Source organism: Helianthus annuus, chromosome 13 (genome assembly GCF_002127325.2).
Source record: "Helianthus annuus cultivar XRQ/B chromosome 13, HanXRQr2.0-SUNRISE, whole genome shotgun sequence".
Lineage (NCBI taxonomy): Eukaryota > Viridiplantae > Streptophyta > Magnoliopsida > Asterales > Asteraceae > Helianthus > Helianthus annuus.
In genome coordinates, this window is record NC_035445.2 from 120,860,154 (window position 1) to 120,932,242 (window position 72,089).

Sequence of the window (72,089 nt, forward strand, 5' to 3'; positions counted from 1 at the left end):
TCATATTGGTGTGCTAACGTGCAATCACATGCAATATCGTATGTAGGTGTTCACTAGTTATGTAGTACAATGAGTATAAGAGAGACGAACCTTGCAATCTGGAGCTGAGTGTCATGGTCGTATTCTCGTTTTCAGAACTGTCCGGTTATAGTCTGGTTTTAAAAAACAGTTTCCCTTTTTAAAACCAAGTTCACTATAACCAATGGCTTTGATACCAATCTGTCACACCCCCAAAATCCACATGCGGAGCACCACCGCTTGGAGGCGTGACTGACCAGGATCTTAACCATCAATCACATTGAACTCATAAGTATAGGTGAATAATACTTTCATTTATAAACAACAAGTGTTACAATATCACAACATTTCACAGTTTACAGCGGAAGCTTATTTAACTCAATGAGTGTTTATAAAACCATATGTAAGTTCTTAGTTCTTGTGCTGCGTTTCCATGTGTCTCGACCCCTGACCACTCCAGCTTCCCAGACAGCAAGTTCCTCTGATATGCACCTGATGGCCTGCAAGGCATGTAACAACGAGTCAACAACAAAGTTGAGCGAGTTCACAGTGGTTGGTTTAGTTATAGTGTTCATTTCGTAAACCGTTTGTTCGTTTAGTAAACCATGTATCGTTTATACTTGTATCGCGGACCTCTAGGCATGTTTGCGAAGATTAGTGGGAGTTTCCCATGTATTCTAGACTAGTTATATTTGTATCGCGGCCCTCCAGGCATGTTTGCGAAGATTAGTATTTGTATCGCGGCCATTCCAGGCATGTGTGCGAAGCTTAGTATTTGTATCGCGGCCATTCCAGGCATGTGTGCGAAGCTTAGCATTTGTATCGCGGCCATTCCAGGCATGTGTGCGAAGAGTAGTGGGGGCTTCCCCATGTATCACTAGTCTAGCAGTAACAATGTAAGTACAAGTAATCATTCTATCCCATTCCCAGTCCCCCGGGAATCCCATGCCTTGGTAAGAGTGTGAACTCACCTTTGATTTGCTCGGTAGGATTATCTACCTGACAACACTTGATTACTCACGTCCTATCCTGGTTATCAGTAGTAATCAGTTTTATGTGCAAATGAACCATATATTTCATTTACAATTTGTTCACATACTCTTTGTTCACATATCACACACTTACTGTACATGTAACATGTAGTTCAAGTCACACAATCAATTTAGCAATACAAGAATACCATATTAATCATGTTAATAATTACACTTCAGTTTTGCACTAATCACAACCACTCATCGACCCATAATCCATTTTTACAGTCCCCTGTTAATACTCATTTAGTACTTTAAGTCATACCAGCCCACTAAATTTCGGCCCACACAAGCAACACATAAATTTGTAAATAAATCATGCACACCTATCATATGTTTATGTAGAACCAGGTAAGTTATATACATTATAACATTTGAATGTGGAATATTTAATTCCCTAACCCCATTGCATGGTCCGATCCCATTGAGCTAATCCAGTAAATATTAGAAATCCTTCTAATATATAAAGATCCAACTATCGGGTATGCTTTCTGCCCAGGTATTCGATCCATGTTACCATGTGAAGCCCATCTTTCATCGGATCCAATTACCCCCTCCCTGGCCCAACCGTTTCATCTCATTATAACATGGTTCCATATTTCCAGATCTATCCCAACACAATGAATTTCCAATTTGCTAAACCTATCTTGATCCCTGATTAATATCTATATTCTGTTACATTTAGATTAATAACCTAATGAGTGAAGCACCAAGAATCATTTAATATTAGTCATGCTCGCAAATTATAACCACACAACAAATATTCTGCAATCCAATTACATCTAATTTATTACCCAGGAATCGTTCATTATGGCAATACTAACAGTTTCGATACACAACAATGATACGGGTCCAGCCGACATCTAAGCATTAACATCAAGTCGATTCATCAAGAAACCATGTTCCAGTTAACATTTATCAATACTAACCCTAACAAGTCGCACAATAACATTTAATAATTACTGAGTGCTACGTATTAAAACATCATGGTTCTCATTCATCGAGCAACATACTCACATGATCACAATCAACAGTCGATCGCTCCCATATCAATACTAAATCAGGAATCACGAAACAGTTAAGTGCTTAACACGGAGTAATAACTTTAACAATCAAGACTATACATAAACATCGTCATCAACTAGCAATTAACAATAGCTTTAACAATCAAGATTTACTAACCAATGATAAGATGGAACCAGATTATGTTTCGAGAGGTCTCTTCTGCCGTACTCAACTATGGAGATGTTTAGGGTTAGCGACCAGTGGAGATGTGAGCCTAGTATGATATTTACGTAAATATAAGAAGGGTATAATCAGATTTGGGCCACTAATTCGCTCAATGGGTTTGGTAAAAGGGTTTGGTTTGGGCAATACAACAACAACCGGCCCAGTCAACATCAACAACAACCGGCCCAGTTAACAGGCCCAAATCTAATCGTGGTCGGTAGTGTGGCCCAATACATGACATATAACAGAGTTACCACAGCTTAACGGAGTTAATGTCATAAGATTAAGACGTAACTGACCTTGAAAGTTCGGGTTGTCACATCATCCCCAACTTGAAAGAAATTTCGTCCCGAAATTTAGCATGTAGTTACTGAGGAAGCTAGTTATGTTGCGTGTTTTTCCTGGTTTTTCCTGGGGCGTCACAATATCTTTAAAAAACCTCATTTATTTCACAAGTTGAATAAATATAATTTTATATATTAAATAATAAAAAGTTATATCTATAAGAACCATATTGTACAGGTTGAATAAATGTAATTTTATATACCAAATAAAAAAGTTATATCTTTAAAACCACGTGTATTACACGGGTTGAATAAATGTAATATTGTTTACCAAATAATAAAATAATACATCTTTAAAAAACTTCATTCATTACACGGTTTGAATAAATATAATTTTATATACCAAATAATAAAAAAATTACATTTTAAAAAATATGCACATTACACGGTTTGAATAAATGTAATTTTCTGTACTAAATAATAAAAAATATATATCCTTAAAAAACCCAGTGTATTGTACGAATTGAATAAATATAATTTTATATATCAAATAATAAAAAGTTATATATCTTAAAAAACCTCCTGTATTACATGGGTCGAGTAAATGTAATTTTGTATACTGAAAATAAAAATAGTTAATATATTAATACAAAGTTTGGTTTTTGTGATAAAAATAGATTATTCTATTGTTGCAAAATTTGTTAACGAAGTCTCAATAAATTTAACCCTTTATTTAATACTCCCTAAATGTATAATGATAAATAATATTAGTTAATTTTCTTTTACGTTTCGTAAAATCTATTTGATACCAAACTAAACAAAACATTCAAATACAATTAATTCAAATAAATAATATTATAAATGAGATTAAACTAAATAATAATTATCCATAGGATATTAAACTAATAATATTTAGTAGGAGGATTGTCTATAATTAATTAGAAGAGATTAAATTAAAATAATAATTATCTATAAGAGATTGTCTAATATGATGACAAGTGTCCCAAAATTGGTTTCTTTTATTATATAGTATAGATTTATGTTATTTGTGACTTCAAGTCAACTAACTTGGTTGATTTTACTAAACCTACTTATTTTATTTTGGAATCGGTCTACTTTGAACTACAAATATCTTTTTAAGAGTTAATTGTCAAAATCATTCCTGATGTTTGGTGAGGTTTGCCATTTTCATCCAAAATGACACTTTTGTACCAAATTGCCTTCGACGTTTGTAACTTTTTGCCATTTTTATCCAAACTACTAACTTAGTTTATTTTTTCTGTTAAGTTGAGGATATTTGGATGAAACTAGCAAATATAAACCCATAGGGACGATTTTGGCAATTTACTCAAACTCTTTTAAATATCTTTTATTTAATTAATTTTGTTACATATATAATAAAAAAGAATATACATGCAATTTTATATGAAAAAAAATAATAGCTTTGCCACAAAATTTTTATAAATTTTCATCCAACCACTAACTAAGTTAATTTTTCTATTAAGGCGAATGATGTTTATAAACTAAGACATAAATTAATTTTAATTTTTTATATAGATCAGTTTTATAAAAATAAAATCTACTTAAACCTCTAAATTTATAAAACTAAAATGCTGGTGACCTTATTAAAAAAGGTCAAATAAAAATCTTATCATATGTACCAAGTTTGTAATTCATTTTCTACTCTTTTAAATTCGCTCATAAGGAAAAAAACAGAAGCCAGTGCCCCCCCCCCATCAAACAACGTATCGTTACCAAACCTTAAAATTACCCACCAAATTGTAATTATAATGCTATGAACCAATAGTTTCTTTACTCAAACCACTCAGAATAAGTATTAGTTAGTTACCATCTTAATCTTAATTAAATAAATATTTTATTTCTACCAACATATTTCCTAGGTGCTCAACACATTTAAAAAATATGTAACGTTTTACAATTATTTTCTATCTCTACAACTGATAAATACTAAAAGTTGTAATCGATTGTTATGTATTGCACACCAGTGACGTTTTCTCCTTATAAACTGATTTATATAAAGAAGCTGTAAATTAATTTCTGTCTTAATTTGTAAAATTTAAAACATCCTTCACCTTAACAGAAAAAATAAACTGAGTTAGTGATTTGGATGAAAATTTATAAAAATTATGTGACAAAACTATTAATTTTTTTTTCTAAAAACTCCATTTATATTCTTTTTTATTATATATGTAACAAAAATAATTAAATAAAAGAAATTAAAAAGGGTTTGAGTAAATTGTCAAAATCGTCTCTGTGGTTTTATATTAGCCAGTTTCATCCAAATATTCTCATCTTAACAGAAAAATAAACTAAGTTAGTGGCCTGGATAAAAATGGCAAAAAGTTACAAACGTTGGGGGCAATTTGATACAAAAGTGTTAGTTTGGACGAAAATGGCAAACGTGCCCAAACCTCGGGGACGGTTTTGGCAATTAACTCATCTTTTTAACCTTCTTTCAAAATTGGAGCCATTAAAGTAAAGGTTTTAGACGCATTGATAGAAATTCCATTACACCTCTATAGGATAACGAAATAGAAAAGGTAATAGAATACATCATTACCATTTCACGTCATATTTGATTACCATGTCAGAATGAAATGAAGCATTACTTTATGTTATTAGGTAAACAGGAATAGAAGAAGGAATAAAATCGAAGGTGAGTGGCGGGTTGGTGGTGGTGGTGGCTGACGCTTTGGTGGTACTGGCAGTGGTGGTTGGTGGCGGTATGGGTGGTAATAGCAGTGGTGGGTGGTGGTGGTGGCGGTGGGTAGCGGAGGTAAGTGGCGGCGATAGTGGGTGGATGGCGGTGGTGGGTAGGTGGCGACGTCGGTTTAGTGGGTGGGTGACGGTTGTGGGTGGTGGCGGCGGTGGTGGGTGGCGATGGTGCTATATGGTGGGTTGTGGTGTTGTTATTAAGTGGTGAAAGAGAGAATGTTATGGAGAAAAACAAGGGTGGTAGATGAAATGATTTTGATATAATCGAATGTCTTGTGCAATGAGCAATTTCATTCTATTGATTAACTAAACACCCTTTTTCTTCTCCAATATTTGCACATGTGCGTGTAAAATCTTTCTTGGATGGCAAAAAAGCCCAAGCCCGACGGGTATACCCGAAACATACGGGCCGGGTATACCCGAAGCCCAATGGGTATGGGCCGGGTACGGGCTTAGAAAAAGAAAAAAAAACGGGTATGGGTACGGGTATGGAATTTAGTGATACCCGCCCGATACCCGGTCCATTTACCCGAATAATACCCGAAAGTATCGTATTATAGATTTCCATATATATAAACTTAGTACATGTACTTATTATCTTCTCTATAGTTATATGTGGATATGTATTTGGCAAGTGCTTAGTGAACAAATAACTTATTTTTAGCACGTATATTGGATATGGAAGCTATCACCCTTTATTATGTGAAGGTTTATGCAATTAGGTGGTCCTAATACAATTATTTAATTAAGTAATCGTTTTGATTTAGTTTGGTATATGTGGTCTGAAAATAATATGTAAGTTATTAATCATGTTTTCATTTGTTATAGTCATTAAAATAGCAAATTATATAAACATCAAAGTAAAAATTGCACATTTGTACAAATGGGTATTTTTATACCCGATACCCACGGGTAAGCCCGATACCCGACGGGTAATTACCCGACAAATACCCGACGGGTAACGGGCCGGGTATGGGACAAAGAATTACAATTGGGTACGGGCCTGGAATTACCAATACCCGGCCCAAACCCGGCCCATTGTCATTCCTACTTAGCATGCATAAAATTTAAAATTAACTTTGGTTCTTAAGTTAATTTTAAGTATATTATTAAACCCAAAAACATTATTACAAAGACAACTCATCTATGATAGAAATCTATGTCACATTACCTATAACTACAAACATCATGTGGGGGAATCGTGCCAGGCAGCTGCCTGGCACTCCTCTATTGGACCAACTTATTTTTAAATTAATTTTATTCACAGTTTAAAATTACGCGTTCGTCTTTTGTTTAAAATTACGTTTTTGCCCCCAACGCAAAATAAAATTATAGTCTTGCCCCTAGCTCAAAATTACGCTTTCGCCCTCGGTTCAAAACCTCACTTTTACTTTTGTTCCCAGTTTAAAATTACGGTTTCGCCCTCCGTTTAAAATTACGTTTTTGCCCCCATTTAAAAATTTGTCTGGCACTTCCCTATCGGACCAGCCCAGTTTTAATTTAATTTTATTCCCAGTTTAAAATTATGCTTTCGTCCTTTGTTTAAAATTACGATTTTGCTCACAGCTAAAAATTAAATTATAATTTTGCCGCTAGCTTAAAATTACGCTTTTGCCATCGGTTCAAAAACTCAATTTTCATTATGTTCCCAGTTTAAAATTACGGTTTCGCCCTCCATTTAAAATTACGTTTTGCCCCTGCTAAAAAAATGTTGTTTTTTCCTCTAGCTCAAAATTACGATTCTGCCCTCAACTCAAAATTACACTTTTGCCCACCGTTCAAAATGAAAATATGTTTTCCCCCTAGCTAAAAATTATGATTTTGCTCTCAGTTTAAAATTACAATTTCGCCTCTGGTTCAAAATATAATTACGATTTTGCCCTCTGTACAGACATACATGAAGCCCAAAATTACGGTCATATCATCATTTTTTTCATAGCAAAATTATAATAGTCTTTTTGTAATTGATTGAGAATTATTCGACCATCGCCCCGCAACGCGGGCGGGGCATCTACTAGTATAGCTACAAAAATGAATTAGAAACGACACTACATTTAAGTATTTGAAACAGGACCTTTTCGGGTTGGCCCACAGTTGAAAACATGGATTAACCCACGCTGATCCAGCCCAACCCAGGAATCACAATTTCAGTCAAACATGAACCATAGGAATGCTGATAATTTACTTTCTGATTTTTTATATTTTTTATAATAGCCGAAAAAATTCTTGTTGAAACAAAAACAGATTTGGCAGCAATTTAGCCATTTTATAACACAAAATCCTGCTACATAAGTCATGACATACATTCATAAGTGAATATGAACCTACTAAAGAAAACAAAATAAGTGTTCAACAAAACATGCAGAATATATAGTGGCACCCTGCACAAAATAAACAATGGTTAAAAACATTAAAAAAAAAAAAAGTAAAACAAAATTGCAAGAAATATGAGCATGCAAATGGAGGCAGCGAGAATTAGGAAAAGACAGTTTGAACCAATTTACTAAAAAATTTATTTATTTGGCTCGCGTGGGTCATATGATTAGGACTGGCAATAGGTAATCTGTAGATAACCTGCTAAGACACGATAACAGAAAAGTACACCATGTGATTTTTTACGTTTTTAAAAATAATTAAAATTTGAAAGTTAGGATCCATTATTTCTCCTTCTAGGTGCATAAAATATACATCTGTCTTATAGACATTGGATATAAAGTAGTTAAACGAGTCGTATTCATGTTAAACCTGCTAAGACACGATTTGCCAGCCCTAATCTTGATCTCCTTCTAGTCTTCTACCCGACGGTCTTACTTTATTCGTGATGTTTTTAGGTTTACTTTACTTAAATATTAGCCATGCAGTTCTTAGTTGCAGATTGGCAGGCTTTTGAATATCATCTAGATTGGATTTTTCACAGTTATAAATGAATTTCTAGACGCAGATTTTGTCAAAAATCAATTACTTTATAATTATTTACCAAATCCTACAGTAAAGATTCATACTTGAACTTTTTTTGTATATATTCGGCCCATTTACTTATATATGGGTTAACTTGGGTTTAGATGCATCTTTAACAAGTCAAACGGGTCAAGTTTAAAACTTACCTAAAAAATTATGGTAAACAAGTTAAAAGCCACCCAAAGTGTTATTCAAACGGTTTTATCTGCTCTAGTTTTCTATAAAGTGTTGAATATCGTAAATTTACTGTGTAATGAGTCATGTTTAAATGTTTTATCATGCACTAAGCAATAAGTAAGAACGTGAGAGTAAACATACTGATTATACCTAAGGATCAGGTGACATGTCATTATCATCATCTTCTCGAGGCTTTAGAGGCCCCTTAATTGAGCCATTATCCTCACCAAGAAGTTCACGAGTTGCTTTTTCAAGAAACTCCTGTGCAGCAGTCTTTACAGAAGTTTTATTAGATGAAAGATACTTCCTTCTCTTGCTAGCATTTCCCTCTGAACGCGCACGGTTTACCCCCTCACGCCTACTTATGTCCCTCATGTTTTTCCTTTGGTCTGTGTGATATCACGCAATTTGTAACCCAGGTTAAATTATTATTAAACATAAAACAAAACATGTTTTTCCTTTGGTCTGTGATATGATTTTAAGGATGTTAGGGGTCACTAACCAGGGGTAAGATCTGGTAATGAATGCTCGATGAAACGCGTTGCTGCCTGGTAGTTTAAAGTGGTTGAAGGCCGTAGGGGCTCTGCATTTAGTCAGTGGAAATATAAAATATACTTCAATGTTAAATAAATTCTGAAAGCATATGCAAGTAATTAGGATGTGCGCTTTGAAAGTGATTATTTGATTATTGCAACTTAATATCGTGGTAATCAGTTTCCAGTGCTTGGGTCCACTTTGGCTAATCGGATTAGAATCGTTTGATTATTTAGGGGTCACATAGTCAGTTTCATCGTATAGCTGCAACAGAACAGATTATCAAAAGGTAGCATGAAGTTAGGGGTTGTTTGTTTACCTCTTAATGAGACTCTTAATGGTTCAAACCTCTTACTGGTTCAGACTGTTTGTTTCACGAGCAGATGTCTGAATGGTTCAGACATTTGCCTCTGAATGGTTAAGATTTATACAAATTCTGAATGGTTAAGACCTCTAATATGAATTGGTCAGACATTTGCCTCTGAACGGTTAAGCATTATACAGGCTCTTAATGGTTCACTTCACTCACCAATAATCAGATGGTCAGTTTAGATAAGCGATCCCAAACACCCCCTAAAAGTGATTATTACAATTTCAAATACTCTCACTCGGTCAGCTTAATATGATTCTCATTACTTAAATCACTTTCAAAATGCACATCCAAACACCCCCTAAACCTGATTAGGGTGTTGTTAAGGAGACGCTGCCCCCATTAGTGTACACCAGCCAACCTATCACATCATATGGGCCATATGACAGAGCAAAAAAAGGTCACACGGGCCATACGACAAGGCAAAAAAAGGTCACACGGGCCATACAACAAGGCAAAAAAAGATCATACATGCCATATGGGTTTGTTGGTGGTCACTCACATCAGTCATTTCTTTGTCAGTCAAAACATCATAAGAGCCATTTAGCCCTCATACAACCCATATGGCCATTTTCTACATGTCGTACAGCCCATACGAGCCATTTATCCCGTATCTGCAAACTTGACGCTCAAATAAAGTAGTGAGAAAGAAATCTTACCTTTACTCAAACTAGTGCACTTATCCAGCTTATCCTGGTACAACTTCAATCTCTCCTACATTACCAAGAGCTCAACAATTAATCAAAAGTTAACAAATTGGATGTTAATAATCCAAACTATGACCTATAAGCCGATAATAATCCGTGCCAACAATGTCACAAATAACACTCCTAACTATCACTTAGCAACAACAATCTCACTATAACGGAAAAGTTTTACAACATTCTGTCGGGATAAAAATCAGTCAAGTATTCATTATGAGAAACCGCAGTTAGTTTTCTGTTACAGTATTTGTACCAAAAATGAAACTAATAGCACTCCTAACTTTCACTTTCGTTGCTACGGCCAATCTCCCTAGGGAAAGTAAATGCCCCTAACTTCCGTTTATATCGTTAATGTTTCGAAACAATTTGAAACATTCTAATTCAAATTAACAAGATATTTAGAAATTAAACAAACCCAAAACACAGTTCCATCAAGTTCCCAACAATCCCACAAATAACCAAACAAAAAACCACATAAACAAACCCTACAAGTTCCGATCTGACAGGATGATCATCTGGGTCAACCCCATTGCACCTCAGCTTCACTTCAAAACAAGCAAAGAATCAATTAATCAAACAAACAGAGCATCAAACTATAAAGCCAATACCAAAACAAAAGAAACGAAACAATACATGCGAAGAGTGTAGTGGTGGCTTTAGCGAGCAAGAGTAGAGATTGAGCACGCTCAATAGGGTCTAGTTCGGAGAGGGTATCCGGGTCGCAAAGGGGCAAGAAATCGGCGAATTGGGTTTTAAACTCTTTGAAGTTGTTTGAAGTTCTGGTGACCGACTCCATTACTGATTCTGGAACTATTTCTCCCATGATGTTTCTGGTGCAGAAGAAGAAGAATCAAGTGTTGCCGCTAGATTGAGGAGGGGAGCAGGTGTGGAGCTAGGGGTTTTTTTGTGTTGACGTCTCTAGTCCATGTCATTCAAATGTAGAAATAAATATATAATGATGAATTCGGTTTCGGTTAAGGTTAAGGTTCAGGTTCAGGTTCAGGTCCGTATCCATTTGGTTTGTTATGGTATAGGTGGTACATATAGTAATCGAAATAGAAAAATAAAATGAAAAATCTAAGTCGTGATACAGCCAGGATGGTATTTAGACGTGTTTATAAAAGTGACTATGGTGTTAGTTCGGATAATACCTATATTGGTCGTCATGATACTGGCAATCGATTTAGTTTACGATACCAAACAATATTAACTATGTTTTTAACAAAATGTTGAGAAGATATAAAAAATATGTAAAAATATATATCTAATAGTTTTTTTATGTAAATCTTTTCGAATATGATGAATTGTAAGCTCTAAACTCGGGAAGCTTCACAGTTGGATCATTGCATCAAACATAGTTTTTAAACGGATAATAATCATCAAATAGCAGCGGAATTCAACATGTCAATTACATTAAGTCATGAAAATTAAGACAATAAAACTCAAAAGAAACAAAGAAGGATGTCTAAGCTGGATAGGATGCCAGAAGGGTATGGGCGCCTTCAATCCATGCCACGGATTCCCTATCAAGCATCGGTACATGTCAACCTGATATACATGCTAAAAAGTCAGCTACGCTGAGTAAATCCTAGTTAAAGTTAACAACCTGGATTTATCATTCTAATTATAACGATTTAGCAATCACCATCAACACATGTCCGTAACATCAAATAAGCACATCAACTTCAAATTATCAATTTAACACACATAGTGTGAAGCAGGCTTTACCATCAGCTGCTTGACACAGGGCCAAACAGGCTTATACAGGTACAAGACTCCATATGTATGTTGTGTCGCGGCACTAGCAGGTATTAACATCAATACTATTACGTCAAACATCCATTGTAAACGTCAATCATCAATCATTTAACTTTTAAACATCAGTTAATAACATGTGATAGCTAGCAATCATTTTAGAAAGTTTAACCATTTAAGGTAGTGTTGATGCAACAAATACAAGACCAAGGCCTGTAGCGATATCTCTGGGGTAAAATGGTTCAGGGGTTCGATTAGCCTAACGCAGGTCGTGGGGTCCCCCCACGTTTGCAAGACATGGAGAGAGATTCACTAGTATTGTTTTTATCTTCCTTAGATCTTGAGCTGATTAGAAATCAGCCCAGAAAGCGATCGTTGGAGAAGATGAATTATTTAGTGTGAAGAAGAGAAGCAAGCATGAAGCTAGTTCTCAAGAGGGAGAAGGAGAATCAGAGAGTTAGAGTGACATCTGCTGATCCTGGAGTGAATGGCATGGTGGAATGGCCTGCATTTTATAGGGGAAGGTGTTTCTCAAAGGGGAAACCCGTGACTAGTGAATCTGTGCTTGCAGTGAGGGGTTTGCCCATTTTGGGGGTTGAAGGGTTTGGACCTGCGGACAAAAGGGTGTGCTCTCCCACATGTTTTGGTTGCGGCTGGGCAGAAGGTTTCACACGTTAAGTGTTGATGTGACCGGACACTGTGCTTGTCCTTTTTACTGTTCATGACCGTTGGACTATTTCCGAACCTTTTAACCTTTCAACCTTTTAAGTTGTTGTGTCTCTAATCAGGTTATTAAGGTTTGAGCTACCCCCGTCATCAGCCCCCCAAGTCAGAGGTATTTAGGGTGTAAGCTCAAATGCTTCTGACTTTTGTACACGATTTTTATTGCTTAAAGGCTTCAAGGCTTGAAAGGTTATCAGACGTCTAAGTTTTTTGGATTTGAATTTTGAAATGACAGTTAATGTGATGGATGGCAGTTTTTTGCCTTTTGCGTAATAATAATTGCCTAGACTTCACTTTATTTTTTCTTTCGATCGTCTCTCCTGGGTGCTAGCAAAGATATGTATGTGAGTTATTCTTGTCTCACTAGAGGAAGTTGATGCTTTTTGTAAATAATGGGGGATCGATCCAAAGTTTAATCCGGTGGCTCCGGGTTTAGATAAATCGATCGATCAGTGTCCCGCTGGTTCGATTGCTCTTTATTGTTGTCATTTCGAGTTTTCCAACTTGTGTCATCTGTTTTCAGTCTTTGTTCTGAATATTTTAGAGTATTATCGTGTGTCGTTTGTTCAGTTGCGTCCTCAAGGTCTTGCTGGGATTTTACATTTTGAGGTTTTATGATAGGGTATGACCCATTGTTGTTGTTCCGATGTTTCTTCCGTTTGACCAAGAACGACGATTGGGTCACGTTTGAGATATCCCAAGTTGATGTTTGTTTGACTTCCTCAATGGTTACTACCTTTGGTTCTTGGAAGGGCCGATTTTTCTGGATTTCAGAGTCCATTGTTCCCTTCGAGCTTGTTGTGAGGCACCCTGATGCTGTGTTAAACCAACTTGAGCCATTTGAGTCTTAACTAGATAGTTTGTTGTTAAAAGCCATTTAGGAAATGTCCTTAGAGGCTTCGTCCCTTTCCTTAACACCTTTTAGTGTTGATTGGTGTGAGCATCTTGTGAGACAAGACAGATCGTGACCCTGTGCTCATGCGGGATGATCAGGGTATGATGTTTTGTATTTTCAGCTTATGTTATATTTTATTTGTTGTAGTTATGTTTGCCTTAGACTTTATCAAGAGCAATGACACATCTGATGTTGTGTTTGGAGATGCCGAGGCTACATCCGGCGAAGATGTTGTTGTTAGGGGCACTGAACATAGGTTCGAGGGTTCAGGCTATGTGAACGTTCCCCATGTCCATGGTTTCACCAAAGTTGTTGCTTCCAAAGTCTCTACTCGTCGTTCGAGCTGCTGTTTGATAAAGACTGTTGACCAACCATCGGCTTCTGAGCCAGTGGAACTAAGTAATGACATAGAGCTTCAGATGATTTAGAAGTTGGGGTTGGGGAGAATCAAAAAGGACAAGGGACGGCCCTTGGTGGTTTGGCGGGTAAAAAGGTTGTGAGCTTGAAGGGTTCTAGGAAGGGTGGTGAAGGTTCCACCAATGTTAATCCAGGGGAGGTTTATGTGCCAGATTGGAAGGTCACAGTTGGTGACAGCTTCAAGCCTTCATCTGTTTGTGAGGATGTTCTTACCCACTTTGATTCTCCTGTTGTTCGAGGTTCTCGCTCATCTTTGGATGATGACTTGATGATTTCGAAAAATGGTAATGGGTGCTTGTAACCTTGTTGCCTTGCTTCTAGAGGGTGTATCCCGATTTCGCAAGAGGATGCGAGAATATGATGTCTTCTCGAAGAAGAGGGATGAGATGAAGGCTTCACTAGCTACTCTAAAGAAGGAGGCAGAGGGTTATGCTGGGAGGGAGAAAAGCTGATGTTGAGGATTGATGAGCTTTCTTCCCAGCACAAGACTGAGATGGTTGGGTTGGAAAAACGCTTGGAAGCTGACAGGGTTCAAGTCAAGGTTGATAGGGCTGCTTTGGAGGTTCAGAAGTAGCCTCCTTGGAGGAGAAAGAAGGGTTAAAGGCTTCACTTTCCCAGGCAACTGGTGATAATAAACAGCTCATTGAGCATGGATTCCAGCAAGTGGTTACCTATCTTCTCCATTCGTCGGAGTTCGACAAAGTCTTGGGTGATGTGTACACTAAGCTTCTTGCTCATGTGACACACCAAGGTTTGTTTGTTGGTTACAAAGCTTTGTGGACCTGGGGAGCCTTGGGAAAAGTCTTCTATTTTTCAACCCAAAGCCTTCAAAGTTTTCAAGGGAATAGTTTTCAAGATTAAGCATATGATTTACCCTTATGTGAGTTAAGTCTCCAAGTGTTTTGGTAAACCTTTGCCTATTTTGCAGGAGCTAAAACCCCAGGGCCTTAATGAGGCTGTTTGTAACAAATTGTTGAAGTCCCTCTCGAAGAAACGTTCTTGCTCCGGAGGTAGCGAAAAACATGTTCTGAAGGTGGTGGGGGCTCAAAGGGTTCAAGCCTTGAAGCCTCCGAGACAGCGGGTGTCGTAGGGAGGAAAAAGAGGAAGGCTAAAAACACCCGAGATGGTGGGGTTTCGAATATAGATGATGCAGCGAGTCTACCATCTTTGATGCTGCCAAATGAAGAAGAAACCTTAATTCATAGCTTTCTTAGCATGTCGAACAGTGCTATGGGTTGTTTGTTTGAACATTTTTTTTATTTTAAGGGAACCGTCTAGGTCCCTTGGTTGTTAAAGCTTGGAAGGCTTGTGGACAATGTTTTATGTTTGATGGCCATTATGGCACTTGCTATCTTTAACTTATCTTGCCATGTTTATTGTGTTGTTCTGATTACTCCGTTGTGTTTTCAATGGTTTTGTATTTTTGTCTTTGTTTTGGGTGGTGCATCTTATGTTACTCATACCTTGAAGGGTTCAGTGCTGCAGTCACTTAGCCTTAGGATATTTTTAACAAGAAGACACAACCTCTATCCTATGTATGACATTCACTTAGAGTCTTTTTGGTTCGTAAGCCAATGTTGGGGCTTAAGGAACATTTGGTGTAGGCTGTTCAAACCCGTCTATAAGACATGTTTTTCAAGATTTCTATGAGTCTCATGGAGTTGTATTGATTTAGGAACTCACCCCTTATATAGGTCCATTCAACCCTTGAACCTATTGAGCGGTGTGGCCTAGGAGCTCATCCCCTTACATGGCCCTTGCCATGGAGTTTCTTGCTAGGTTCTCAACCTGATTATAGGATAGAAAGACAAATTTTGATTCATTATTCATTCATTTCAAAGTACTTTAATTACTAGGGGAATATAACAACTTTTTAGAACTATTTGTAACATGTTTTGGTTAAGCATGGAACCTTTTAAGGTTTTTGGCATCCCAATGGTGGGGAAGCTTTTTGCCTTGCGGGCCTGCCAACTTGTATGATCCCCCTTTGTAGGCTTTAAGGATAGTGTATGGCCCTTCCTACTTAGGGCCAAGTTTTCCTTGGCTTTCTTTCTTGCAGGCATCATTATTTCGAAGCACAAGGTCCTCAGGCTTGAAGCGTTCATGCTTCACCCGTGTATTGTAATATAATTCCATGTTTTGCTTGTACCTTGCTTTTTGTATGGCTGCTTGATCACGAGCCTCTTCGAGGAGTTTCAAATTCAACATCGTCTCTTTCTTATTTGGCTTGAGGTCGATGTTGATTGTTCTTTGTGTTGTTGCTTCGATTTCAGCTAGGATTACAGCCTCTGATCCAAACACTAGGCTGTAGGGTGTTTTCTTGTGGCTCGTTTTCTTGGTTGTTCGAATTTCCAATAGCACATTGGGAAGCTATTCGAGCCAATTGTTGTCGTATCTTTTCAATCGAGATTTAATCCTTTCAACAATGTTGTTGTTTATCCTATTAACTTGGCCGTTGGATTATGGGTGAGCTACCGAGCTGAATACTTGGGTTATTCCGAACTCCTTACACCAGGAGCTAGAAGGCTTCTCGGCAAACTACTTCCCGTTATCTGTGACTAGTACCTCTGGAGCCCAAAACGACAGATTATGTTTTCGCAAACGAAATCAATGACCTGTTTCCCTGAGATTTTTGCCAATAGTTTTACTTTTGGCCACTTGGTGAAGTAGTTCACGGCTACCAATAAGAGCTTGACTCCTCTTTTGGCTGGTGGGAATGATTCAACAATATTCATTCCCCGCTTGCGAAATGGCCAAGCCGAGGAGGTGGGAACGGTGTCATGTTTGGGGCTTTTGGGTACCGGAGCATGTAACTTACAAGCTTCACATTTTCGCAGTTCTTTAAAGGTGTCTCGGTGCATGTAAGGCCAAAAGTATCTGTGGTTCATCAGCTTTGACACTACCGATCTTGGGCCACAATGAGCTCCACATATCCCTTCGTGAACCTCTTTGATCAGATATTGGCTTTGTTTTGGGCCAACGCATCGAAGTAGTGGTGCAAGATATCCTTTTTTTGTAAAGGATATCTCCTTGTAACACATATTTCCTTGACTTGATACGAACCCTTTTAGCCTCAGTCTGGTCATTAGGTAATTCACCATTTTGAGGAACCTTTCAATGGGAGTCATCCAATCTGGCCATTTTTTAGTGATCACATCTTGAACCTCAAGTTTTTAGATGGATGGGGTTTTTAATACCTCAATTAGTACCTTCTTGGTGAGGTGTGCAAACGTAGTAGGAGGTACAAGTTTGCTTAGTGCATTAGTTCTCTTTTTTTTTAAGATCTTGGAACATTTTTGATGGAACATGTTCGAAATGTGTTCATCGATTCCTTTGATTTCTTTCGATACTAATACATGTTGGGTTCTTTTGCTATGTAGCTGTTATTGTCTTAGCTTGAGAGAGTCTGTGAGGACTTGAAGCTTTTTGAACCCCCATTTCTTTGGCTATGTAGTTGTCACTTACTTGGTGTGAAGCAAGCAACGAGTCTGTGAAGACTTGAAGCCTTTTGACACCCATATTTTTGCAAGCTTGAGCCCGACAATCAATGCTTCATACTCAGCTTCGTTGTTTGTATTCTAAAATTCAGGATGAAGGGCATACGTGAATTCCAATTCGTTAGGATCAATTAGAACTAGCCCTGCTCCTGACCCTTCAATGTTGGAAGCCTCGTCGGTAAAGAGCTTCCAGGTATGGGGGTCGGAGGGTTCAGTGGAGGTTGTATTGACTTCCATTGTGACTTTTTTAGGGACTTCTATGATGAAGTCAGCTGAGACTTGGGCTTTGACAGCTTTTTTTTTTCGGGACATAGGTGATTTTTCAAGCACATTCTTAATAGGTTGGTCAGTGACTACTTGTATCGGATGTGACTGAAAGTACCTTCGAAGCTTTCTATTCGTTTGGACTAGGGCTAGAGCAAGTTTTTTCGAAGAAGAATATTTGATTTCTGCTAATTTTGAAGTTTTGAAAAAGTCAATGGGTATCTGAACATTATTTCGTTCAATGATTAGAGTCGTACTTATGGTTTTTTCAGCAATCGAAAGGTGGACAGAAATCGTTCCTCCTGTTTCCGGGGCTGAAATGGTTGGGGGTGAAGCCAAGTGTTGCTTCATTTGGTTGAAGGCTTCCTTTTGAGGTAAAATGCTTCAAAGCTGTAAGCTTTCCATCGAAAGCCTTTCTTGTTAGCATATCCCTTGAGGGTTAGCTTTTATGCTTTGTTTCCCAATGATATGCCCTACAAACGAGCACTTGATTGGATTAAGCCTCATGTTGATCTTTCTCGAGTTTTGGAAGGTTTCTTGTATGTTATCGAGCATTTGGTATTCCGTTTGCTCTTGATTACCAAATCGTCAAAATAAGCTTTAATGTTTTTGTCGATTTGTCTGGCAAACGCTTTGTCAACCAGACGTTGATAAGTGGCACATGCATTTATTAAACCAAAAGATATTTTTTTATAGCAAGATATACCTTCATCAGTGTGAAATGTGGTTTTTTCTTCATCTTTTTTTTTATTATTAGGATCTGATGGTAACCCTTTTAGGCGTCAAGAAAACACTTGAATGGGAAGCCTGTGAGCGAGTTATCCTTGCGGTCTATCTCGGGTAGCGGGTAGCAATCCTTTGGGCGTGCTTTGTTCAAGTCTTTAAAATCGATACACATTCTCCCAGACTTGTCGGGTTTTTGAACCATTACCGGATTGGCTACCCATGATTGATACATGACCTCTCGAAGGACTAGAACAAGCTTTTCCATCTCTTTGCGTTATACAAGGCTTCTTTTAGGGGCTTGACTCCGTTTCTTTTGTATAATGGGCTTAACATCAGGTGGGATTCATAACTCATGTTTCAACAATGCTACAAGGGATGCCGGTCATATCTTCGGGGCATCAAGCAAATACATAGTGCAAGAGCAACTTTTCAAGGTATGAGAAGGTTTTATTGGAAAGGTTAGTGTTTACCCTTATCCCCTGTTGAGGATATTTTGGGTTTATGTCCAACCCTTGTTCATCGTCTTCGTCCTTTCTTGAGCTTTCCCCTTCAACCATAAAAGCTTCTTGGGTAGGTTGAAGGGTTGCCATCCCTTTTTTCAGTGGGAAACGTCACAGTGCCTTGACCAGCTGAAATTGCCATTCCGAACACACTTTGCCCTAATCTTCCTGTGATGATATCATAGTTGGAAGGGATATTGATCACCGCAAAAATGAATTGTTCGGTTCGTCCCTTTGTTCTCCCGTTGAACAAACATTATGGGTTATTTGGCCTAAAGGCTTGATAGGTATGTCTGCGATACCTTTGATGGAGTATTCAGACTGTTGAAGCTTTGAACGCTCATCGTCGCTGAGAGGGTTAAAGCGTTTCAAGCTTTTCATCAGCTGAGAGGGTTAAAGCATTTCTCAAGCATGATTTTGGTGGTTGCTCCAATGTCAGTGTAAGACTTTTGTGTCTTGATGGTTCCTATGTTGGATTCCATTACCAGAGGGCTTGAAAGAAACTCTCCTTCCGGTGGTGGGAAGCAATCATATTGACGTTCCCATGCCTTGAAATGATGGCCTTTGTGGGAATCTTTGTTTTCAAGGTCGACCATGTTCACTTCCTACTTTTTTCTTCAACCATTTTGTCCTTGACCCCTTTAACCAAGTGAGCCAGTTTGGACTTGATGGCTTTTTTGATCCTCTTTTCGAGTTGGAAGCAATTATTGGTATGGTGACCTTTCTATTTGTGAAACTCACAATATTGGCTTAATTTTTCCAATATTTCGTTTTTTGGCAAAGGTTGAGGAGGGCGGAAGCTATGTTTTACCTTTCAGTTGTCGAGATCTCTTGTAGAGTCTTGGTTAAGGCTGTAAAATTTATGGTTTTTTCTCGGCTTGGAGGGTTCCGGCCTTCAGGCCTTCTGGAATCCGAACCTTTGAACCGTTTGTCATAAGAGCCATACCGGAAGCTCCAGTTAAGAGTCTTTTATTTTGTTCTTTAATGTTTACAGCTTATTCTCCTCGAATGTGGGCTTCAGCCCTTTTGAGTGCTTCTTCAAGGGTTTTGGGCAGGCATTTATTGAAGTCTCTTGTGAGATATTTGGAATTTAGAATTCATGAACCCTGCGACCCTAATTTTTTCATCGGCGTAAGTTAAACCTTCCTTCTTGTAACTTTTGATGAAGTCTCTGAGACTTTCATCATCACGTTGTTTGGTCTGGAAGATTACTGTGGCGTTATTGACACGCCTCCGTTGTTATAGGGAACTTTTGCTAAGATCGTCAAAGGTCTGAACGCTTCGTCCAGGAAGATCATTGAACCATATGCCAGAAGGCCCTTCAAGGGTTTGCATGAACATGAGACAACATTCGGAGTTGGGTCATTTTTCAATTCTTGCAGTCCTGATGAAGATTTGGAGGTGGTCTTCAGTACCGTGATGCCATCTTTATCTGGGTTTAAAATTCGTACTCAACAATTTATTGGGAGAAGCAAGACAAGTTGTTGGGCTTGTAAGGTTTTGAGAGGTATTTTGCTACCCTTGAAGCTGGGTTACCGTTTGAGGTACCCTGGTGAGTGGTTGGCACTTGGTTGATGAAGTTTAGGTTAAAGCCTTGAAGGCTTTCTGTGTCATCATCCAGCTTTCACGTGCTGCAAAGGAAATTGTGCCGTCATCTGTGTCATGAGCTAGAGCATAAGGTTAAATCCTTAAAGACTTTCTGATGGTACTCATAAAAGATGCCATTATCTGTGTCATAAGGTTAAAGCCTTAAAGGCTTACTGCATAAGTCATTCCTATGTATGTCCTCATGACCGCACCTCGAGCCAAAGGCAGGGTGGCCATGCCTTGTTTTCACGAAGTAGCAATGGGAGGGGGATCACTTGAAGCTGGTGACTGCCATAATTGATCAAGAGTGGTTTTATGCCCCATAGGTGCACCGGTTGTAACGGGTTGGGAGGTAAATAAGGGAAAAACGGTTGGACTTGGCCTCCCAAAACCTTAAAGGCTTGAGTGGTTGGTCTGTCACACTAGGGCCAGCTTCAAGGTAAGATGTGGCTGAACGTGAGCTGCTAAAAGGAAGAGATGGACGGCCAGGTGATAATGAGGGTTTAGACTCCTCATAATTTAGACTTATTCTCACCCTTTTTTCCCTTTCTAAGCTCACATGCTAGTTGAGAAGAAATCTCAGTTGTAAGAAATTTCTAGCTACTCCCTCGGGTGTTAGATCTATGCGTCCCGGTGTATGCATTGCATCGATTGAGTAGGTGCAACCCCTGACCGAGATGGGGTTGGTGTTTGAAAAGAATGGAACTCCGGGAACATGTCCCGGTGGAGTACTTCCGGGAGTATAAAGAAATGTAGGTTTGACCGGTGAGATCCGACCGGAACTTGGTGTTAAATCGGTGTTGTTAGGAACCTGATTTACCGGGCCGAGAGACTCTCTTTCAGACATGATGTAAAGAGAAAATGGAGCTACACAACTGGTCTTTAAGATAAAGTTAGCGGCGTAGCCCCACGGTGGGCGCCAACTTGTTGATGCAACAAATACAAGACCAAGGCCTGTAGCGATATCTCTGGGGTAAAAGGGTTTAGGGGTTCGATTAGCCTAACGCAGGTCGTCGCCCCCCCCCCCCCCCCCCCACGTTTGCAAGACGTGGAGAGAGATTCACTAGTATTGTTTTTATCTTCCTTAGATCTTGAGCTGATTAGAAATCAGCCCAGAAAGCGATCGTTGGAGAAGATGAATTATTTAGTGTGAAGAAGAGAAGCAAGCATGAAACTAGTTCTCAAGAGGGAGAAGGAGAATCAGAGAGTTAGAGTGACATCTGCTGATCCTGGAGTGAATGGCATGGTGGAATGGACTGCATTTTATAGGGGAAGGTGTTTCTCAAAGGAGAAACCCGTGACTAGTGAATCTGTGCTTGAAGTGAGGGGTTTGCCCATTTTGGGGGTTGAAGGGTTCGGACCTGCGGACAAAAGGGTGTGCTCTCCCACATGTTCTGGTTGCGGCTGGGCAGAAGGTTTCACACGTTAAGTGTTGATGTGACCGGACACTGTGCTTGTCCTTTTTACTGTTCATGACCGTTGGACTATTTCCGAACCTTTTAACCTTTCAACCTTTTAAACTGTTGTGTCTCTAATCAGGTTATTAAGGTTTGAGCTACCTCCGTCATCAGGTAGTATGCATATATCAGCCACAATAGTTAAAAGAAGACATCTAGAACTCACCTTATCTTGATGTTAAAGTAATCCTTTAGACTATGCTCATCAATATGATTTAAAAGTTCACATTCACCACTTGCTCCCTCTTTTCTCCTCTATTTCTCACAACACGCACTTTCATCTTCTAGATATTTCCTACTTCAACACATTGCTTTCATATGGATCCCCTACTATTTACATTCAAGTAAATAAAAATAATGGTATCCCAACATCATATATGTTTTTATAAAGCTATTATATCTTAGAAGTTATAAAAGAAAAACAAATACAATGTGACATCAGTGTAAAATAATAAAAACAAGAGTGTAAATAGAATAACCCCTTGCATGTATAACATCCAGGTTTATTTGAGTTTGACTTATTGCCACATTTAGTCCTTGAAAATTGTTCTTACCAAAGTTTGCTTCAAAGCTTGCCATTTAACAGCTTCTTTCAACCATTTTCTTCATGGTTAATCGTTGGAACCCGAAAAATCATCTATCACCAACATTAGAAACCCAAAATAATTGGAACCCAAATACCAACATACCCAGTAGAATCCCACCCATAGCGATGCAATTGGTAGGGTCTAGGGAAACCCCTAACTCAATCCCACAAAATAAAGAGACTGCTTCCCACTGAAACCCCTAGCTCCAAAGTCATTAACCACACAAAAGAAGTCAAACTAAGATGTACATAGCTACTAAAAAACTCTACATTTATAACATGAACAAGTACCACATCAACTAGACACATAAACAAGCGATAGCATGCAAAGACCACCCAAAACAACACTAAGAAACTATCATCACCGATATCTCAGAGACTTGCAAAATTGACCATTCCCATAACCAAACTAAGAGAAGCTTACAAAGAAACCGAAATAATCAGAAGCTTACAAAAGCGACCATTGCACGCATCTGGCAGAGCCTACCAGATGTACTTTAACTGGTGCTTCGGTCACCTCATATGCATCAGGCGCATTTGAGGCGTCTTTTTTTCAAAACCAAGCGCGTTACAAACTCAATGCCTTCTCAAGCAAGTTGTTGCTAGAAACAAACAAAATGACTCTTCCTTTACATTCAAACCGAAACCAGAATATGAAAAAAAAATACAAACAGAAAACTAAAAAGTCGGAATGGTTTCTGGCAGTGTTATTTCGATATATACAATGTATTACACACACAAAACACTAAAGTTTAATTTGTTTTACTTTTAACATTGATTTAGCTTTATTCAACCAGCAGTTTTTAGTTTATCATCTACTTCTTCTGCAGAAACAGGTGACTGAATTGGCTTCTTGAACTGCACCAAGATCATAGTCATGTTGTCACATCCCTCGCCTGTAGATGTTGACGGTGCCAAACATTTATCAAACACTCTCTCACAGATTCTTGAAAGTTTACTTTCCTGTACAAGGTTTAAGAGTTAGGGTTCACGGTTTAGCACTACAAACTACGGGTGAGACTAGAGTTGTAAACGAAACAAACGCCCAACAAACTATTTGGCAAAAAGTTCATTTATGTCGGTTTATTTTAAACGAGCGAACATGAACAAGATTTTATGTTCTTTTAGTTAAACAAATGAACACAAACAAGCTTCTCGTTTGTTAATTTGCGCTCATGAACGTTTGGTGAATTGTTCATTCATGTCCAGAATATGTTGAAGAGAGTGATACAGAAGACGCCGACGGTTACGCCTCTGTTTCTCTCTACTAGTCTACTACTACTTATGATTATCTTTATGTCTAGGTACAACTGCATTATGCGGTTCACACGATTCTCGAACAAATTAGTGGTTCTGAAACAATTAAATAACTTTAATTATGTATTTACACAAACAGACACAAACAATTGATATTTTTTCATGCATGTTCCTTAATCTATTATAGGAATGCACACGAACAAACATATTTCTTAACGAGCACAAACAAGAAAATCCGCTCATTTAAGTTCGGGTTTGTTCATTTGTATAGTTGAAGTTACACGAACAAGTACAAACAAGCCCTCATTCGTATTCGTTCGGTTTGTTTACAGTCCTAGACGAAACCAAGACAATAATCTAATGGGTTAATAAGTCTTGAGGGGTGTTTGGATGTGCGTTTTGACAGTGGTCATATGATCGGGTGGTTCCACTGGTGGCACGATGATACTCCAGTGGTCCGTCAGTGATCCAAATTTGCCGTTCAAAAAAAAAAAAGATAACTAGTTATAAATTTATAATACAGGATACAGAAGATCAGGTTTGGGTGTGGTTCTATGGTTTGAACATTTGAAGTCATAATAATAAGATAATCAAATGTTGGGCTTTTGGTGGATTATTTTTTAGGGGATTTATAAATAAAATGACCCGGTAAAAAACATTAACTACCGAAGTCCTCAATAATCAGGTAATTGGTTTCAACACGAGGGAAGTTGAATACAACTAGAGGGGGCAATCTTGTCCCAAAGCCTTCCAAGTGGGTCAGTTTGGGTTGCTTCTAAAATTATATGGGTTGGTTTGGGTAAAGTATTTTAACTAAATAGGTCAGTTGAAATTTCATCTTATTATTTTCGGGTCAAAGCGGGGTCGACAACTTTAAAGAAATGGGTCGATGTGGGTTAGTGTCTTAAAGAAACGGGAAAGGCTTCGGATCGGAATGGATTTTGGGCTGGCACAAGTATTCGCACAGGACGGGTTACGGCACGAAACGATTTTTGGATCGGAACGGGTTCGGTTCGAATTGAGTTTCAGGCCGGGACGGGTTTCGGCACGGGGCAGGTTTTGGATCGGAATGGGGTCGGTTCGGCTCGGGCCGACAGGGGTTTACGCACGGGACGGGTTTCGGAGCGCAATGGATTTTGGGCCGACACGAGTTTCCACACGGGACAGGTTTTGTTTCGGTTTTTTTGTTTCAATTTGGTCGGTTTTCTCGGTTTCGTTCGGTTCTGTTTTGAATTTTTTTCGTTGTGATCGGTTTTTTTTCGGTTTCATTTCGGATCGATTTCAATCTTTTCAGTTTTTGTTTCGTTTCGGTTCGGTTCGGTTTTTTTGTTTTTGTTTGGTCTGTTTATTCTGTTACATTTCGGTTCGATTTGATTTTTTGTTTCGTTTTGGATCGGTTTCGATCTTTTCAGCTTTCTTGTTTCGTTTCGTTTCAGTTTTGATTTTTTGTTTCGTTTTGATCTTGATCGGTTTTTCCGGTTTCGATCTTTTCAGCTTTTTTTTGGTTTCATTTTGGTTCGGTTTCGGTTTTTTTGTTTCGGTTTGGTCGGTTTCGGTATGGTTCGATTTTGATTTTTTGTTTCGTTTTGATTGGTTTCGATCTTTTCAATTGTTTTGTTTCATTTCAGTTCTATTTCGATTTTTTCAATCCTTTTGTTTCGCTTGAGTCGGTTTCGTTTCGGTTCCAGTTGTATTGTTTCGTTCTGGTTGGTTTTTTCGGTTTCGTTTTGGTTCGGTTTCGATTTTTTCAGTTTTTTTTGTATCGTTTTGGTTGGTTTCGTTTTGGTTTTGTTTTTTTTGGTTTCGTTTTGGTCGGGTTTTTCCGGTCTCAGTCCCGACTCGAACAAAAGGTATATTAATGATGAAATCATGTTTTGAGAAATGGAAAAAAAACCAACCCGTTTTGACCCGAAACCCATTTCGAACTAGACCAGATCTGACCCAAACCCGTTTGGACCCGAATCCATTCCAATCCGGACCGTTCTGACCCGACCCAAAACAACCCTTTTTTAATTTGACCCATTTTGACCCTAACCCATTCCAACCCTAACCCGTTTGCCAGTCCTAAATATGACAATGGTACAATTCAAAAGTAAGCATGAGATATTTAACACTTACTGATTTCAACTGTTCATGAATGAAATCCACTAATTGTTGGCTCGTCATGCAATCCCTGAAGTTATAGAAGTAAATAATTTAATAATGCCACAACACATAAAACCTGCTGCGTTTTGAGTCGTGTAAGATCTTTCTTGATTTTGTAATGACATGATTAAAACTAAGGGTGTGAACTACTGACATAACATGAATCCAACAAGAAATTCGCAGGTTTTGGTTTAGTTTAAACAGGTTCGGGTCAGTTTTAGGGCTGTAGCCCTCCGCAGCCACACTTAGCTAACAGGTCGTGTTTGGATCGACCTAATGGATCCAAGGGTTGACCTGTTTATATTTTAAAATTTAGAAAAAAAAATATGTATTTTGTCATAACTTAAAATGATTGGATACTTCATGCCAAAATTTAGCAGATAAAAGAGAAATGAGAATCAGGTTTTGTAGTTTAGACATACTTATTTTATATACTTGCAAATTTGTAATTTTAGAGTATTAATATGCAGAAAATAAATAAATAAAAACAATTCCGGGTTAAACGCGCCATGTTCGTGTCAACCCGTGAAGATAAGCGTGTCCTGTTCGTGTCAACTCATGAACAAGTGTGTCATGTTCAGGTTCATGTGTCTAACAAGCTATTCGTGTCCGTGCAGCCTTCGGGTTCAACCCGTCAACCCATGAACACGACCCATTTTACACCCCGAATTACAAACCGTGGAGAAAGGAAAGATCCCTTACCAGATACCATCGCATGCCAACACAAGAAACTCATCATCTTCACATAGCTCAACCTAAATAATTGGGTAAACAGTACGTAATGAGAACAAAATATTATTTGAAAATTACTCTAAATTCAATTCACATAAATACATTGCAATAAAAATTATATAAATGACACCACAATCTTGAAAATGAAAATAAAATTTAAAAGGACAATCTCAGTCTTGGAAAGACGCTAGTAAACTCTATTGTTAGATAACTAATATGACCACCCGCAAGAAACCAATTCAAAAAAATAAAATGATTGGATTATACTTGCTAAAGAACTAAAAACAAAATCTCTCTTTCTAGAAGGTGCAAGGGACTTACAACGTTGACTTCAGGATTAGCAGTTACTATCTGCTTTTCAGCAGATAAAAACTTGTTCTGCTTAAATTCCATATCACCTGCACAATCAAAATTATAATATTAAGTGTGTGTGTGTGTGTGTTGTACCCATGATCAATTAGATAGATTACCTATAGCCCTTGTAAGATTGAGGCTGCCGTTAACTCGGCCTGCATGAATGAATCCACCTGCTTTTAGTATCCTCTCCCTCTCAACCTCAAGCGCGGGCTTGTGATCTCTAGAAAGATTGTATGCCTGTAAAAATATTACCCAAAATAATTTTTATTTTATATACTAATCTACCAACGCCATATGCAAATTTTTATTTATATTTAATCTATTCACGGCATATGCGAATTTTAATTTTGCAAAAGAGAAAACGAACTATTTGATTGATATTACCTCGCCTTTTCTGGAAATAACACAACGAGAATCACCGGCATTTGCAACAACGAGTTGATTGTTCCTCATGATTGCAACACATGCTGTACATCCAGATGTTGGTCCTGTGAAATCAGAATGAGGTCCCTGCATGGAATCAAAGAATTCAACCAATATATAAAATAAAACTCTATATATTGAAAAACCAAAAAATGGGTCAAATTTACTTTTAAACCGGTAAAAGTAAAACAATAGTCAACTAAAAATATTTAAAAAATTTAAAAGTACCTCCTCAAAAGCCCAGTCATCAATCTTGCTGCTTGCTTCTCCACCTCTAGGAGTCCATATAAGGCCCTCGATCGCACCCGTGAATCTGTTTATTTTATCTCCTAAAATTGATAATTCCCTCCACCCTCTTTGTCCACGCATCATCTCATCCATTCTGCATCACACATACGAATTTAATTATATATAATAAAATTACAACATATATAGAGGGTGTTTGTTTCAGAACTAATAATATGCTAAGCACCACGAGAACCGCATAATGCATTTGTACCCATGGCTTTAAATGCGATACACAAGACGATTATGTAACCATCTTTTCCCTCACTCACTGCTTCTGATCATTATTATGCATTATGTACAGACGCTCAAATACATTATGCAGTTCTCAACATACTATGCGATTTAGAGCGCATCATCATCGCAGCGCATTGCGCATTATGCGCACCTGATGCGCGCATTTTAAAACCAAGAGTAGTATATGAAGAAATTTGAAGAGTTTATATAACCTGATAAATGCCTTTCGTACAGAGGTTTCGATATCACCCGTAGAATATGCTTCCTGCTTGAGCACTTGTTGATGAAGATACTTTGCACAAAACTTAGCAACAACTTTACCTGAGGTGAATAAACAGATACTAATTAATTGAAGAAAACACTCAAATTTAAACCTTGTATACACGTTTCACTTATTTGAAATAACATGACACCGATGTGTACTGAATAACTTATGATCTAATACAGAACTCAACAATGTTGCACCTCCATGACCGTCGTATACACCAAAGAAAGACGTAGTGTGGTCCAGATCAGGAAGCGCCGCATGCTATAAACACAACCAAAAAGCCAAATTGAAAACCATCAACACAAACACTTCTATTAACAGTTTCTTTTCGGTTTCAATTCAAAGCCCATAATTTATTAGTGTGTAAAAAAAAATATAATACTATTTTAATAAAAGTAATAATTTCAGAAATTTTATATGAGATCAAATATCGAAGTTGGCTTTAAATTAACGGTGAATTAAGCATAATTGAAAGTAAGCATAATCGGTAAGTCTTGAACTCATTATCTACTCACAGCATCTTCCATTGTTACGCGCCATCCTTGCATTGATGATAAACCAAATCTGACCCGTTCATTCTCACTGTCTTCAGATAGCTTGTCTGTTTTAGGAGTGCTGAGGTATGTACCCATGTTTTAGCTGAAATCACAATAAAACCAAATGGCCATAAGCCACCAATAAGCTCTTAAATGTTCAAAAAACAAAAAAAAAATATTCACATGGGGCCACGAATTGTAGCATCAAATCAAGTTTCGAGGCGTTTTCCCTTCGCCTCACGAGGCGTAAGCCTTTCTTAGCGCCTCAGCCCCTCTGAGGCGCATATGCAGTTAAAACCCCATGAGGCGCGCCTCAGACTCGTTTTTTTGGCCGTTTCGCCTCGAGGCGCGCCTTGAGGCGCACGCCTCAGGCGTTTTTTAAAACCATGTTGAACATTAACTACATCTCTAGAACAAGATCGTACTAAACGAATTCATCCAATTATAACAGTAGTTGCAGTTAGCATACAAACTTACTCAACACTTGGGTGCCCAATTAGTTGTTAATTCGGGTACCAAACCGGACCCAACTCGATTTGAAGTTGAAGAGATGCAGAGAATTGCAGTAAAACTAGGTGTTGTTTGTTTTTTTTCAGAGGTAAAATGTCTGCTGCAGTATGCGGACCACATCTGTAGACATCTGAACCAGAAGAGGTGGACCAAACCTCCGCAATCTGCAAGAAGAAGAAGACTGTTTTCAACTTCTGCAAGCTACTGAAATAATAGGCACCAATAACGATAAAAAATTCAGCAAATTAAAACCAAAATTCAGCAAATTAAAACCAAAATTCAGCAAAGTAACACCAAAAATTCAGCAAAGTAACACCAAAAATTCAGCAAAGTAGCACCAAAATTCAGCAAACTAGCACAAAAATTCAGCAAACTAACACCAAAATTCAGCTAAGTAACACAAAAATTCAGCAAAGTAGCACCAAAATTCAGCAAAGTAGCACCAAAATTCAGCAAACTAACACCAAAAATTCAGACTACTAACACCAAATTTCAGCAAACTAACACCAAAATTCAGCAAAGTAGCACCAAAATTCAGCAAACAAACACCAAAAATTCAGCAAAGTAGCACCAAATTTCTGAAAATTAACAACCAAAAAAAGAAAATAAGCATAAAACATACCCTATTGTTGACGATGGCGGCTGGTGGGAGGTTGTGTAACGTTGGGAGGGTGTGCGACGGTGGGAGGAGTGCGACGGTGGGAGGTGTGCGAAGTTGGGAGGGGTGCGACGGTGGAAGGGGTGCGACGGTGGGATGGTGGCGGCAGGTGGAAGGGTGGTGGGTTGTGAGGAGAAGGGGTGGAGAGGTGATAGGATTTGGGGCTGAGAGTTTGATATTAAGGTATAGAAGATTTTAGAAAGAACTCACATCTGTATCAAAATGCGTAGAGGTTTTTTTTTTTAATGAAATGTGTCACAGAAATGTCTGCAAGCGTGGTCTGCGTTAAGGCTGGCAATAACACGAATCTACACGAGGTTAACAGACATCGTATATGTCTTAACAGTTAACAGTACTAAACAGGTAGATACGAAAATACGTGTTAATTTTCGTGTCTAAACAGGTAAAATACATGTTTACCTATTTAGTACATGTTAATACATGTTAACAATTTTAATAAAATATTTTACCGAAAAAAACAATTTTAATATAATAAAAATATAATTTAGTGGACCATTTGATTTGAAAACCTAATCTTATTACTTATCTATCTAGTTTTCCTGACTCTTCCGGCTCGTTCCCATTCTAATGCACTTATTAAAAAAAAAAACCCTAATTCTTCCCTTCTCCAACCCCACTCCCAGCGACACCACCCCAACCACCGGTCGTCGAGAAGAAAGACCCATATGAACTTTGAATTGAAGATTTGAGAAGAAAGACCCATGTGAACTTGCGTTTATGCATTATTTAAGCCAATTGTGAACTTTTGTGAACTTTTGATTTACTAAACAGGTTCCTAGATATGTAATTATCGTGTATACCTGTTAAAAAATATTTCGTGTTCGTGTATGGAAAACTGGACACGAAACCTTATCGTGTCGTGTTCGTGTATGGGATTTCGTGTATCGTGTATTGTCATGTTTGTGTATTATCGTGTACAGGTATACACGATATGCCAGCCATAGTCTGTGTGACGCATACATAAGAGGCCAGAAAGCTCCTTTCTGGAAAAACAAATAGACCTCTAAAGAATTTTGGGTAATGATGAAGAAGGGGAAAAGAACAAGGGTAGGATTGGAGTGACATATGATGACAAATTTGTAGTTATCTATGAAAAACCATGAGCTTGTTTTAGGTTTGACTTCATGTCAAACTTTGATACTTGGTGCCATTGTTGTTGCAGGATCAAAACAAACCATTTATTTTTCTTCTTTTTTATTCCCTTTTTAAGGCTAATCTACACGTAACGAGTTTTAAAGTAAAATTCAAAGAATTTTGGGTAATGATTAAGGAGGAGGAAAAGAACAAGTGTGGGATTGAAGTGACATGTGATGAAAGATTTGTAGTGATCTATGCAAAACCATGAGCTTGTTTTCGATTCGACTTCAAGTCAAACTTTGATACCTTGTGCCATTGTTGCCGGAGGGTCAAAACAAACCATTTCTTTTTCTTCTTTTTTATTCCCCTTTCCTAAGGGACTAAGTTTTTCTTTTAAATGGTCAACTAAATCACCGGATAAGCATTCTAGGATGTCCCAAATCGAGCAAATGTATCTCCTCATTTATAACGGTCAAAGTTGGATCAACAGTTCCAGGGAAAACCCACCACCCTAAGGCCCACTGCGGTAAAACCCAGTTTGGCTCGGTTTCGAACTGGCGACCTCTGAAGAGGCCTAGTTCTAAACTCCATTGCCACCATCAATGTCCTTCAAAGTGATGCTAGTGGGAGTTGAATTTGGGACCTCCATGAGAAAAACCAAGTGACTAACTACTAGACCAACTTGTTAGGACCATTTCCAAGGGACTAAGTAATTACAAATTTTAAAGTTTTGATGAACCATACGTATAATGGACATCCATGTACTTTACTCTTTTTAAGGCTAATTTACACGTAACAAGCTTTTAGGACTCGTGTACTGCGACGGGTCCTTTTAAACCTAACAAAAATAGATGTGAAAACGTTGAACTATGTACGCACATTGCGACGTGTTAACTTGCTAAAATTAGACCGAAACATAAAAATTATCGTATCAGAGAATAACATGTCACACATATTTTTTTTTTTTACAAAAGTGAGATAAATCTAAATATATGCCATAAAAATAAGAAATAAATAAATACTAAACGGAAACACACGCCGTTGCGACGGCAACAACGTTAGACCGTGAAAAAAAAAAGAAGTAATGTTGAAACGTTAACACAAACCCGGATATGAGATGTTGATGTAAACCAACATGATGCAACGTGAACGTTAATATATATAGCGAAACCGTTTAAAATATTCACACAGGTTAAAAGTATTCACAAAATCAAACAGGTTAGAAATATATAAATTGATAAGAAAAAAATAGATTGATTATTTGTGGCCAATAAAAAAGTTAATGTGGCGATTTAAAAAGAAAAGGTGTCCAATGAAGTATTAAAAATAATATTTTTTAAATTTAAAAAAAAAAAAGATGCTTAAAATTGTTCCTAGGAAGACATGTAACGTTTCTAGAAAAGATTCCATGAATTTCAACATTTCACTTTCATCTACGGCTCTAAAGGAATAGAATTTTCATTAAATAGTTCGTGAATCGTTCAGCGAGAAATCTATTTACATTCGTTTGTTTAGTTAATAAACGAACATGAACAAAAAATTCAGTTCGATTAGTTAAATAAATGAACATAAACAGATGTCTTGTTCGTTCAGTTACGTTCGTGAACGTTCGGTAATGTATTCGTGAACATCTGTTCAAGTTCATTTGTTTGTATTGCTCATCAAAGATTTTTTAGCATTCATTTATTTTATCTAAACTTTTTAAATTCTTTAATTCTTATTTACCTCATTACCCAAACAAATAAAATAAGAAACCAGATCTCTACCTTGTTTATGCACCACTCATTTTCCTTCTCGTTATTCACATACAAATATATTATCGAGCTTCGTTCAACAATTAGGGCTTCAAGGTCTTGCACTGCTCCCTCTCACCATCCACCTCTAGCCATCGTCGTCTTCGCCGATTTTATCTGTGTTCATTTGGGTTCGTGAGCCGCTCATGAACACGTTCCTTTCCTTAATGAACGAACACGAACAGAAAATCTCGTTAGGTAAATGTTCATGAACCATTCGTGAACACATTATAACCTTAACAGACGAACACGAACAAGGCCTTATTTATGTTCGTTCGGTTCATTTACAGCCCTTAGATTAGAAAAGCATAAATTATACTCTTTTGTGATTCAACTTATTTAAATAGTAAAAATGTGAGTATGACAAAATTTGATAAATAAAGAATGGTTGAAATATAACCTAATAACTTTTTTTTTGTAAGGTGACTTTCTTTTTGAGTGACTTAATGTTACACCGCCTAAATGATGACCCTAGCCAAGATTTGTTCAGACTACGTTGTCTTAACTGGGTTCGTGTTAGGTTGGTTAGACTTGGTTACGGCGTCTCCCGGAAACTGTACCGCCTCCACACGAGAAGCCTCGCTGAAGTAACAGCCGGATGAAAACCGGGGTGCGGCTCAGGATCGAACCCCCTCGATGGGTTTGTCACCATCATTGCCCAGTATCTACCCCAATATGACACAAGTGTGAATTGAACTTGAGTCTCCATTGAAAAACCCAAATCTCCTACCACTAGGCCACAAGTGGGGGCTACCTAGTAACTACCTGCGTCATGTGTGAATGTTTTCTCGCTATCTTTAGGCTAGAGGGTATGGTGATGGTCCTCCAAGGGAGGATGATCCACCACGTAGGCGTTACGTCATAGTCCTCCCAAGATGGTCCATCCCACAAAACTAGAGGGTATGGGAGGATGATCCTACCCCACAAAACTATGTACAAGTATTGATGCCTAATGTACAAATCCCATTCACAAACAAACAAACAAACAAACAAAGCGGGCCCCACCATTTGGACCGTCCTAAACATCGATATCCCGACGCTGAAGACGGGGACGGGATGAAAACGGAGGGGGGCGGGATGGGCTGACGTGCGTCGCCGAGGGAGGACGGAGGGGGAGACGGACCATACCCTCCAGCCTTAGTTCTTAAAATTTGAAAATGTTAATTAGAAAAAGTTTACTTACTTATCTATGTCTTATGTTTGACTACAATAACTTAAAGATATACATTAGAAAAAGTTTACTTGCTTATCTATATCTTATGTTTATGTTTGACTAAAATAACTTAAAGATATACTTTTTTATTAGTGTTTGGCTAAATTAACTTATAGATATACTTTTTATATAAATCTTGGTGAATAAGATAGTTTGGAAAATATGTTTAGAGGAGTTTCTAAGCACCCCCTAAACACCATTAGAAGAAATATAAATGACAGTAGAGGGAGAAAAAAAAAAGCGGGGTTCATCTTTATACTGACGTATTTCACATCGGAATGAGTTCTCCAATAATATAAAAAATTATGATGTTTTTGGAATTAAGGTCATTTAGAAGCAAAAAACACGTAAGAAGTTAATGCATCTCGTCTAGAACATTTGCTAATGAACCGTTCGACGAGAAGTTCGTTTACGTTCGTTCGTTTAGTTAATGAACGAGCATGAACAAGAAATCCCGTTCGATTAGTTAAATGAACGAACACGAACAGATGTCTCGTTGCTGAGAAAGAACCCTTTATAATATAATTGACCTCTTCCGTTAATTGCAATATTTCAAACAGTGAGATTAGCTTTGAACAATAATTCAATGTGTCAAGAAAGCATGGACATCAATGGTTCCAATAACATTGAAAATCATCCCGATAACCTATTCACTAACGGTTTGATAGATGCATGAGCATTCAAGGACATCTTTGTATTTGGTTTTGAATCATTTGTAGATACCATATGAAAAGAGTTTGAACTTTGAACAAGCACTAAAAAGAGAAGATAAGAACCAAAGGAAGCCAAATAGTTTGATACTCGTGAATTGTGGTTCGGTCAAGACTTGGCTTGGGTTTTTAAACCAAGTCAAATTCAAAGAAAAAAAGAGAGATGGTTTTTAGGTAATAACTAGTGCTAATACCCGCGAATTTCGCGGTGTTAATAAATGATATGTTTCTTATTTTTAGAAAAAAAAATTATTTTTATACTGATCATAAAGAAACTGTACGCATGGACTTATTACGGACCGAGGTATAGATTCAAAGAACATTATACGTTTATGATTATCATAATGAAATTCTCCCAAGGAAATAAATATAGTGAATTATAAAATTGTCATGACCCATATCTACACATCATTTGTTATTCGCATATATAGAAAAGTTACTTATAAATGTAAAAAAAAGGTTATCCCAACTAAGATTATGAACTTGGGTTATGTAGTTATCTCAAATGAGTTCATTCATTAGGATAATTAGATGGGTTGGGTCAAATAGGTTAAAAGTCACCCACTTCTTTTAACACATACTGTTTCCTAAAGTCAAACAATGAAGCAACAAATTCTAGATGCATAACCTAATCAAATGTAAGGTTAAAGATTAGCAATATACACAATCAAATGGGTTAAAAGTCACCCAATACTTCTCATATTATCAAAATTTGCGACAGTCTGACTAAATGCGAGTGAAACCCTCAACAATATAACCTAATCAAGAACGAAGCATGAACGGATTAAAAAAAAACTCAATACTTACTTGATGTATATTGATCTTCAATCACTCAAAATGCATTGTTAAAATACAATAAACCCACTTTGTTATTTCAACAATCTGGAAAATCCCAATCGCACACTCCTTCTTTGCTTTTCCTTAATACAAAGCATCTAAATATAGATAAGAAATATCGAGTATATATGTATTTTTTTTTTCTTTACCCAAAAAAAAAAGAGTATATATGTATTTTATAAAAAACGTGGAGGATTTGTACCGAAGCATCTAAAATCGGATGAACATTAGATAGTATAGATAAATTATCTAATTACAGATTTTGTTATACCTAAAACATATGTTATATCCAAAATACAAAAAACTTGTGGTACACCGGCATAACTTGACCCGATTCATTGTGAAGTAATTCTCACCTCTAGTATATCTAACTTGATATTCATCAATATTGACTTGGGTTTTCAACAATCTGGAAAACCCCAATCACACAGTCCTTCTTTGCTTTTCCTTAATACAAAGCATCTAAATATAGATAAGAAATATCGAGTATATATGTATTTTATAAAAAAAGTTGGCTTGGGTTATTAAACCAAGTCAAATTCAAAGAAAAAAAGAGAGATGGTTTTTAGGTAATAATATAGAAATCACGATGGCATTTTATTAAAAAAACATGATAGTTATAAAATTAATTGTGCCGCATACATGTAGTTGTGGATGGACCCATGTGGCTCTACAACCACCAAAATTAAATAGAACGTCAAAAAAAACAAATCCATAAATATAAAGTCAGAAATCGGTTGCAAAATAAATATTCTAAATACTTAAAGAATTTGGAAAAGCATAAAAATGTCTTAATTGATGGTGGAATAAATATAAATCTATATAATAAATATAACAGAGAATATATATTATAAAACTAGCTTAAGACCCCGTGTGTTACACGGACGGCCTCAAAAAAATATATTATTTAACGGTGTTTTCATAAATCTTTTAATGAAAGATTTGTTTCAGTATTAGTACTAAAGTAAATATAAAATTACACTTAATTAAAATAAGTGAATATGAAATGTGACTTGGACGTTATGGCTTCGGCTCATCAGGTTTGTTTCTTTTTATGACCCATTACCTTACGTCTGAAGTTTTTTGAACCCATAAGCCTCTTTAAAAGCAAGCTAACAATTTATCTTTTTTACATCTATGATGAGTTTCCTAAAATTAACATATATAAGCACCAGCTCGAGCGGGAGCACGACAAAAGTTCGTTAGATAATCGGTTTGGTTCGGAACTGGTACGATATCAACACGATACCGCCACACGCTAGCATTGGAAATCGGATTATCTTCGGGCCAATATGGCCATGTGTTGTTATCAAGCAAACTACTCATCACCTCATCGGAAAACATACAGTTCGCAATTGAAATATAGTCGGTGATGGTTTCCTAGACGCAACACCTGTTGCAGAAAATAAATTTAATTTAGTAAATACAGCCGTATGGTATTGCCATTTCCAATGACATTTGAAAATAACAACCGTGAGTTTAGAATATTACAAAGAAAATTGATCAAGTGATTGAGCAAGTTAGTATCTTAGTTATGGTTATCTAGAGATGCTTAAATACATGTATCAAATAGTAAATTTACATGCACCAAATGTGAGTTTGACCCAAACCTTCAATCATTTGATCTCAAAATAAATCACCATACAACCCATTATTGCAATCGGTGAATTTAACTAAGCAAGTCACTTAATTTGACCTTGAATGCAAAGCTGATATCAGCAACGAACAAAAATACCTTATTCAACAAACTATTTCAACTTTTGAAAATGTTCAAACTGATCTTGATCCACTTTATCGTTTTCATAAAAAGGTAATTTTATTTATTGATATAAAAGAATGTGTATTTGTAGGGATGAGCATGGTACCCGTTTGGTACTGAAAAACGGGAAAAACTTGTACCAGTATCGAATTTACAGGTACTGATACGGTACCGAAAAACGGGTAAAATGGGTACCGGTACCCGTACCCGTACCAAATGCTCATCTCTAGACTGTATTGTATTGCATCTCCTGCAGGATTATATCTCCTTGTTCTCAAAAGTAACAATAAAAAATACCTCATTAGAAAACATCAGCTAATAAAAGTTACAAACCCGCACTTTTGGGGAATAAGTTGGCATGCTGCATTTATGTTGGTAGTTAATCGGTCCATCAAAGTTTCTTTAGTCACACACAATAGTCATTGTTGCCTAAAATGTGTGCGGCCGGTAACGGGTCAAAGTCAGACCATATTGAAATTGACCATCGTTTAGTATGGGCCGAAATGGGTTAAGTTGATCGATTCCGAGTAATTAGATGGAGTTGAAGAAAGTCGCCTCGGCAGCCTACCTTGTAGCGACTACTCGGGGAGTACTCGGCCTTGGAAACCTTGTTTTACAACCATGACGCAAATTGACCAGTGACCCAAACTCGTTTGACCCGCCAAAATTAGATGTGGAAAAACTGAAATATAGTATCAAGAGTCAAATTACAATCCATTTACCTTATTTAAAATCTACCGACACTTTCAACGATTCAAGGACTTTCTATGCATACCTCTTTACAACCCATTTGCGGAATGATGTTTCCACATACTTCAACCGCTGACTTTATGTAAAGCAAAAAACCATCTTTTTTGAGTCAACCCTTTCTCTGCCAATTACATATAATATCATAAACGGGTCTTGGTATGTATGAGTTCTTGTTTGGAGTTGGTATGCCCTGCTCTCTTTTTTTCACTTTTGCTATTGGTCAATGAGTTGGCGCAAAAACTGCAAAAAATTGACGCTAAGCTAATATTTAAAACGATAAAGTGTAATTACCTATAGGAGTGTTTTTACCAGACCCATTTGTTGCAGGTTAAGGTTGGGGCATCATGGCTTTAATGTGTGTTTTTACTACATGGTTCTTCTTCTGATTATTCAAAACAAAAAAACTTTTTATTAGTAAACTAAATTGTAAATGGATTTTCCCATAGGTAATTGTGGTTTGTATGTATCAGCCTCTTTGAAGGTTTCGTCCAGGTAAAAAAGGAGTCAGTTGTACAACTTACTAATAATTTACCAATCATCCTTTTTTTTAATTAGCAATCATCCTTTAAAAAAACCTGAGTTAAACACACCTTTATACGGCATGCCAGTCCGTAATTGCAATTGTTGCTTCACTATATCCATGAGCCGATCGCCCCAATTCCATGGTAATGTACAGCCACCTTCGGAGTGTTGACTGAAGCGCTTGCTACAGCCCTGCAAAACTGAAACTGTAACTATTAAAAACGATTTCTTTACAAACCAAATGATTAAAACATTATTACCTCTTCCTTAGCTGCTCCCTCTCGTTTTCGTCATGTCTTTCTCTGGCGACAGAGGTTCAAAGTTTCATATAATTTAGAGATGCATGAAGTAACTGTACGAAACAAACCCGAGGACCCTAATCTAAATATAATCATGGAATAAAATCCTCCAGTTACTTCTATCCACTTTAAATTTCATCATCCCAAACCAATTATTTAAACACAAAATCACAAAGTCGTTTATGATATTAAAAAACTAAAAAATAATTAATACCTTGACTTCCTTGAGCCACAATACCGTTAAATCTGAATCACCAAGGATAGTTGAGCAATTCTTCATCACTCCAGGGATGAGCTCGGTACCAACCGGTACCGGGATCAAAAATACCGGTGCCGAAAGTACCCAGTACGGTTCGCTACCAGTATTCTACGGTCAAAAACGGGAAATACCAGTACCAAACCGGTATCGAAAATGTCAAAAGTCGGTCTTGAAAATATATCGGTTTGGGAAAGTCGGTACCGGTACCGTTTGCTCATCCCTATAATACCCGCAATGAAACACAAATAAAAAATTCATAAGTCTATAAAAAAGTACGCAACTAACTTATTTCCATAAATCATATGCCAAACAGAAATTACGCAAATATTATGTAAGTGTTTCACTTTTTGCGAACTTAAATGGATAATACATACCTGGTAAAGCGACAACTGACTTGTCTTTGTTTTGACCATGAGAAGCGAGGATGGATATATGTTTGTAGTTAACAGTAGGATTGTATCAAAACAAAAGGACATCACATATTATGAGACTAAGCATCACCATTCACCAAAAAGTATCATACTTATGAACAATCAAGCAAAAGTCAACACTGTTCAAATGCAAGTATACTAACCAACAAAGTATTAACATTAGAACTGTAAATAAAAAATGACATACCTTTGATTTAAAATCTGAACCCTAGTTGAGAAATCCAACAAAGTCAAAAGTTGACTTTAAATAAGGAAAAGTCAAAGTTACATATGTCAACTTCTTGATAAAAGAAAACACAATGTTTAAAGCAAAAAGGTGGCAATACGCCGATTTGATTGGGTAACAGGCATGGTTGCAAAAGTCGCTAGGCGCTCCCTAGTCGGATTTGAGAGTACCCTGGAAGTACTCGGCCTACAAAGAGTTAATTACTACACGCTTCGAAATAAACAACAGATTTAAATTAGCCTACAAAGTCACAGTAAATTACTTTTGTAATCAACAAATAAAAACGAAACTCAGCTTATTAAACGACAATTGACCCATAAATAAAGTCATAAACACATGCATGCATTACATCAGAACATTAGATCTCTTTTCAAGCATGCAGAACAAAGAGGAAAAAGATAGCTACAAATTATAAATTATGTGATAGTTCACAACATCAGCGCTCATAAGTCAAGATAGATTTATCCATCCCAAAATAATGGGTTTTGTAAAGTTAATTATTGAGTAGATTGCCATTTCAGTCCCTGAGGTTTGGTCCAAATTGCCATTTTAGTTCAAATAGTTTTTTTCTCCTCCTGGTCCCTGACTTTTCCATTTTCTTGCCATTTTAATCACATTGCCTAACTCAAACTAAAAATTTGGCTATAACCAGTGGTATTTTTGGCATAACTGTTGTGTAGTGATAACCAGAGGTAGTTTACAACATAATTTATAAATCTCATAATAATTTAATGCCAAAAATACCCCTGATTATAACCTGGTTTTTTAGACTAAGTTAGGCAATGTGATAAAAATGGCAAGAAAAAGGAAAAGTCAGGGACGCAAAGGAGAAAAAAGCTATTTGGACTAAAATGGCAATTCAGACAAAAACTCACGGACTAAAATGGCAATTTACTCTTAATTATTTCAAACTTATTAGTATGCACTTTAATCTTTCAAAAACCGGACAAATAGTCTTAAATTCTGTCTCTCCAACTTTTTTCCCTTCAAAATTCATACCAAATTATAAGGTGGACAGTTTTTGGGAAGGAGCATTAAGAAGAGTATTTGTTTAGCTTTAAGTTGATATTAAGTTTAGCTTGCAGGTAAACAATTGCATTAACATATCATGAAAGTCATTACCTTTAGACGGCTAATTTCACGTCCTCGGTTCGCACTATGCTAGAAGGCTTCAACCAACCTTAGCTATAGGAGTGATGAACCATTTGAGATGGAACCTAGGGTTTCTGAATAACTTTTGACAAACTGACCAGCAAGAATATCACATATCGATAATCGATTATCAGAAGGAAAATTATGAAGACGGGATAAAACACTTACCTTAAACGTGTGAGGGCTAATTTTGGCGGTGAGAGGCGGTAGCAGTCGTGAAACCTAAGAAGTGTGACACCCACATTGTCAACACACGCATACAGGCATCGTCAACACACACATACACCATTACAGGTTACATACTAGACATCACTGTTACATCAGTGATCGTCTCATTCATGCATTACTCGTTGTATCGATGGAGGATAAAATAAGTAATATAAAAGACATGTTAATTGTTTAAAATTAGGTAGCTAAATTCAAAATTCTTGGTGGTTTCTTACATGAGGTTTGGTAGGAAAATAGTAATAAGTAAATCATACCGGAAACGCTTAAAGAGGTAAAGAACTGATTACACTTGTATAAAGCACCTGTTGAGAAAGAAGACCAACAATTTAAATCTTTATTCATTGATTTCATGCTGAGTTTGTCAATTTAGTTTTTCATATTCTCCTTTTTGTTCTTTAATGTTTGGTTATTGGTTACATATATACATGATTTTAATTTATTACCTGGTACATTTTTCCGTAATGTAAAAAGTATTGATAAGAAATATCATGACAATAGACACTTCATCAGTGAAATTACCAAAATAAAGACTGACAATTTCCCATCGATACATATTGTTAGTCTATGTGGGTCTGGTCATTGCACCGTCGAGGGACCCAAACAACATTATGCATAGGTCACACCAATATAGAACCAAATAATAGAATAAATAAAGCAACTAAACAAATGAAAAGTTACCTCTATGCTGGAGAGTCGCCGAAGTGCGCCGGTGTGTGGGAAGAATAGCATATTAGGTATTGCAGATTCATGGGAGTAAACGGAAAACGGCCACTGTGAACACAAAAACATTAGGCATTGAAGATAATGGGTTTAAAGAGTAAATCTGCAATAGTTTTTCGGAACATATACAAAATGAATTGACAAAGACACCACACAACAAACCTGCATGTATTGCTCAACCTTCGTATCAACTATTTTTGCACCCTAGTATATTACACAGATATAAGAAACTTAAATTAAGTTATAAAACCTTTAAACTCGGTAGTAAAATATTTGAAACTGGTCAAAAAGGTTGAAAGTTGCCAAGAGCCGACGTCAAAGATTTGCATTGCCGTAATAAAAATTGTACATGGTAACTGTAACTAACGCATTAACTATTTATTAACATAGTTTCAACAAATTAGAAAGAAAAAGTGTTTTAAAGGTCAATTGGACCTGACCAGACCCATTATAGAAAAGACCCGATTCAACATGAACCCATTTTGACACATCGCCCAGCCAACCCATCTTGACATTAACTTTTACATATTTCTTCCTGTTACCTTCATTCATCCCTCGTTCATGGATCTCATCAGCGATAACATGAGTTACGCCTTGCAAGCTGCTATCTAGAAGTAATCCTCTAAGAAAAATGACAGTAGTGCAAAATAGAATATGGGTAGCCCTTCCTTTCATTCCTTCAAGCCAAACTTTACATCCAACCTTTGGAAAATAATAGATGTTTGAAAATAAAAGCATGTTACCAGCTATTACAATATTATTTAAAGCTACAGATTAGAGAAAATTGAAACACAAGTTTAAATTTAGTCAAACTAGAATTACGACCCGCCGCAATGCGGCGGGGATTCTTTAGTTATAACTAAGTCGATTTAGGACGCACACGTTATGTTGAACCTGTCAAACGGGAAAAAAATAGACGATGTAAAAACGTTCACCCACACACGCACGTTGCGTCGTGTTAACTCGCAAAATTTAGAACGAAACATAAAAACGTTAAACCAAAGACGCACGTTGCGATGTGTTAAGTCACAAAATTTAGAACGAAGCATAAAGCGAAAAATTTGTAGAAAATGAAAATTATAAAGGACCAAAGTTGAAAGTAAAAAAGGTTGTGAGGATAGATTTGTAAAAGATAAAAAGTTTTGTGTTAAAAGTAAAAAAAAAAACAAATAATGTTGGGTTAAAAGTAATTTATGAAATACTTTTGGGTGAATAGTAAAAAAAATCAAGTTTTTTTTTTTTTTTTTTTTTTTTTTTTTTATTTTTGTAAAACCCCAAAGCGAAGGTTACAACAACCATATGCATAACCATTTTTTTTGGAAAACCCCCAAAGCCAAGATTACAACACATAAGTAAAAAAAAATCAAAGTGGTTAAATCGCAAAAGATGGAAACTTTTGAATTAGAAATGGAAAATCAAGTTAATGAAAGGGGTTAAATTGTATAAGATGAAAACTTTTAAATTAGAAGTGAAAAATCAAATTAATCAAAGGGGTTAAATTACCAAAGATTAAAACTTTAAATTCAAATTGTCAAAGATTAAAACTTTAGGGTTAAAAGGGAAACAAAGATTAAAACTTTAAACTTAACTTGCCAAAGCTTGGAACTTTAGGGTTAGAAATGAAAAATCCAATTTTTTTTGAAAAACTCCCAAAGCCAATTTTACAACTACAATATGCATAAAGTTAAGGTTTTAATTAACAAACCCCATGTCAAAGAAAATAATAGCACAGAACAAAAGTATATCCGATCAAATGTAAAACCCGTTATCAACGAACACATCAATGGTAAACAGTGGCGGATCTTGTCCGTTGAACCTGCCAGGGCCGAAAGACATGGACACTAAAATTAGCACTACGGCCGAAAAACTTGTCAGGGCCGAACATAGTATATATAAAAAATTTCGATCAAAATGCGGAAAATTACCACTACGGCCGAAAAACTTGCCAGGGCCGTGGCCCTGCCACGGCTCCACTAAGATCCGCCCATGATGGTAAATATCAAAAACCTATCCATTTTGACCCATTACTCAACCCAACTCGCCAACATCAAAAGAATTATTATAGAGAAAAATAAAAAATGCTTCCATAAGGATATCTAGAAATGTGGTTAAGATGACATTTCAATTCTAACATTGTTCATATACCTGCATACAAACATATATAGCATATATATTTACTAAAAAGAGTATCCTTTACTTTGAATTTATCTTCAAACATATACACACATTGAGATGATATATGATTTCCTAAGACTGATATACACACCTGAACTGGCATAACTTGCATTACTCATAAGAAAAAAATGAACACTTAAAAAAGGAAAAAAATCAAGATATCACAAAACATATAACATAAACAAATAAGTTTTTAGACAGTTTGTGATAAAATCCTTGACAGCTTGTTGTTATTAAATATGATCAGTTGTGGTTTTTTTAATCAACTCGTTTAGAAAGGAATCTGTTTTGACCTGAACCAAAAATTGAAACAATAATTAGTTAGCCTATTCTGATCCGAACCCATTTGACCCGTTATCCAACAAAACCCGCCAACATCAAAAGAATTATCATAACAGAAAAATAAAAAATACGTTAGCATATAAGTCAGAGATGCATAAAATACATATTGATTTTATAAAGAATATATTAAACTACTACAAGTCTAATTCATTTACACAACAAAAAAATGAACATGAATTTCTCAAAAATTTCTTATGAAAAACCCTAGTTTGAATCATAACTTTAATGCAATGGAACTTCGATTTCACAATTCTAAATTAGAGTCATAAAAAATATCCATTTCAAATCAGAATCTGAATCCGAATATCAAAGATATGAAACACACGTATTTCGATTAATGATTGATTCAAATTAAGACTATACACATCTGAAACACTATTCATAAAAAACATACATTGATGCAGTTATAGATCGAAGAACCTTGTAGCGGAGAAGGCGCTAAACAATTCGCCAAGTATAAACCACGGCTAAACAATTGCAGTCCTGAATCAGTCAACTGAACCCTAGAACTTGGGTAACAATCAATAAAGAATTAGCTTCTATCAAGTCAAGAACCAAAATACTTAAAACCCCAAAAAGGTGAAATCGGGAACACCGATTATTGCAAAACACCAACAAATTCGATGGAATGTAAAGCGAAATAAACAAAGGAATCTCGGATTGAAAGATCTGGAATGACAATCGGACTTAAGGTTTCTACAACAGAACAATACTTTTTCAAAAAGTAAATCAAATTCAGAACAAATATAGTCAGATGTTATGTGACACACATATCAACTTTGGGTTGAGCATCCTTGTATTTCTTGATGTGCCTGCCTACATCGTACCAAAACTCACACATTTCTTGTCAGATAGTTACATAGTTACACACTTGTAAGTACTTGTCTTCTTGTTTTTAGTTTTTTCATCTACTCGGTATGGATGAGGCTCATTCTTGAAGGTAGGAATGGAAATTGGCCGGGCTTGGGCCGGGTATTGGTAATCCCAGGCCCGTACCCGGTTGTAATTCTTTATCCCATACCTGGCCCGTTATCCGTCGGGTATTTGTCGGGTAATTACCCGTCGGGTATCGGGCATATCCGCGGGTATCAGGTATACCCGTTAATTTCATAAAAATACCCGTTGAGACAAATGTGCAATTTTTACTTTGATGTTTATATAGTTTATTATTTTAATAATTACAACAAATACAAATACGATTAATAACTTACATATTATATTCAGACTACATATACCAAACTAAATCAAAACGATTACTTAATTAAGTAATTGTATCAGGACCACCAAATTGCATAAACATCCACATAATAAAGGGTGATAGCTTCCAAATCCAATTTACATACTCAAATAATAAGTTGTTTGTTCACTAAGAACTTGCCAAATACATATCCAGAAGGTAACAAGTACATGTGCTAAGTTTATGTATATGAAAATATATAATATTATACTTTTGGATATTATTCGAGTAAATGGGCCGGGTATCGGGCGGGTACCACTAAATCCCATACCAGTACCCGAAGTTTTTCTTTTTTTAAGCCCGTACCCGGCCCATACCCATTGGGCTTCGGGTATACCCGTCCCATATGTTTCGGGTATACCCGTCAGGCTTGGTCTTTTTTTTGCCATCCCTACCTGAAGGATGACCCTCCACATAAGTGTCACGTCATAGTCTTTGGAGGATGCCCCTCTAATGATGAAACTAAGAAAATGGGTGATGACCCTACCCCACTTATTTAATTTATTTGTTTTTTTAATTTTGACAAATTAAATATGAAATATATATATATAAAACTAAAATTAATTTATTATTTTTTATAGGGGTGTTTGGGTTAGCTTATTTTGGAGCAACTTATGACTTATTGACTTGCAAAAGTTAATAAGTTGTTTTTTGAGTGTTTGGGTTAGCTTATTTTAGAGAGTTTTGTGTGTTTGAGAAGTCACTTATGACTTATATAAGTTAATAAGTTATTTTGAGAAGGAATCCCAAAACCCCTATAATTCCTTTCTCACCAACCAACTTTACTCAACACACCACAACAACGCTTCCAAAACTAGTACATTATGCATCAAAACTTGTACACCATTCTATATTTCAAGACTTAACATTGGAAAAAACACAAGCTCAATACATCTTATAGTTTTTATGGTTTTTTAGTTCTTGGTTACGTTCAAAATCTTTGTTTTTTTTTGCTTGATTTGAGTGGGAATGAGGGCAATGTTTTGTCCTCTAGTGCCCCGTTTTCAACGTCCAAGACCTGCCGATAAGTACGACGACGTGCCACCTGAAATGGTGTTTGGGGGCGTCGTCTGGCCAAGTCGGGCCTGGACAACCCCACACCGAGTGGCCTTAGCGATAGTGACCCCATTGTTCGTATAAATAATGAATATGTACTCTTTCAATCACGTCATGCATAAAAAAATTGAGATGGTAATGGTGTAAGGGTTGCATAGGGTTGCACCCCACGAGATGTGTGATATCATTTCCCTCTCATTCTCCCCTTTTATCCAAAAAATCATAAGGGCTGGTTTCCCCTCATGCCATGGGAAACTATTTTTTTTTCTTTTTTTTAACTACCTATTTAATAAATGAAACATAATTTTAACAAAATAAAAGTACATTGAATTAAAAAAAACATTACATTAAAATAAACTAACTAAAATTACATTAACTAAATTAAAAAAAAAAACATTACATAAAATTAAATCTACTAAAAAATAAAACCATAAAAATTTTAGAAATTACGTGGTCATCCTTTTTTTTTTTTTTTGCGATCTCGCGTTTTCAATTATTTTTACAACAGATTTTACACATATATCTCTATTCTTTCCTTGTTTTTCTTCTCATAATAGAAGATTCTCTCATTCCACTTATGCTCTGGTTTTCTAAATTTTTTAAAGTTGAGATTTTTACGTTTATATACGTGTAAATTGATGATTTCTAAATTTTGTGGGTTTTGTTTGTTAATCATCGTTGTTATGGGTCATTTTCTGAGCATATATATCCTGACTAATATTCTGCTTTTGATTGTTTACTTATGATCAGGATACCGGATCAGGATATTGGTAACATCCTTGTGCGATATCCTGGTATTAGCTAAATTAACCACGTGCAGGTTAGAAGCTGTGGGTCGCTAACGGTCAAGTGGACCTCTTCTCCTTAAGACTCGGGCAAACCAGTTATGTGAGAGACGTTGAACCCGAAAGACTAGGTCTACAACGTTCGTATGGGGAATATCCGCCGAATCCCGGTTTAATAGGGTAGTTTGTTAAATTTCTTTTACTATAAATAGATGGATCGGATCAAGTAAAGGCACTCACTTTCATTCGCACAATTTACACTCTAGCTACTAGCAATCACTGCACACAAACACTTGTACTCGAATTACCTTGTAACACCTAGTTGATCCGCATCACATCCTGCACTATATCCTGACATTTGAAGCAATAGAAGAACAAGGCAGCTGCGATTGTCAGCTCTCGAGGTTTTGTGCCGGCGATCAAGATTGATCAAGGGCTTTCCTCGTATATCCGGTGTCACCCTTTACCTTTTTTGCTCATTGTTTGATCATAGATACAGCTCTGTATCCTGAGCCGTATCCTCAAACTGTTTTTACAAATAACATAATCAGCATATTTACAACACATATTTCTAGCACACTACCTCACTTAACTAATTTGATCACTTAATTGCTTCAGTAATTTTTGACCAAAACAATTTGCCGCCCACCGTGGGGCAAGTGGTGCTATTTTTACTAAAAACTTTAGTAAAATTATTACTCGGTTTCCTATTGTCAAAACTTTTTGCTACATTGTTTTCAATGGCCTCGAGATCAAACATGAGCTCTTCCACCATGTCTGCTACAACCTCTACAACAATTGGTTCGGTGCTTCCACCTCCTCCTCCAAGAATGCAAGCCTCTTCACAGGGAACTGAGAGTCATGTGGCTCGGGATGTTATCCCCCCTCCCAGTGCCTAGGGATCTGGTCCTGTTTTGGTTTCTAATGACGAAATTTTAAATTTGTTTGGTAGTGTACAGGAACAGATGAGGCAGCGGCAGGAAACTAATCGGATGCTGATGATAGAGATATAACTCTTGAAATCCGACCCAAGTAGGCCTGCTGAAGAAATTGTCACTCCTTTGCAACCCAGGGCTTTGAACTTCAGTTCTGCAGTTTACACTGAGGATAACCGGGGGAATATCGTGCCAAGCCATTCCCAGAATCATACTCCTGAGGTACCCTCTTTAATAAGAGTATCAACCGTGAGAAGCTCAGGATATGCTTCAGGATATGGCCAGAATCCTCAGGCTGGTAACCTGTCAAATAATAATATTATTGCTACTAACAATAGTTAATCTTTGCAGGATGCAGGTATGGCGTCAACATTTACTAGGGAGCTTCAAAAGCTGAAAGACATGATATCCAGTGTGCCTGGAGTGGTACAGCCGATTCCAGAAGTATCCCAAGACAGTCACAGGATATCCCGGTTTGCGCATCCTATCTGTGATGCTGAAATCCCGAAAAGATTTCAAACCCCAAACATGAAACTCTATGACGGAACCACGGATCCTGAAGAGGATATCGCCCAGTATAAGGAAAGGATGGAGATCAACCCTATCCCCTCAGATCTCAAGGAAGCATGCCTCTGCAAGGGTTTTGGTTCTACCTTGACAGGATCAGCCTTAAAATGGCTGTTAAATGTTCCTCCTCACTCGATTACTTCGTTTGCTCATTTGGTTAATTTATTTAATAGTCAGTTTTCTTGCAGCCGGAGTTTTGAGAAACTAACCAGTGATCTTTATAGGATAACTCAAGGGCCTCGGGAATCCTTGAGGGATTATGTGAACAAGTTTAGTCGGGAATCCTTGGATATCCCACATCTTGATATTGCAACAGCTGTGCAGGCTTTTAAGATGGGATTACAAAAAGATTCTCAGTTTTATCAGGATCTTGTAATGAATCCCTGCAGGAATCTCGACAAAGCTCGTAACAGGGCCTTGAGATATATTCGCTTGGAGGATGATAAAAAGATGCAAGAGAGGATGAATTCAACCTCAACCTATGAATCAACCAATAGGAAATCAGAATCCTCGTATAAACCATATCGCTCTAAGCCGTATGGCAGAATTGACAACAAGAAAGTGAATGCTGTTGAAGACGAGGATCCTGAAGAATATCCTGAATTATCTGAATATTGTTTTTCTGTTAACATATCTGAGTTAATGTATGCTATGCAGGGGTTAGGAGACAAAGCTAGGTGGCCTCGAAAGAATCAACAAAAAGCTGATTGGAAGGATAAATCCAAATGGTGTGCCTTCCATGAAGATTTTGGACATGTAACTGAGGACTGCATTGCTCTAAGAAAGGAAATAAGTTATCTTCTAAGCAAGGGATATCTGAAGGATCTCCTAGGAAGAAAGAAGAATAAGGCTCAGGATACTGAGAAGGATCCTGAACGAGCAACATCACCTCCTGCGGATGCCAAGATAATCGACTTTATTTCAGGAGGATCCGACATTTGTGGGACTTCGTATTCTGCAGCTAAGAGACATGCAAAGGAAGCTAAGGCTGAGAGGGGAGATAAACCAGTCAGGATGACTACCCTCACAACTGATAAAGTGATCACTTTCGACAGTGATGACAGGGATACTGTCTAGGATCCTCACCATGATGCTCTCGTAATAACATTATATGTGGCTAACCATTTTGTACGCAGGATATTGGTGGATAATGGCAGCTCCATCAACATAATCCAACTAGAAACTTTGAAAATAATGAATGTATCTCCAATGGATATTACTTCAAAATCCACCGTGCTTGTTGGGTTCAGTGGAGAAGTCAGGAACACAGTGGGAGAGATAAAGTTACCAGTATATGTTGAAGGGGTCAACTCAATACAACGTTTCTGTGTGATGGACTCCCTATCCTGCTATAACATCAAACTAGGCAGGCCATGGATCCATGATATGAAGGCTGTGCCATCGACTTATCATCAGTGCATCAAGATCCCTACCCCTTGGGGGGTTGTCAAGGTTGATAGTGATCAGCAGGAGGCGAAGGAATGTTACTCATCCTCAATGAAATCCTCAACTAAGCCTAATGCAGCATAACAATTAAAGATGCGGGCCTAGGATATCGTGGAGGCTTTGGAGCAGGATGTAAAGAAAATTATCCTGGATCAGGATAATCCGGATATCTCGGTGCTCGTAGAAACCAATATCCCTCAGGATATTGAAAATCAATTGACTAACTTTTTGAAATGCAGGATGTCAACATTCGCATGGAAGCATGAGGATATGACAGGTATTTCTAAGGATATTATAACTCACAAGCTTGGAATTGACAAGTCTTTCAAGCCTGTCCAGCAAAAGAGAAGGAAGTTTGCTCCAGAACGAAACATAATTATTCAAGAAGAGGTTGAAAGACTATTGAAGTCCAAGATGATCAGGGAAGTCAAATTTCCCAAGTGGCTAGCAAATGTGGTCGTGGTTCAAAAGAAGAATGGGAAATGGAGAGTTTGTGTAGATTACACAGACTTGAACAAAGCATGTCCTAAAGACCCATTCCCTCTGCCTCATATAGACTCGATGGTGGATGCCGCTGCCGGTCATGAAATGTTAACCTTCATGGATGCATCCTCAGGATTCCAACAGATCCAAATGGAACCTTTAGACCAGGAGGATACCGCTTTCATGACACCAACATGTATTTACTGTTATACTGATATGCCTTTTGGTTTAAAAAATGCAGGTGCAACGTACCAGAGATTGGTGAACATGATGTTTAAAGATAAACTGGGGGACACCATGGAGGTGTACATTGACGATATGGTAGTCAAATCCAAGAAGGCTGAGGATCATCTCCAGGATATTAAAGGAGCATTTGATATCCTGGACCAGTATAATATGAAACTAAATCCTGCCAAGTGCCATTTTGGAGTGGGGGAAGGAAAGTTTTTCGGATACATGGTGACTAAAAGGGGGATAGAAGCAAGCCCGGAGCAGATTAAAGCTATCTTGGATATCAAGTCACCTTCAAATATGAAAGATGTTCAAAGATTAACAGGGCGAGTAGCAGCTGTTAGGGCTGGATTTTTACAATACATGATCCTCACATGTGATCCTAACCAGTGATCCTTGTTTCTTTGACAGATAGTGATCCTCAGCAGAGTTCCAGGATCAGGATCACGGACCATCATAGGATCCTCATGCTAACAGTTGCTTTCGTTGAATTTAATGTTGTTTTGCAGGACATCTAGCAGGATCCGCTCTTAAGCATCACAATTAAAGGACACGTCTTTACAACTATGGCATGTGCTTAATCAGAGATGGACGTTGTGAAGGATATGGAAACATGGCATGTTTTAAGGGCGATAATTTAGGCTAGATTTACTTTTATTTCTAAAGGGGTAATGAGCTGATTATTAGTCTTTTTACCTAAAATAGGTCATCTACACTTGTATATATAACACTCTTCCTCATTCGGAAGAACACACAACACAACTCTCACACGCTTAGACACTCGAAACTATAGTGATCCTTGTACTCAACTCATTATCATCCAAAGTTGTAACCATTTTATCTTATATTGAAGTTTGGTGATCGGTAGTTGCCATCACCCGAGGTTTTTTATGCCGGAGATCATACATTGATCAAGGGCTTTTTCCTCGTATAAATCATCGTGTCTTTGCATATTTCACATTGAAGTGATCCTTTACTTTTTCTACAAACCAAGCATCATACCCCATTTACATAAAGTTTGGTTGCATTATCCTTGTATGATTTTTGACCAAAACAGTTTGGCGCCCACCGTGGGGCAATTGGTGCTTCATTCATAAGAAAACCTGTTGTTCGAAATCATTTCAGAGAATTACATGGCTTCATCATTGAAAAACATGTCCACGGCGATGTCTGCAGTCACCTCCTCTCGGAACACTCTGCCTCCTCCACCGGCAGGATCCCAGAAGAATGTTGAGAAGAGACCAACTCCTACTAACTCTAAACCTCCATCTTCCTCTGCTATGAATTCTTATACTCCCAGTACTAGTGACGTATTTACATTGATTTTGCAGATGAAGGATCGCATGCAGCGGCAGGATGAAACTAGTGATAGGATCCTCAGGGAAATTGGAGATCTCAAAAGACAAAAGAGAACGGCAGAGGATCATTCCCCACTGATGCCCAAATCCTTGAACTTTGATACCCCAATGATCACTTCTCAGCCATCGGAAATTCCAGACGTGCAAATTATGGGAGAATCAAGAGGATTGCACCTCGGATCAACAGCAATGACTCAGGCATCAGGCTCACACTTTCAGCCGGCAGGATCCTATCCCCAGCATATGGGATCCTTCATGAATTCGGGAGCCTATCCGGGAACACAGCAGTTTCAAGGATCCTACTTTGTTCCAGGATCATCCCGGGGTCAAGGATCCTACTTTGTTCCAGGATCATCCCAGGGTCAAGGATCCTCCTTCGCTCCAGGATCCTTCCAGATACCAGGATCCTTCCAGATGCCAGGATCCCTAAAAAGTTTGCAAACAGGAAGTCTAGATGTCCATCAAGGGGACTTCATTCCAATGCAGACCATTGCTTCCACTGGTCCATCCGTTATTCCAGAATCCCAGCAATATGGATTCACTAACTTGAACCCAATGGGAGGTAACACTTTAAATAATTATCTTACCACTAACCATGGATTCATGCAGGATACAGGTATCAATCATGCTATGGCCAGGGAGTTGCAGAAGCTAAAATATATGATCTCAAGTGTCCCAGGGGTAGTCAAGCCTATCCCAGAGATTGCAGATGGAAGCCATAAGGTATCTCGCTTTGCACCACCAATTTGTGATGCAGAGGTACCCAAAAGGTTCCATATCCCTACTATGAAGCTATATGATGGTACAACGGATCCAGAGGAACACGTAGCACAATACAGGGAGAGGATGGAGATCAATCCTATCCCAGAAAAGTTGAAGGAAGCATGCCTATGTAAAGGATTTGGATCTACTCTTACTGGATCAGCTCTTAAATGGCTGCTAAGTCTTCCCCCTTACTCTATTACTTCATTTGCTAATTTAGTTAATTTATTCAATAACCAATTCTCTTGTAGTAGAAAATTTGAAAGATTAACCAGTGATTTATATAGGGTAACTCAAAGTCATAATGAATCATTAAGGGATTATATAACTAAATTTAGTAAAGAATCCTTGGACATTCCCAACTTGGATATGGCCACGGCTGTTGAAGCCTTCAAAATGGGACTGCTTAAGGATTCATTATTCTATGATGATCTTGTTATGACACCATGCAGGAACCTAGATGAAGTAAGAAGTCGGGCACTCAGGTTCATCCGGCTAGAGGATGACAAGAGGATCCAGGAGAGACAAGTAGGATCCTCAAAACAGGAGAAGCAAGGATCCTCCTTCAAGAACAACAAATTCAAATCCTACCATAGAAATGAGAACCAGAATGTGCATGCTGTTGACCAAGAAGAGGATGATGAAGATTATCCTCCAATCTCAGAATATTGTTTTTCCGTTGATAATCATGAACTAATCCTTGCAATGCAGAATCTAGGTGAAAAAGCTAGGTGGCCCAGGAAGAATGATAAACCATCCGGGACTAAAGACAAGTCAAAATGGTATGCATACCATGAGGATTTCGGGCATCTAACTGAAGAATGCATAGCTTTAAGAAAAGAGATTGGATATCTGTTAAGCAAGGGGCACCTAAAAGAACTGTTGGGAAGAAAAAAGCAAAGGACTCAGGATCCTGAAAGGATCCCTGAAAAGGCTCCAGCACCTCCGGCAAATGCAAAAGTGATCAACTTTATTTCCGGAGGATCAGACATCTGTGGTACATCCTTCTCGGCGGCCAAAAGGCATGCAAAGGAGTCAAAAATGGATAATGGAGAAAGACCTATTAGAACATCAAGTGTCTCAGAGGGGAAGATGATAACGTTTGATGAGGATGATCGCATTAACATTCAGGATCCTCATCATGATAGTTTGGTTATTACTCTCTTTATCTCTAACCACTTTGTCCGCAGGATCCTTATCGATGGAGGAAGCTCAGTGAACATTATCCAGCTTGATGTTCTGAAGAAAATGGGTATTCCAGAATCAGACATCACACCAAGATCCTCCGTGCTTGTAGGATTCAGCGGAGAAACGAAGAAAACTCTGGGGGACATCAAACTCCCAATCTACGTGGAAGGATTACATAATTATCAAAAATTTTGTGTTATTGACTGTTTATCTTGTTGCAATGTTATCCTTGGCAGGCCCTGGATACATGATATGAAAGCAGTCCCATCCACCTATCATCAATGTGTGAAACTCCCTAGCCCATGGGGGATAATCAAGATCGACAGTGATCAGCAGGAGGCTAAGGATTGTTATACCTCATCCATGAAGCCAACCTCGAAGCCAAGGGAGCAATAGCAATTACAGTATCCTCCGAGGAATGTCTTGGAGGCAAGGGAACAAGATGTGGACGAAATCCTCTTGGATCCTAGTGATCCTGAATCAAAAATCTATATCGGATCAGGGATCGTTGGCAAGATGAAAGGAGATTTAATATCCTTCCTCAAAAGAAGAAAATCTACCTTCGCTTGGAAACATGAAGATATGACAGGTATATCTAAGGATATTATTACTCACAAACTTGGCATTGACAGGTCTATCAAACCAATCCATCAAAAAAGGAGGAAGTTTGCACCAGAAAGGAATGCCATTATCCAAGAAGAAGTAGAGAGACTACTTCGAGCAGGTATGATCAGAGAGGTAAAGTATCCAAAATGGCTAGCCAATGTGGTCGTTGTCCAAAAGAAAAACGGAAAGTGGAGGGTATGTGTCGATTTCACCGATCTGAATAAGGCATGTCCCAAGGATCCTTTCCCATTACCCCACATTGACTCCATGGTGGATGCAACAGCGGGGCATGAACTGTTGACCTTTATGGATGCATCATCTGGATTCCAACAAATTCAGATGGAACCATCTGACCAAGAGGATACAGCCTTTATGACCCCAACAGGTTTGTATTGTTATATTGCCATGCCTTTTGGATTAAGAAATGCAGGTGCAACATATCAAAGGCTGGTGAATATGATGTTCAAAGATCAAATTGGACAAACTATGGAAGTATACATAGATGATATGATAGTCAAATCAAAGAAAGCTGAGGATCACCTAAGGGATTTGGAAGAAGCATTTGATATCCTTGATAATTATAACATGAAGCTTAATCCTTCAAAATGCCACTTTGGTGTTAAGGCAGGTAAATTCCTAGGATATATGGTAACTCAGAGGGGCATTGAGGCAAGTCCGGAGCAAATTAAAGCACTAGTGAACATCAAGTCCCCTGCCAATGCTAAGGATGTGCAAAGGCTAACAGGCAGGATAGCAGCTCTGAACAGGTTCATATCAAAATCCTCAGAAAAATGTAAAGAATTTTACGATATCCTAAGGAAGAACAAGAAGTTTGAATGGACTGAGAAACATGAGAATGCTTTACAAGCCCTTAAAGAATATATGTCATCAGCACCAGCATTATCAAAGCCCGAAAAAGGAGATGTGTTATCCTTATATTTGGCGGTATCCTCAACCGCTGTAAGTGCTGTCCTTGTTAAGGATCATGAAGGTACACAATATCCTATCTACTATGTAAGTAAGAGTTTACTTGATGCCGAATCCAGGTACTCACACCTCGAAAAACTTATTCTTGCATTAATCATGGCATCAACTAAGTTAAGGCATTATTTTGAAACCCATACTATTGTTGTTAGAACTAACTTTCCAATTAAGAATGTCCTCAGGAAACCAGAGATGTCAGGAAGAATGGCTAAGTGGGCAGTAAAGCTTAGTGCCCATGATATAAGATATGAGCCAAGAACAGCCATTAAATCCCAAGCATTAGCTGACTTTGTGGCTGATTTCAGTAGTGATCTACAAAAAGAAGCAGAATTGGAAGTCCAGCAGCTGGATGAGACCAAGGATCCTTGGATACTACACACTGATGGATCCTCAAATGTCAAGGGCACAGGGCTCGGGATACTACTAAAATCGCCACAGGGGGACATAATACCTCACTCCATAGCCTGTGAGTTCCAAGCAACTAACAATGAGGCTGAATATGAAGCCTTAATTGCTGGCTTGCAAATTGCTAAGGATATGGGGGTGAAATATCTTAAAGTATATGTAGACTCATTATTGATCACCAATCACTTTAATGGATCCTATGCTGTTAAAGGTGAAAAACTAACCAAATATTTAGAGGTAGTCAAAGAATTGGCACTTTCTTTTGTTTCTTTCAGCTTAACACAGGTACCAAGGGAGGATAACACGGAAGCTGATGCATTGGCCAACCTAGGATCCTCCTTAAAGATTCCAGAAGATATAAGTATCCCTATCATCCATATCCTGGCTCCTGCTATTGAAAATCAGGTGGCCATGGAAATAGAAGAGGATACTGCAGTAATCCCTAGTGAAGAAGATCAATCTTATGCAGGATCATGGATCTCACCAATCATGAGATACTTGCAAAACGGGGAGATTTCGATGGGAGAAAATCCTAGAGCCTTCAGGATTAAGGTATCTCAATACACAATCTTAAATAATGTGCTATATAAACGATCTCTTGCAGGACCATATTTAAGATGTATCGAGGATCCTGAAATTAAAGAAGTGTTGAGAGACTTCCATGAAGGAGATTGTGGAAACCACACTGGGGGCAGGGCATTGTTCTCAAGGATCCTTAGAACAGGATACTACTGGCCAACCATGAAAAGGGATGCTGTAGAATATGCTAGGAAATGTGATCCTTGTCAAAGACACAGCAATATCCTTCATCAACCAGCTGAATTGCTACCCCCCATACCATCCTCTTGGCCATTCATGAGATGGGGGATGGATATAGTTGGCAAGCTCCCTAAAGCACCTGGTGGAAAAGTATTTATGCTTGCCATGACTAACTACTTCTCTAAGTGGATAGAGGCTGAAGCTTTTGCTCAAGTCAGAGAAAAAGAAGTTATATCCTTTATCAAAAGAAACATTATAACTAGATTTGGCATTCCCTCTGAAATTGTATGTGATAATGGTTCCCAATTCATTGGAAGCAGAACTACTAACTTTTGTGACAGTTGGGGAATCAAGATGATAACATCAACACCAGTTCATCCACAGGCCAATGGCCAAGCAGAATCATCCAACAAGATCATCATCAACAATCTGAAGAAGAAGCTAGGATCCAAGAAGGGAAAATGGGCAGAGGAGTTACCTTATGTGCTATGGGCTGACAGGACAACTCCCAAGAATGCCACTGGTCAAACACCTTTTTCTTTCGTATTTGGGGCAGAAGCAGTGATCCCAACAGAGATGGTGATCCCAACCGCTAGAACAAGTGCTCGTGATCCTGAAGAGAATGCTACAATCCTGGCTTAGGATTTGGATACTATTGAGGAAATCAGGGATCTGGCTAGGATAAGGATGGCAAGCTACCAACAAAGAATGGCTGGTGCTTACAACAAAAATGTTAGGATAAGGAAGTTCCAAGTCGGAGATATGGTGTTGAGAAAAACATTCCAAAACACTATTAATCCTGCTGACGGAAAGTTAGCACCAAAGTGGGAAGGCCCTTACTTGATTGAGGCTGAAGCAGGAAAAGGGGCATACAGATTGCTAACCATGGAAGGAAACTTATTACCAAGAGCCTGGAATGCTGTTCACTTAAAGAGATACTTTATGTGAACGTGATCCTTCAAGCATGTGATCCTTACATTGAAGTATCCTCAAAGGATCCCGGTGATGTCAGTGATCCTTACTCTGGTAACGTCCTTATCTTAAAACTATTACATTTCCTTACTTTTTACCAAAGGATAAGGATCCCGTATCCTTCATCCTCTTCTCACGAACCATTTGAGTTATGATAGTTCAGGTATCTACAGCATATCGTCAAAGATCTTCAAAAGCAACGCAGATCGTTGGGCTTGTCCCCAGTTATCCTTGGGATTATCCCCAGTTTCCGCCAGCAGCGCACGATGATCCTGATATAGTTCACGTCTTTGGGACCAGTACCCACTTCCGGGGCTGACAACCTCATCGTACTGGCTATACCCAGGATCCTCCGTATAATGGTAGACGTACCATACATCCATTCCTAAGGTTTCTAACGTTTTCACGTTAGCTAAGGTTTTGACATTTTCATGTCACTAAGTTTGGATAGTCGCCAGTAAAGGCCATACTCCAGTTTACATACGATCCTTTGGGCTTGTCCCCAGTTATCCTTTGGGCTTGTCCCCAGTGATCCTTTTGGATCATCCCCAGCTATCCTATGGGCTTGTCCCCAGCTATCCTTTGGGCTTGTCCCCAGTTACTAACTTATCTTTTATATTGGCTTAGTCCCAAGTTATATTCCATTTTTTCAGGTTTTCGAAGTTAAACAATTAAGGATCCTTAATCCTTATTATCCATTAAAGTTTTACTTATGGTTATCCCGATTAAAGGTTAGGATCCTAACTTGGATCCTCAGGTATGATCCTTGACCATTTTGATTATACTAACCAACCCTTACACTTTGACAACTAAACCTATGATCCTTGAAATTGATTGCTTCAAAAATTTTCAGTATCAGGATATTTGATCTAGGATCATATCCTAAATTTATTAAACATGGTTTGCTCAACTCTTGTTACTCTAACAAATATGTTTCTAAAACAAACTGGAAAATAAGAAGATAAATAAAAGATAACAATACGAGATAAGCCAGAAAGATTAAAGTCATATTATTAACAAAAGGATCTTAAACCCTTTCAAAAAGTTGTCAAAATTGCCAACCCACATTTCTACCAGCAAAACGTGGCCCGTCCACATGGGTTGGCAAAGGGTGTCCATTGTCTATGCGGTCTTAGCAGGTGCAGGAAATTAAAGGCGGCAGGATCACAAAGGCTTCATCCCCCAAACAGAGGATCCCTCCACCATTTGCGATCCTACCTATTGTTCAAAGGATCCAGGATCCTTAACCCTAAAAACTATTGTTCAAAGTACAAACCATAAAATTGTTTCAAAGCATCACAACCACTACCAAACTCAAAAAATTGGGCTCCGGCTATGTCTAGAAGTTTCCATCATTGCCCAATCCTGCAGCTCAAACCTTCGCTGCACCATCACCACCAGCTCCACTTGCTTCCCCCTGATCCTTACCAGCATCTCCACCTTCAAGCATAGGGATATCCTCAGCATCATCATCATCCTCCAACTCTGCCAATCTTGCCTTCCAACCCTCCACGTCCCAGGAGCTCTTGTCAAAGGCAGGATCCTGAGCCTCCGCAGCCATTTGTAGTTGTATCTTGTACATAGCGGTTGCGGCAGAGACCTTGGCATCCTGGATGATCTCCTGCTTCTCGCCATCCATGTCAATTAGCCTTTGAGCAGCCTCATCCTTTGTAGCCCGGAGTTCCTTCTCAAGATCGGCTATCTTGAGATCCTTTAACACGGCCATTTGTTGGAGGTCGGCGATTTGGCTTTCCTGATCCTCGACATGGCCAAGGTAGGTCTCAATCTCAGCAAGTTTCTGCAAAAGAGAACAAAAAGGGTAAGTTCAGGATCAGGTGATCCTCAAAGAAGCAGGATATACAAGCAGAATATACAAGCAGAATACACAAGCAGGATACTCGTGAAGGATAACCGACAGGGGCAATGATCCTTACCTCATTGACATAGTCGAGAAACTGTTGGCGGATCAGGGGAAATCCTTGGAGATCCTCAGAGGTCTTTCTCTTCTTTCCCTTACCCCTAACAGGTGCTTTAGGGGCCGAAGCAGAGGGACTGGCAACAGAAGTCTTCTTTCTTGAAGACTTGACATTGGCAAGCTCATCAATCCCGAACTTTGAGGCAGACTTGGCAGACTTAGCAGATTTCCCAGCGCCTACACAACCAAAACAAGATAAGTTCCCTCACTAACTAAACAGTCTTACATATAACTTACTTTTTAATAAGGATACTTACTTGACATAGTGGCAGATGCGGAGGATACTTCTTGTGAATCTTGGACAGTGACTTGAAAACTTCTGATTTCAGGATCAAGCTTCTTGAAAGCTAAGACCCTCTCTCTGGCAGCAGGGGTTAACTTGAGATAAGCAATGGAGATAGCTGCACAATAAACAAAAAACAAAGAAAGACATTAGTGATCCTCATCATAAGAGACAAGTCTGATAGTGATCCTTCCAGGATCCTATATCCTACCATGGGTGGCCCACTCCTTGGGCAGATCCTTCCCATTAAGGAGGGTATCCCTCCTCACAAAGAAGAAACGACGCTTCCAGTTGGTATCATTTTTGGTAACCTTTAGAACAGGGTGATCCTCCCCGGCCTTCCGTTTCAGCAAGTATCGATGAGAACCAAACGTGGTAAGATCATAAAGCTCGGCCAGCTCTGCCATCCCTAAATCATTCCCCTCATGCTCGATGATCCTCTCGAAGGTATACAAGACCCTCCAGATCATCGGCATAGCTTGGATATAAGATATGCCGGTCAAAGAAAAGAAAGATTGGGTGAAGGCCGGAAAAGGATACGAATATCCTATGGTAAACGGAGTTGCAGGAAAGACCACCCAGGCGTCTGAAACAAAGTCACTCAAAGCAGTGGATGTGAAGGATTTGAAAACAGCATTCGCCGGAAAGCAATGACGAATCCTATCTACATGAGCATCGGTAAAGCAGCATCTCTCCGTAGGAGAGTCCTTAATGATCCCTTGGCTTTTCAGAGGACTACTCTTCTCGTGATCCTTATGGGGAGAATTCCGGAGCAACATACTTGTGGCGAAACAAAAACAGAGCAAGAGCAGAAAAAAAAAAGCAGAGCAGGAAAAGGAAGAAAGAAAGAGAATACCTGATCAATCTTCGGTGGAGATTATAAAGGGAGTATATCCTGAATTTAAATGCAAATCAATCCTTACCCTATCTCCTATTTATAATCATGATTTGCAGGGATGTCACTTCAGTGACGTAATGATCGCAACGGCTAGTCCGGTTATAATGGCTAGTTGCCCGAGTTGTCCGTTGAAGATAAGATCAGCACAAAATATAACTCGTTAATTTACAATAAACTCCTTATATTTTGGGGGCAATTGTTAGGGCTGGATTTATACAATACATGATCCTCACATGTGATCCTAACCAGTGATCCTTGTTTCTTTGACAGATAGTGATCCTCAGCAGAGTTCCAGGATCAGGATCACGGACCATCATAGGATCCTCATGCTAACAGTTGCTTTCGTTGAATTTAATGTTGTTTTGCAGGACATCTAGCAGGATCCGCTCTTAAGCATCACAATTAAAGGACACGTCTTTACAACTATGGCATGTGCTTAATCGGAGATGGACGTTGTGAAGGATATGGAAACATGGCATGTTTTAAGGGCGATAATTTAGGCTAGATTTACTTTTATTTATAAAGGGGTAATGAGCTGATTATTAGTCTTTTTACCTAAAATAGGTCATCTACACTTGTATATATAACACTCTTCCTCATTCGGAAGAACACACAACACAACTCTCACACGCTTAGACACTCGAAACTATAGTGATCCTTGTACTCAGCTCATTATCATCCAAAGTTGTAACCATTTTATCTTATATTGAAGTTTGGTGATCGGTAGTTGCCATCACCCGAGGTTTTTTATGCCGGAGATCATACATTGATCAAGGGCTTTTTCCTCGTATAAATCATCGTGTCTTTGCATATTTCACATTGAAGTGATCCTTTACTTTTTCTACAAACCAAGCATCATACCCCATTTACATAAAGTTTGGTTGCATTATCCTTGTATGATTTTTGACCAAAACAGCAGCATTAAACAGATTTATATCATGATCCTCGAAAAAATGCAAGGAATTCTACGATATCCTGAAGAAGAATAAGAGGTTCGAGTGGGGAGAAAAGCATGAAGCAGCCCTACAGGAATTAAAGCAATATCTTTCAACCGCACCTCTATTAATGAAACCTGAGGATGGCGAACCATTATCCCTGTATCTTGCAGTATCAGGGAATGCAGTAAGTGCTGTCCTTGTAAAGGATCATGAAGGTCAGCAGTATCCTGTTTATTATGTTAGTAAAAGTTTATTAGATGCTAAAACTAGGTATTCTCACTTAGAGAAACTGATATTAGCCCTAGTTATGGCATCAACAAAACTTAGACATTATTTTGAGACACATAGGATTCATGTTAAAACTAATTATCCTGTTAAAAATGTGCTTAGGAAACCCGAAATGTCAGGTAGGATGGCTAAGTGGTCAGTAAAATTAAAGTGCCTTTGATCTAGTATATGAACCTAGAAATGCTATTAAGTCTCAGGATCTAGCAGACTTTGTGGCTGATTTCAGTAGTGATATTCAAAATGAAGTAGACCTAGAAGTACAACAGCTAGGAGAAAACTTAGAATCCTGGAATTTGTACACTGATGGTGCATCTAATGTGAGAGGTGTAGGTTTAGGTATACTACTAAAATCGCCACAGGGGGACATATTACCCCAGGCTGTTAGGTGTGAATTTCCTGCTACTAATAATGAAGCAGAATATGAGGCTTTAATTGTAGGATTAGAGTTGGCTAAAAATATGAGTATCAAGAATTTGCAAGTATATGTTGACTCCTTGTTAATCACTAATCATTTTAATGGATCCTATGCAGTTAAAGGTGAGAAGTTAATCGAGTATCTCGAAATTCTCAAAAAATTAGCCGGGTATTTCGATATTTTCACACTTGAACAGGTACCAAGAGAGGATAATGCTGAAGCTGATGCCTTGGCGAATCTAGGATCATAAGTCAGGATACCGGAAGGAACCTGAATACCAATGTTACATATCTTATATCCTGCGACGAGTCCTCAGGATAAGGAAGTGCTAAGTATTCCGGATCCTGATGAGTATCCTGAGAAGGATCCCAAGTCCTGGATGGCTCCAATTATAAGATATCTCAAGGAAGGACACATCCCAAAGGATGAGAATCCTAAGGCCTTTAGAATGAAGGTATCATGATTCACTATTATAAATAATGTCTTGTATAAGAAATCTCTTGCAGGACCATATCTGAGGTGCTTAGAGGATCCCGAAACTAAGGAAGTACTTCAGGATATACACGAAGGGGATTGTGGTAACCATACTGGGGGCAGGTCATTGTTCTCAAAGGCGTTAAGAACAGGACATTATCGGCCGACGATGAGAAAAGATGCTGCAGAATATGCTCGAAGATGTGATGCATGTCAAAGACACAATAACATATTACATCTATATGTCCCCTTGAGTCGTATGGATCTTCACAGAATTGTCAATCCGATCAAGAGTGCGGAATCCTCTTGATCAGAATAAGCAGAAAACGTGTAGGAACATAAATCAGCAATTCACTTTCAAACTGGATCTTTATTGATTATCTATCAAACTGATTACAATCAATCAAGATCCCTAACCAACCCTAATGTCGTCCAACCCTATAGCCTCTCATGAAATCTCTCACACAAACTATTTTGGCTAATTAACCTAAACCCTAATGTCTAACCTTGTTTATATAACACAAGGTTTACAAGTTGGATTAGGGTTTACTACATGGACAAGCCCAATTCGTCCCCCTAGACCCAATGTGGGTTTTGTTAGCCCAAACTCTATAATCTCACTAATACAAAGCTAAACCCGCTAACCGTTTATCGTTTAACTAATTACAAGATATCCAAAGACCAAATCTAAGCTGTTGTCACAGAATATGCACCAAAAAACTCCCCCTTGACAATAGCTTCATAAAAACTTTGTCTTCAGTCTTCTTGCAATCTTCATGTAGTCTTGCACTGTCTTTGGTCTTTGGATAGCTTCAGCTTCAATAGCTTCTGTCAGCAACAGACTCCCCCTAAGCTGATGCATCCAATCACTAAATCTTCAACACGTTAGCATTTGAGTAAACTCCAGTTCAACATTTGCATTCCAATCTTCAAACTCTTCAATCTTGTCTGCAATATAGAAAGGAGGTTCTACCATGCATCCAATCAAACTCTCATCTTCTCAGCAACTTCTCAGCAACATACTGCTTCAATCTGTATACTATAAAACAAACATCTCGAGAAACCATAAGAATTTTTCAACATACTTAAATAAATTATTATTTTTCAAGAGATAGTTAAACTGTATCACAGATTAAGCTTTTTCAACTTACCACCAACACGCAAAACTTTTTGTTCGACACACAAGAACCTGCATGATTTAAAAATTTGAACTCACTTTCTAACATCGTCTCCCCCTATCAGTAACAATTCCTCCAAGAATAACAGTTTTCCGTACATTAAGAATTTTAAACAGAAAAAGACACTTTTTTTTTGTATTTTCTGAAAGCAAATAAATACGAAAGCAATAAACACTCTATTTTTGTGAGAATCACTGGTAAGAAGATCATATCACCACAATCAAACTGTTTCACACAATTAGATAATTCTTTATTTAATTTTTCGCAAAAAGCAGTCCAAGACAATTACCAGTATGTTTGTCCACTTAAACAAAATGCATGAATATTTCAAGTTCCATTACCGTATGATACGTTAAGGTAATTTTATTATACTGAAATACTAGCGTGTCCCACTTCAGGATATACCCCCGCGATCAAGGTATGCACAAAGATTCATCGTAGTAGGTGAGTATACTGAATTCATCCATTTTATTTTTCAACGATAGATAATTGGTGAACAGGTCAGTACTTCCGTACAGCAAAGAGACCAAAATATCTTATCGAGGGCTAAGACAAATACCATTTTTTTGGTACAATTTTATGCTTTTTGCACTTTTTGAATGACTCTCTATGAGAGCTTCTTCATTTATGGGATTTGGCATTTTTGCTCTTTTAAGATATCCTGGGTGTGTCTAGGTCAGCATGTATCTGGATACAGCAGAAGGACACCCCTGATATCCCCAGATGAAATAACAGTATAAAGACCCAAAACCTCAGATTTTGGCAATCTATCAACGCAAGATTTAAGGTCATTAAACCATACACCACTGATGTGTTCCCCACTCATATTCTGTTCATTTATGTTTATATCACATTGGTAAGTTGATTAGTTCATGCTTTTGCCTACTGGTACATCATATGATGAAGCTGCTATCACACTTAAGCAATTAAGGTTCAATTTCAGTGTGACAGTCTAACTTGCTGATGTACTATCATTTCTTCTTTTTCACACAGTGATAACTCATTTTTGATTTTCTATTTTTTATGTTTTTGATTTTTTTAATGTTTTTGTATTTTTGATTTTTTAAGAAAAGTAGTAAACTATTTACAAAATTCTTATGAAAAACCAGTTATTCAGGATTCCTCATCCCGTTGAGTTCGACTAAATGTTCAAAGCGAGCCCTGTCAAATGCTTTAGTATAAAGATCTGCCAGGTTATCTTCTGTGTCGACTCGATGTAATTCAATTAGCCTCTTTTCAGCACAATCCCGTATAAAATGATGACGAATGTCAATGTGTTTTGTGCGACTGTGTTTCACGGGATTATTAGTTATAGAAATTGTGGCATTATTGTCTATCATAATAGGAGTACGAGTGAAATCCAAACCGTAATCGCGCATCTGCTGTTGTATCCAGAGAACCTGAGAGCAGCAGCTACCCGCAACAATATATTCAGCTTCACACGTAGATGTAGACACACAAGATTGCTTCTTGCATTGCCAAGACACAATCCTGCCTCCTAAGAACTGACAACCACCTATTGTAGACTTTCTGTTCGACTTGCATCCTCCAAAGTCTGAGTCAGTGTAAGCAACAAACGTCAAATCACTATCAGCTGGATACCACAACCCAAGTTTAGGTTTCCCCTTCAAGTAACGAAGAATATGCTTCACTGCTTTCATGTGTGATTCTTTTAGATTAGCCTGATATCTGGCACACAAGCATACGGCAAACATGATGTCAGGTCTTGAAGCAGTCAAGTACATTAGAGAACCAATCATTGCCCTGTATTGAGTTGGATCAACGTCTTCAGTACTTTCATGATCTGGGCCAAGATTGTGATTTCACATATGGGTGTGTTGAAAGTAGAGCAATCCTCCATTTTGAATCGAGCCAAAATGTCATACACATACTTCGTTTGATGAATAAACACCCCATCCTCCTTCTGTTCAACTTGTAATCCCAGAAAGTAAGACAGCTCACCCATAGCACTCATTTCGAACTTGCTCTTCATCACCTGCTCAAACTCTTTACACATGTTTTCATCAGATGACCCAAAGATGATGTCATCCACGTACACCTGTACCAGCAGAAAATCTTCCTTCTTCCTCTTGATGAACAGTGTACTGTCAATCTGACCTCTTTCAAAACCATTCTTGATCAGATGTGTTGTCTCGTACCACGCCCTGGGAGCTTGATGTAATCCATACAAAGCCTTATCAAGTTTGTACACCCGATCTGGATAATCTGGATAAACTAACCCATCTGGTTGTGAGACATACACCACTTCTTGGACTTTCCCGTAAAGAAACGCACTCTTCACGTCTAGTTGGTAAACTTTGAAGCCCTTGAATGTTGCGAAGGCTAGGAACAAACGAATTGCTTCCAACCTTGCCACTGGTGCAAACACCTCATTGTAATCAATCCCTTCTTGCTGATTGAAACCTTTCACCACCAATCGAGCCTTGTTTCGTGTGACTATCCCTCTTTCATCCTTCTTGCACCTAAATACCCATTTAGTGCCTATCTCTTTTTCACCTTTAGGAAGGTCAACTAACTCCCAAACCTTCAACTTCGCAAACTGGGCCAATTCCTCTTGCATAGCTTCAACCCATGAATTGTCTTTAAGAGCCATATGAATGTTCTTCGGCTCCTCTTGGGAAATAAAACAGCTATACAAGCACTCGTTCACAATCCCAGTCTTCTCAATCGAAACAAATAAACCTGTATTCGCTGCTATGCTTCGCCTTGTCTGAACACCTGCAGTAGGATCTCCAAGTATCATGTCAACTGGATGATCTCTATTTGCTCGTGTAGTAGCAACAACATCGACTTCTAAATTGTCACCCAGGTTTGATCCAACCTCCCCTTGAATGTTCTGATTTGCAAACGGATTAATGAAATCGTCCCCCTGATTGGGTTCAGGTTCACTATCGCTTGAATCAGTATCAGCAACATCTTGGGAAGTATCTGGAGCATCTGTCATATCAACATTTGATCTAGGCATGAACTCGCCTTCATCGTCTTCACCAATCACTGTTTGAATCAGCTGAGACTCATCTGCATTGGAAAACTCAGGAATATTAAATGATTTAAAAACACTTTCATAATCATATAATATAGCAGGTCCACTCGTTGATTTTTGAGGTTTGTAAGAAGTAATTTCCACATTAAACACAACCTCAATTTTACCAGTTTTTAGATTAAAAACCCTTTTATTCGGTGCGCCAGGTACGTAACCTAGAAAGTAGCCTTCGTCAGCCACCTCACCAAATTTTTGTTTATCTTTATTTCGCACAATGGTGCAGGGTAATCCAAATGGTTCAAAGCCTACTAAGTTTGGTTTCTTGTTAAACATCAACTCATGACAAGTTTTGTTAAAACGTTTAACAATTAAAACTTTGTTTAGGACATAGCAAGCTGTAGTCACAGCTTCTCCCCAGAAAAGAACTGGTAGCTTAGAATCTGAAAGCATCGTCCTAGCGGCTTCAATCAACGTCCTGTTTTTCCTCTCAGTGACTCCATTCTGTTGAGGCGTATAAGGAGCAGAATATTGATGTTCAATTCCCTTGCGAAGACAATAGAGATCCAGAATACGATTCTTGAACTCCGTGCCATTATCACTCCTTATCCTTTTGATCTTTGCATCATGGACATTTTCCAATTTTGTAAAAAGATCTATCAACATCTCTGCTGTCTCATCTTTTGTACCTAAAAAGAAAACCCGTGAATAACGTGAGTAATCATCAGTGACAACTAAACAATAGTACTTTCCACCTATGCTCCTTACGTTCACTGGACCGAATAAATCCATGTGAAGTAATTCATAAGGGGCATCTATGGAATTTACTGTTTTTGATTTGTGAGGTTTCTTGTGTTGTTTTCCCTTTTGACATGGAAGACATTTGTCTTCCACTTGAAACCTCTGCATTGGAACCCCTTTCACTAGCTCATTTTTAACAAGGTAATTCATTTTTTGATAGTGAATATGGGCCATGCGTCTATGTCACAACATCGATTCAGCTTCAGATGCTTTTGATAGTAAACACGCAACCACAGCAGTTGGATCCTTAGCACCCATGTCCATGACATAAGTGTTATTTCTCCTTGGCGCTCGCATCACTATCCAATCGTCCGGAATCTCCAAACCTGGTTTCAACACTAATGCTTCATTCTTGGTAAAATGGACCGAATGACCCTTGTCGCAGACTTGTGACACGCTCATGAGATTGTGTTTAAGCTGCTCCACATAGTTCACTTTGTCCAGTGTGATCTTCCCATTGGTCACTTTTCCTCGTCCAGTAATTCTGCCACCTTTAGCATCCGCAAAATTTACATGTCCTCCATCATATTCTTCAAACTCAGTCAACAACCTCGCATCCCCTGTCATGTGCCTGGAGCAGCCACTATCAACATACCACAAGTTGATAATCCTCCTTAGCAGCTCCTGCACAGACCAACCAAGAAATTAGTTAGATTGGGGGACCCAAGCCTTAATGGTCTTAGGTCGTCCAAATTCACCAACCACTGGAACATCCATCCAATATCCATTACTCCTAACTGGAGTCTTGGATCTTAGACCTGTTGATGGAATTTGATTTTGATTTCCACTAGGTCTTTGGTCCTGAGGGTTCCTATATGTGTTTGGACTATTTGACCTTTGAAAATTTTGATTCCAAGAAGCATTATTGTTGTAATTTCTAAAGCCATTGTTATAAAAAGTTCGACCACCATTATTTTGGTATCGATTTTGATATTGACCTTGACTTCTGAAATTATTTGTATTATGATTGTTCATTCTTGGTGAACTGCTTCTAGGTCTCTCAAATCTGCCTGATGGAGATCTAGGCTGAAATCTTGGTTGATTTCTTTGAAAACGAGGAACTTGTGGAGTTCCTTTTTCAGCCTTATCTACACCAACAGCAACATTCTCTGGTTGCTTAGGCGTTGACTTCTTTGGAGAGTTGGACTCTCTCTCCTTTTTATCACCACTCTTCTCTGGTGACTTTTCTCTCTTCCTCTCACTCACTTGTGCTTCACTCTTTTTGTTAGGACAGCAGCTTGCTACATGTCCTTTGGTGTGACACTTGAAGCACGATCTCTTTTTCGAAGACTTCTTATCTGAAGCCTTTGAACTAGATTCAGGTTGTGATGATGATGCCTTAGAAGAATTTGGTTCAGTTTGCTTAGTTTCAGAATTTTCTTTGTTCTTGTTTTTAGCAAACTCTACATTAGATTCGTTTTCAATAACAGCTGTTTTGTTTTTCATGTCACTTCCTTGAACAAAATTAATCTATTTAACAACAGTTGGATTCTTATTCTTAGGATGTGAAGTTTTCTTTTTCAAAACAGGTTTGCTGTTATTATCCTTCTTAGCATCTTCATTCTTAGACTCATCACCTTGACTTGCTGTGGAACTACTTGGTGTTGTTGACATAAATTTGGTTAGCTCATCTTCATCAGGTAGGAATGAATAATCATAACTAAGAGGAGGTGGGACTTCATTATAGCCTTTGAATCCCAAACTACTCTTGTCATTACTCTTCTTTAACCCACCCATCATGTGTTTCATAACAAAAGTAGAGTCCCTGAATTGACTTAATTTCTTTTCAAGTTCAACAATTTTGAGTTGTGCATCTGACAACTCTTTGCATTTTTCAGAAACCACTTTTGTTTTCTCAGCCATCATGTCATGAGCTAAGTCTATGACTTGAAGCTTTTCGTTTATTTTGCATGTTAAAGCTTCAATTTCACTTTCATACCCTTTTATCTTTTTCAAGTATGAAGTTTCGTTTCTTTTAGCAAAAAAATTTGATTCTTTAATGTTAGACATTTCGCTTACCAAACTTTGGTTTTGTGTGGACAACCTGTCAACCTCACCCTGTAGTTCACGACATTTTAAACACACAGAATTAGACTTTACCTCTCCTGTTTGTTTGTCATGGTTGGCCATTAGAGCCGCAAGCTGAGCTTCCATTCTCTTGTACTTAGCATCCTTTTCTTCAGCTTCTCTTTCATGGTCAGACTTTTGGTTTTCCTCTTCAGCAACTGATGTCTGATCAACCTTCTTTTCTTCAGCTTTATTCTCTATCTTCACCTCAGCATCCACATTCACTTCAGCATCTCCCAAAGTAACTTCAACATCTTCAACTAGCACAATCTCTGCCATGAATGCCTGAGTGGAATTCTCATTATCTTCAAGATGAATACTCCAATCGTAAGAACCTTCTCGTGCTGTAGAGATCAAAGCCTTTGAGCTAGAATTATTTGATGCATTCCTGTTGTTTGAACTCTGATTCGAATTATCTTGCTTTTGTTTCTGACATTCCCTAGCAAAATGCCCATAACTTTGACAATTAAAGCACCTTACTTTGGTCTTGTCGAAACCAACACTCCTGCCTACAAACTTCCTTCCTGTTCTGTTCATGAATCTCTTCACTCGCCTAGAAATCATGGCCATTTGCCATTGCAAATCCATCTCCTCTAGATCATCAGGGTCAATCTGATCATAATCTTCATCTAAAGTAGCAGGATCAGATATTTTCCCCTGAATATAGTTCTCATAAGATGCAACGAATGAAGCAAGTAGAGCAGGATGTTCTTCAGCAGACTTAACACTCATAGGCATCGACTTAGCACTACTACTCTGCTTAGAAGTTGAGGTTCTCTTGGTTCCTGTTGATCCTCCTGAAGCAGCTACAAAACAAACATCACCATCCTCATTCACTGTGACCTGCTCATTCTCACAAGATAGAAACGCAGTAGCATAGTCGCTAGAAGCGTTGTGAGATGAAGAAGATGTAAGCCCATTGTAAACCGCTGGATCTTGAACCTGATCATATCCAGTATCTTTCTTCTTCATACTGAGCTCATAAGCTCTCAGCTTTCCAACTACCTCTTCCAGCTCTTTTGTTTCATAATCTGCTTCACCCTTGATCATGAGAGTGTAGATATCCCACTTGGTAGGTAAGGCATCGAGCAGCTTGTCATTCTTCTCTACGTCAGTATAGCAATCGATTGTAGGATCGTGTGCTGACCCGAACGAGTCGTTCAGAGGTTATCTCTTGCGTTTCAGATGCGGAATAATAAGAAACACAAGTAGAAGTAGCTTAGTCTTCTCCCTAACTGCTTGTTTTATTGATTTGAAACGATTTACAGCTCAATCTTCACACCGGCAAAGCTTCGGCGTGGAATCCAAGAACTTCGTTACAGATCCGCTCATGAGGTTACTATATATAGAGGATTGGGTCTGCTTATGTGTCACTTGACCATAAGAGCGGACCACATTAGTCCACATAAGCGGACCACAATGTCATAAGAGCGAACCTATAATCTCATGTCCCTATAAGCGGACCTAGTACATAAAACACATACAGACTCCTGTTTTCTCGTATTTCGTGCCCTAAGCTATACAATACAATGTAAGACCTGATCCTAGACAACCTAGACGTAATCAACAGATGTAGTGCACTAACAGACTCCCCCTCAGATGTTGATGAAGTCGTCACCACAAAAC

At 38.1% G+C, this 72,089-nt stretch overlaps 2 protein-coding genes across 5 annotated transcripts; both read right to left on the reverse strand.

Annotated features, from left to right (window-relative positions):
- Nucleotides 1-7,525: 7,525 nt before the first annotated feature.
- Nucleotides 7,526-10,970, reverse strand: LOC110899221 (nuclear nucleic acid-binding protein C1D). 2 transcript variants are annotated; one of them, XM_022146096.2, is made up of 6 exons: nucleotides 10,676-10,970; nucleotides 10,532-10,587; nucleotides 9,998-10,052; nucleotides 8,937-9,017; nucleotides 8,576-8,823; nucleotides 7,526-7,680 (listed from the first exon to the last, which is right to left on the reverse strand). In XM_022146096.2, exons 1-5 carry the CDS (start codon nucleotides 10,863-10,865, stop codon nucleotides 8,585-8,587), a joined length of 621 nt encoding a protein of 206 aa, XP_022001788.1. In that variant the 5' UTR covers nucleotides 10,866-10,970; the 3' UTR covers nucleotides 7,526-7,680; nucleotides 8,576-8,584. The 2 variants fall into 2 exon arrangements, with proteins under 2 accessions (XP_022001788.1, XP_022001787.1); XM_022146095.2 differs by having other exon boundaries at nucleotides 8,585-8,823; nucleotides 10,676-10,969.
- Nucleotides 10,971-23,033: 12,063 nt separating this feature from the next.
- On the reverse strand, nucleotides 23,034-30,117 carry LOC110899222 (probable protein phosphatase 2C 21). Of its 3 annotated transcripts, none has more exons than XM_022146099.2 (12): nucleotides 29,822-30,117; nucleotides 29,167-29,363; nucleotides 28,669-28,792; nucleotides 28,351-28,414; nucleotides 28,098-28,206; nucleotides 27,592-27,745; nucleotides 27,325-27,450; nucleotides 27,054-27,177; nucleotides 26,905-26,981; nucleotides 26,554-26,606; nucleotides 25,825-25,879; nucleotides 23,034-23,412 (listed from the first exon to the last, which is right to left on the reverse strand). In XM_022146099.2, exons 3-12 carry the CDS (start codon nucleotides 28,783-28,785, stop codon nucleotides 23,239-23,241), a joined length of 1,053 nt encoding a protein of 350 aa, XP_022001791.1. In that variant the 5' UTR covers nucleotides 28,786-28,792; nucleotides 29,167-29,363; nucleotides 29,822-30,117; the 3' UTR covers nucleotides 23,034-23,238. The 3 variants fall into 3 exon arrangements, with proteins under 3 accessions (XP_022001791.1, XP_022001789.1, XP_022001790.1); XM_022146097.2 differs by having other exon boundaries at nucleotides 28,336-28,414; nucleotides 29,822-30,112; XM_022146098.2 differs by having other exon boundaries at nucleotides 28,336-28,414; nucleotides 29,167-29,403; nucleotides 29,822-30,111.
- Nucleotides 30,118-72,089: the final 41,972 nt, after the last annotated feature.

Bases quoted from the DNA above. Each gene is read 5' to 3' on its own strand.
- LOC110899221 (XM_022146096.2), bottom strand. From the start codon at position 10,865: ATGGGAGAAATAGTTCCAGAATCAGTAATGGAGTCGGTCACCAGAACT. The intron at 9,018-9,997 runs GTAAGATTTCTT...GACTAAATGCAG, and splicing joins GTGCACTAGTTTGAGTAAAG to AGCCCCTACGGCCTTCAACC. The intron at 8,824-8,936 runs GTTAGTGACCCC...GATATCACACAG, and splicing joins ATTACCAGATCTTACCCCTG to ACCAAAGGAAAAACATGAGG.
- LOC110899222 (XM_022146097.2), bottom strand. From the start codon at position 28,785: ATGGGTACATACCTCAGCACTCCTAAAACAGACAAGCTATCTGAAGAC. The intron at 28,207-28,335 runs GTTCTGTATTAG...TATTCACCTCAG, and splicing joins TGGAGGTGCAACATTGTTGA to GTAAAGTTGTTGCTAAGTTT. The intron at 27,746-28,097 runs GTTATATAAACT...TGTGTGATGCAG, and splicing joins GTACGAAAGGCATTTATCAG to AATGGATGAGATGATGCGTG.